Source organism: Etheostoma spectabile, unplaced genomic scaffold (genome assembly GCF_008692095.1).
Source record: "Etheostoma spectabile isolate EspeVRDwgs_2016 unplaced genomic scaffold, UIUC_Espe_1.0 scaffold00018802, whole genome shotgun sequence".
Classification (NCBI taxonomy): domain Eukaryota; kingdom Metazoa; phylum Chordata; class Actinopteri; order Perciformes; family Percidae; genus Etheostoma; species Etheostoma spectabile.
Window position 1 is genome coordinate 1 of NW_022604477.1, and position 68029 is coordinate 68029.

At 40.0% G+C, this 68029-nt stretch overlaps 14 non-coding genes and 1 pseudogene across 14 annotated transcripts; 5 read left to right on the plus strand and 10 right to left on the minus strand.

The window, feature by feature from the left end:
• Positions 1-17488: 17488 nt before the first annotated feature.
• On the plus strand, positions 17489-17607 carry LOC116682473 (uncharacterized; annotated as a pseudogene).
• A 1838-nt stretch (positions 17608-19445) lies between these two features.
• Positions 19446-19518, minus strand: trnav-cac (transfer RNA valine (anticodon CAC)). The gene has a single exon. It is a non-coding gene; the product is annotated as a tRNA-Val (tRNA).
• A 1333-nt stretch (positions 19519-20851) lies between these two features.
• Positions 20852-20923, minus strand: trnaw-cca (transfer RNA tryptophan (anticodon CCA)). The gene has a single exon. It is a non-coding gene; the product is annotated as a tRNA-Trp (tRNA).
• Positions 20924-28304: 7381 nt separating this feature from the next.
• trnag-ucc (transfer RNA glycine (anticodon UCC)) lies at positions 28305-28376 on the plus strand. The gene has a single exon. It is a non-coding gene; the product is annotated as a tRNA-Gly (tRNA).
• Positions 28377-28738: 362 nt separating this feature from the next.
• Positions 28739-28820, minus strand: trnal-uag (transfer RNA leucine (anticodon UAG)). The gene has a single exon. It is a non-coding gene; the product is annotated as a tRNA-Leu (tRNA).
• A 1844-nt stretch (positions 28821-30664) lies between these two features.
• trnag-ucc (transfer RNA glycine (anticodon UCC)) lies at positions 30665-30736 on the minus strand. Its single transcript has one exon. It is a non-coding gene; the product is annotated as a tRNA-Gly (tRNA).
• Positions 30737-35011: 4275 nt separating this feature from the next.
• Positions 35012-35083, plus strand: trnaw-cca (transfer RNA tryptophan (anticodon CCA)). The gene has a single exon. It is a non-coding gene; the product is annotated as a tRNA-Trp (tRNA).
• Positions 35084-36449: 1366 nt separating this feature from the next.
• On the plus strand, positions 36450-36521 carry trnaw-cca (transfer RNA tryptophan (anticodon CCA)). Its single transcript has one exon. It is a non-coding gene; the product is annotated as a tRNA-Trp (tRNA).
• Positions 36522-41270: 4749 nt separating this feature from the next.
• On the minus strand, positions 41271-41343 carry trnak-cuu (transfer RNA lysine (anticodon CUU)). The gene has a single exon. It is a non-coding gene; the product is annotated as a tRNA-Lys (tRNA).
• A 1743-nt stretch (positions 41344-43086) lies between these two features.
• trnak-cuu (transfer RNA lysine (anticodon CUU)) lies at positions 43087-43159 on the minus strand. Its single transcript has one exon. It is a non-coding gene; the product is annotated as a tRNA-Lys (tRNA).
• Positions 43160-44949: 1790 nt separating this feature from the next.
• On the minus strand, positions 44950-45022 carry trnak-cuu (transfer RNA lysine (anticodon CUU)). Its single transcript has one exon. It is a non-coding gene; the product is annotated as a tRNA-Lys (tRNA).
• Positions 45023-46813: 1791 nt separating this feature from the next.
• On the minus strand, positions 46814-46886 carry trnak-cuu (transfer RNA lysine (anticodon CUU)). The gene has a single exon. It is a non-coding gene; the product is annotated as a tRNA-Lys (tRNA).
• Positions 46887-48297: 1411 nt separating this feature from the next.
• Positions 48298-48370, minus strand: trnak-cuu (transfer RNA lysine (anticodon CUU)). Its single transcript has one exon. It is a non-coding gene; the product is annotated as a tRNA-Lys (tRNA).
• Positions 48371-55327: 6957 nt separating this feature from the next.
• On the plus strand, positions 55328-55543 carry LOC116682474 (small nucleolar RNA U3). Its single transcript, XR_004330436.1, has one exon. It is a non-coding gene; the product is annotated as a small nucleolar RNA U3 (small nucleolar RNA).
• Positions 55544-60989: 5446 nt separating this feature from the next.
• Positions 60990-61062, minus strand: trnat-ugu (transfer RNA threonine (anticodon UGU)). Its single transcript has one exon. It is a non-coding gene; the product is annotated as a tRNA-Thr (tRNA).
• Positions 61063-68029: the final 6967 nt, after the last annotated feature.

Consider the following 68029-nt stretch of genomic DNA (forward strand, 5'->3'; position numbering starts at 1 on the left):
AAGTGCTTTGCTCTGCATTTTTGCTCAGAAATGTGGACTATGTTTAACATGGCAGTGAATGGAGAAAAAATTGAAAACTCTTGTCACTTCAAAGCTTGCTGAGCAAAAGTATAATTCATATCGAATAAATGAGGCTCAACATTGGCTGAAATTTCAAGAAAAGAATACCTACGTTTTGATGTATCTAAATGACCATGGCAAGTTAGAATTGTTGGCGTGGGAGCAAGTTAGAGAACGGAGTGAGATAATGGCACAGAAGGCCGTTCTTTACCCTACTGCACCCTCTTTATGAATATTAAATGAGTGTTTGTTTGTGTAGAGCTTGGAATACCTAACAACAATACTTTGGTTAGGCTTCACATGTATTGGTTACTTACCCTTACCAAGTTTTTTTTTTTAATGGCGGGGCGCATGGCTGCCATCACGGTAGCTATACACTACCTAAGGTTAGCCTTCAAAGACAGACCTGGATTGATGCCTGTTTATAAATTGATTTAGTGAGTTCATTATTTATGTTAAGATCAATTAAAATCACCTGTTAGCCTAGCCGTTCCTCATTGTTAATGTGTTAATGTGTCCCTCTTACCAAACTGCAACTAGCTCAACTTCTGGCTACATCTACCACAACATGGACATAGACAGTTTATATTAAATAATAATAAAAGGGGTAACAGTTCAACGCATAAACCCACGCTTAAAAAATTAAGTTAACGGGCGGATCTCTGATATCTACAAAGACGAGTAGGCTACAGTCCAGTCCTGCCTATTCATATTAACAGCTCCTGAATACCAAAACACCACAAACACCCTAACTGCCTTTAAGTTGGCTCAATAAACATGGTAATAAATGAAAAGAAGACCATTGAATATAGGTTTAACTGTGTGTATTAGAAATACAACAAATTAAACATTGGTCCCACAACAGTTTGACCTCTCTCTGGCCTCTCACAGACTGTATTGAAAAATAAGACTGTAAAAATAAACATTGTATGGTGGGCATTTAAAACATTTTAACTGACATTGTCTCTGAGGCGTTAACATGCAATTTACCACAGCAGTTGTCGAGAGTTCTGCTGTGGGTTACCCATAATTCACCAAGTTTAACCCTGCGGCGCATTCAGAGGGGACACCAGCAGATGGCGCTGTTCCCATTTATGCAGGAATTTAACTAACCTATTTACAACCCGTTACATATGTCAAGGCTAAATGTTGCCAAAAAAATAAAAACTGACAGGGCCAAACAGTAGCAGGACATCATTGGGCATTATGGGTATTACAGTTAACCAAACGTTATAAGAAACTTGGTTATACATGTGCTAATAGTTAGCGTTAGATAATGATAAGCATAAGCCAAATACTGATTTGCATTCGCTGACGGAAAAGTAAACTTTGATTTGTAGAAAAATAATGTTAGCATGTTTTACCATAGCTAGCTAAGTGGCAAGCTAACGTTACAGACAATTTACATGGTATTTTACAGATACATTTACTTTACAATGGGACTCTTCTATGTAATAACTATGGACAAAGATAAACTTACTGTTAGGTCTGCTGTGAAAGCGCTCTGGCTCTGCCCCCCGTTACTCCTGCTGGTTTATAGTTAGTCACTGTCTTAGGGAAATAGAGAAAGGGATGCATTTTTTGCACTAATTGTATGTTTTCTTTAACGTTAACATAATTAATTACATAGAAAAGTTACGTTAGTAAACCTATTATTGTTGTTTTGTTGTCTAATTAGCTGCCATCTACTGTAAGCTGCATTACACAATAAACAACTTAACAATAATTAACAATAATCAACGTAACTTAAGTATTTTGGGATTAAAAATGTTAAGCTAAGTTAGAGCGCATAGACGAGCTAGCTGACTGTTAACCGGATAGTAGCTAGTGTCATGAAGTAGCTAACGTTAGTAGGCTACTATAGGTTAAGGAGCGTTGCCAACACGTGCACACAAATTACATGAAAACGTGTCTAATCTGCAAAATACGGTGCAAAATTACTCATAGACTTTAATGGGATATCACTCAACACAAATCAAAACAACACCTCTTGGGGGCACGCTGCATTGTCATACTTTAATAATGTAGAAAGATAATTAAAAGTTGAAACCGAAGACAAGACTTGTTGTGTTTTATTGGGATGAATGCGCATTCAGATATCAAGCACGGTTTCTCCCAAATCACACTTTTCCAACCTTATCATTATTTAACGCTAACTATTAGCACATGTATAACCAACGTCCCCAAGACGTCGCTGCTATGTTTAAACAACATGTAGCCGCTCACTCCGCGACGTATATATATGACACGTTCTAATGTATTTAATACATCATACAGATGCAGGCTTATATACTTCGTGCTAACGTATTAATACATTGTACAGATGCAGGCTTATATACTTCGTTCTAACGTATTTAATACATCGTACAGATGCAGGCCTATATACATCGTTCTAACGTATTTAATACATCGTACAGATGCAGGTTTATATACATTGTTCTAATGTATTTAATACATCATACAGATGCAGGCTTATATACTTCGTGCTAACGTATTTAATACATCGTACAGATGCAGGTATATACTTCGTTCTAACGTATTTAATACATCGTACAGATGCAGGTTATATACATCGTTCTAACGTATTTAATACATCGTACAGATGCAGGTTTATATACATTGTTCTAACGTATTTAAGACATACAGATGCAGGCTTATATACGTCGTTCTAACGTATTTAATACATCGTACAGATGCAGGCCTATATACATCGTTCTAACGTATTTATTAATACATCGTACAGATGCAGGTTTATATACATTGTTCTAACGTATTTAATACATCGTACAGATGCAGGCCTATATACATCGTTCTAACGTATTATTAATACATTGTACAGATGCAGGTTATATACATTGTTCTAATTATTTAAACATCATTACAGATGCAGGCTTATATACGTCGTTCTAACGTATTTAATACATCGTACAGATGCAGGCCTATATACATCGTTCTAACGTATTTAATACATCATCCCAACATCTGCTATACATCTTACAGATGCGGTCTCACCCACATCTTCCTGACATCTGTTATACGTAGTACACATTTCTAGAAGATGACAAACAATTATTAACCTAATTACCAGAAGTCAAATCATCACTTTTTAGGATCGTTGGTATAAACAAGATCAGCAAACCTCTCGTAAATAACATTTATTTTATATTTAAATTGAACATAACATAATAAAACATAACAAATAATGGGAAAAAAAAAAAACTTTATCTGGGCCGACGGTGGTGGCGCTCAGGTGCCAGCCGGAGGAATTCTTTCACGGCTTCTCTGCCTCGGCTTCCGTGGGCATCTGGAGGACCGGGTTTGCATTGCAGCTGCTGTAAGAAAATCGTTGGACCTCTAAGTGAACTGAACTTTTGTAGTGTATTTCAAGTAATTCATTTACTTACAGGTCACTAAGGCACAGACAAAAGTGCCCTTTATGCCGGTTTCCCTCTTCTTCCGCACCAGTTCAGCTGTGCCGCTAGCTGGGGGGCAAACACTTTGGAGCAAATCCGCCAACATGTTTTTCTGATAGTTTGCCCCCCAACCAGTGACAACTTGGAAATCTGTAAACAACAAATGGGTACAATTATGAGTGGGACTAGAGCTTAGAAAATAGAGAAATGTATATTGAGTGTTGCTGCCTAACTTACCATTCTCTGCCTCCTCCCAGCATCTGCCAACTGCCTGTCCAGATGGGAGAAGTTCTCCGTTGTGATGAGGGGGAAGAAATTCTCCTCCCCTCATCAGTGGGTGGAGAAGGCCGTCTATCCACGATGGACTGCACCATGGAGGTGAGGTCCTGCAACTGCAGCTCAATACCGCCAATAGCCTCCAATATAGTTCTTTCCACAGCTAGAAAAGAATTTGAGTTGTGAGATACTTGTGTCCTGTTCATAAACACACTGTTAATTACATTGTCTTATTGCTTGAGATTATACTAGTTGTGTTTAGTGAGCTTATGTACACTAAGCAGTTGTACATAATATGAAGCTTTTAATATTTACTGTACGGTTTAACAGCTTACCAGTGCATTGGGCGGGCACAATGCGGCCAGATGAGATGTGCCTGGAGCTTGAAGACTGAGGAGCTTGGGAGATGGGTTTGCATTTAATGACAGTTTAATTACAGTTTGTAAGACCATAACTCACTACAATGTTATTTGAGCTTTCATGTAGAACTACAAATGATGTACATTAACTCAATCTTGTCATTGTTATTGTTGTCAGCATAAAAAATTCTGGAATTACTTGGAGCAATAGGGTGGAAATTCATCGCCTGCCATGTTGAGCTTCACCTAATTTTGAAGGGGAGAGAGCAAAGGTGAAAAAAGTCCGGTTTTGACACCTTTTTTTTTTTTTAAGATTATTTTTTGGGGGGTTTTTCCCTTTTATTAAAGTGACAGTGGATAGAGATGAAAGGGAGAGAGAGATGGGGGGGTTGACACGCAGCAACGGGCCGCAGGTCGGAGTGAACCCGGGCCGCTGCAGGACTCAGCCAACATGGGGAAAATGCTCTTACTGTGTGAGCTAGAGGCCGCTCCATTGTTTTGACAACATGAATCATTTTGCTAAGACAATTTTTTTTAAAAGGGGTGTAGTGTTTGTATTTTCTCTAAGAAAACGTTTGTAGTTAATTTGAAACACAGTGTGATGATAGGTTTGGGACAACAAACCTCTACTTCGACCAAAATTATACCGTGTGAAACTCATAGCAATAAAACCTTTATTTAAAAAAGAAAAGTGAAAAATGAAATAAAAAAGCAAAAACAATGTAGCTGTCCTCCAGATTTCACTCTTCTCCTTGCTCTGCCTGCTCTTTTTGCCTGCATTGCTGCATCTGCACCAGCTCTTGCTGGAGTTGTTGCACTTTATTCTCCGCAGCCCTTCTCCCTCTTACGCTGCTCCAGTTGCCTTGTGAGCCACCTCTCCCGGCTCTCGGCAGCCCTTCTCAGACGATGTTCCCGGCACACCACTGTCATTACCCCAGTTGTGGCTTCCATCAACTGGGGGAACAGGGTATGCCGGGGAACAGATGGGTCCCTTGAAGCATACTACAATTACAAAAAAAAAGATTGTCATACAACTGAATGGTCAACACTTTATACAATCAAGATTGACACATGGAACAATTTGTTGAATTAATTATATTTTCATTGTTGAATGTGTTATATTTGTTTGTTTTATGGTTTAATCAGATTTATTATCTTTATAATATTTCATTATCAAAGTACTGATGTTAAAAAAGGGGATCCATCCTTCTTATTATTCTTTAAGCTTAAAATATTTTTGCTATAATGAGGCTTACTTGTAATTATGTTATGTCCTATTTTTTTAATTGTAAATTAACTTTTAGAGACCTGGTGAGATAACTCCATACATAGCCATTTTCTACTACTCTTCATACTATTTAGCCTGCACATACTTATACTTACTATTCTTATATATGTTATATATAGGGATGAGCGAGTACAGCATTATCTGTATCTGTTACCACATGAATTATCCGGATCTGTACTCGGACTGGGTCGCAATTATGAAGTAAAATGTAATGAACAAGAGTTTTCATACTCATATAACTTTCTTTTTTTTAACTTTTTATTTTTTATGATCAGTGTGATTATTATTTTTTTGGTTCTTTTTATTTTTTTTATTTCCACGCCAGGTATGAGTGTGTGTGTGTGTGTGTGTGTGTGTGTTGTGTGTGTGTGTGTGTGTGTGTGTGTGTGTGTAAGAGAGAGACACAGAGAGAGAGGGGGCGGGGGGCAGCTGACAGTAAAAAAAGAAAAATCTCCGATGGCAGAGACGCAACGGGAGTCACATTTAAACAAGCAGCATGTCTGAAACCCACGTTCACCAGAAATCTACTGGTTACTATGTAAGGACTACAAACCCCACGTTCACCAGAAATCTACTGGTTACTATGTAAGGACTACAAACCCCACGTTCACCAGAAATCTACTGGTTACTATGTAAGGACTACAAACCGAAGTTAAAAACAAACTTGAAGCTGAAGAAACCCTAAACGTTAACGGAACAGATCCGCAGACCGAAATGACTGCCTGCCTGACGGAGCGGGAGCGCCGCGCGCGAGAGAGACAGAGGACAGAGAGATAATAAATAATAATAATAAAATGTGATCTCCTCACCAGGTGAAATGGGCCTAATCACTTCAACATTGGCAAAGGACTTGCAAGCAACTAACTTTTCATTTGGATTGCAGTCATGGTTGATGTAACTTGCTGGCCGGAGCCAGAGCTGATCGCATTTTTTGCGTAAGGAAAACATCACGCTAAAGTCATTGAATCCAGCCTTCAGCACAGCACTGTTGGCTGGTCTAAAGTCTGCTAGGCAGCCCAGGGACTTTGACACACTGTCCTGCAAACCAGTGCCTCGTTGAGGTTACCCTTGCCATTGGTCTCACAAGAGTATCTATCAGTGGACTCTATCGCAACATCACTGTCCAACAGGAAAGCACTGCAGTAGTGATAGATGTGTTCCCTCAGGAGATGCTGACGATGGCTTCCAATAGATTTAAAATAGTCACCAGAGGTCAGTGTATTGAATGTTGTCTTGAAATCCTGTGATTGCTGAAAGCTGAGCAGGGTTTCTTTTAGAAAACCCCAACAGTGGGTCTCAGGTAAGGGACCGATGTTCATTTTATGGGTGCTGAAACCCAGCATGGGGTCCAACACCAAACCAGTGGCCAGGTCATCAATCTCACACAGCTCCGTAACACTCATTCTGGTCCCTCTGTCCATTGTTTCCAACCAGGAGCATGCTGGGATTTTTTGGAATCAATGAAAAGTATTGTCAGACGGTTTATAAACCTGTTCACATACTGTGGCTCCTGTTTGCTTGCCAAGGAAAGTTAGCTTAGCAAATCGAGAAACAAATTAACTTTTTTATGTCTTCCTGTGAAGCCCAGATGGTTACATAAACGTTAATTCTGAAATTTGTTGGGCTGCCGATGACTGCAAACAGAGTGAGTGGCCACAGTAGAAATATAAAACACAAAATGACAAATTAGCTATAGAATGCATGCATTATGTAGCTAGATAAACTAACCAACTATCTTCAAAAGCAAACAAAACAAATTTCTATCGGTTTATCATGTGACAGATGAAATTTGGAAGATTCCATTTTTACATCTGTGCCCTAACATTTTCTTTAGCTATCTATAAAGAGACAGAGAGAGAGAGAGAGGGGGAGGGAAAGAGACCAAAAGAAGGAGAGAGATGGGTGAGAGACAGAGAGAGAGAAAGACAGAGTGAGAGAGGGAGGAAAAGAGACCAACAGAGACAGAGAGAGAGAGACAGAGTGAGAGAAAGAGAGAGAGAGGGAAAGATACCAACAAAGGGTGAGAGACAGAGAGAAAGAGAGAGAGAGAGAGGCCGAGGGAGCGCATTTTCCTTGTTCTGTGTGTGTGTGATTGATCCGAGCGGGTTTGTAGGCGGGGGGGCGCTGTGATTATCACAGAACGCTGCGCGGCCAGTTGAGGAGTTTTATTCAATCCGAGCACGGATATTGACTCATATTACTCAGATAATACTTGTACTCGGCAAAAGTGCTTTATCCGTACCGGATACTCGTTTCAGCCGGATACTCTGATCACCCCTAGTTATATATGTATTATTAGGGTCCAAGCCCGAGGATGCGTGCACCGCAGTAATCGCAAGGCGATACGCGGTTCACACAGCAGGGCTGTGGAACCCTATTGTTTTCGTACAGTTTTCTCCTATTTTCCATTATTCTTCTCCGCATAAAAGTGGTGCTGCAGCCTAAACCGACATGGTGGCGACGCGCCATTTTCAGGACTGGTCCAAAAGTCCGCAAGGACCTCAGCCAAAAAAATTCATACACTTCTACACTAGGTGGCGCTATAGCAGAGAAAAACATGTTTGGCCTATAACTCCCAAACCGTACATCGGATATTAAAAAACCTTACATCCACGCGTTCCCTGGATCCTAATGAATCTCGTGATATAGGCCACGCCCATTTCCGCCTAGACTTTTATGCGTGAAAAATCGCGATTTATCAAAAAACAACTTTTTCGAACTCCTCCGAGACCGTGCAATGGATCTGCACGAAACTTGGCACATAGCATCTCCAGACCAATTGACACAAAGTTGTATAAAGATATTTTATAGGATAAAAATTGCGCGTGTTACGCGCAAACAAAGTTTTGTAGCTAGCTATGAAAATATTGCCGTTGCCATATCTCGGCCAAGATAAATGTTATCAAAGCCAAACTTTAGAATATTACTTGCTATGACCCCTGAGGCTCTGTACCAAATTTGACGAACATTGGCCACTAGGGGGCGCTACAAATAAAAAAAAGTGTGTTTTTCATGAACCGATTTGCCATATTTCGGCCAAAATAAATGCTATCAAAGCCAAACTTTACAATATTACTTGCTATGATCCCCTGAGGCTCTGTAACAAATGTCACGAACATTGGCCACTAGGGGGCGCTACAAATACAAAAAGGTGTGTTTTTCACGAACAGACTTTGCCATATCTCGGCCAAAATAGTGGTATCGACACCAAACTTGGGTTGATTGTTTGGCATGCCGCCGGGGGCTTCATACGAATTTGGTAACGATGGGCCATTAGGGGGCGCTATAATCAACGTTTGTTGGTTTTGTGGACAAAGTCAATGCATTTACATGGGAAATTTGCAATTGCAATATCTCTGCCACAGTAAATGCTATAAAAACCAAACCGGTAATGATTGTTTCGCCCGCCGCCCGGAGGCTCACTGCCAAATTTGGTAAAGACAGGCCCTTAGGGGGCGCTGTAATCAACATAGGACATTTCCCCGGGTCGCTGGGGACGACTGGCGCGGGGAGGCTTGGACCCGTTGAAACTGCGTGCAGTTCTAGTTCTTATTATTACCAGTATATATCACTGCTACTACATTGCACATATCTCACTATATGCCCTTGTTTAGACATGCAAAAATGCATTTATATAAGTGATTATATTTGTATTGTTATTTCAAATGTTATGATAATTGAGTTATGATAATTAAGATGTGTGGTTTACGTCAGGCTGCTGTGTACCTGTGTTATTACATTATCTGTGTTACATGACATTAATATAAGTAAAAGATGGGATTCAATTAAACTTTTATATTTCTTGAAAAAGTACTAAATAAATTGACTGAAAGAGACTATTATGTCAATTGCAATTATTTGTGAACCTTTTCACTGTACTGCAAATTTTGGAATTGTTGCTATTTCTCGAATGCATGCGTCACGCAGGACGTGTACAAGCTCTTAACATGGGAGCCAAAATAAAAACGTTAACGCCACGCAGCTGACATGCAGATATTATTAAAAATCAAAGCAAACAAAAACCATTCAACCTACCGCACACAGCTGCAGGTCCTGCCGTGCCCTCTCGATTTCTGCGTTGTCGACGACGGCAGCTTCATTGGGGATGCCATCTGAACAAATGGAGCAAAAATGAAAAATCATACATTTCAACATGCAACATTTACACTAATATTTAGCCACATCAAGGCACATCACAATTAGAACCAGAACGGCATCCAAGTTTGTCACTAAATTGCCTACTTTCAAAGCAATTATGCTAACCTGCCATGTGCGTTTTGGATTAGCTAGCTAAGTCAACCTTGATGTATAAAAATAACTATATAGGCCTATAGACTATCTATAATGGTCTTTCTAAAAGTCTGCAATTATACCAGCAAATGCTAAGCCATATGTTTAACACCAGAATGAAAAAAATAACATTTGTTAAAAATGCAATACCTAGACAACATTACTTAGCCTACTTCTGTTCGCTCCACCAGTCCAAATGAAAGAATGGAGTAATTCAATTTTCTTCACAAAAGGAATTATGGGGGCGCTGTCTCCCGATCACGGTAAAGAATCAACTTCTTTTCTCTTCTTTTAAGGTGCCAGGTGATTGACAGCAGCAGAAAAATGCACAGAAATAGATTTAAAAAATAAAAAATAAAAGAGAATGAAAATTCAAAGATGGCCAAATATTATATTAGTGGTCATTTATGAAAAAGAAATTCATACTATTACAAACTAAATGCATAATTAAATTATGTTGTATGTGGTTTTCTGTCAGGTGAAATAATGCTCACACCCCCTCCGTGATTGGTTGAATTGAATATTTGAAAGGGGCGGCGCGTAGAATAAATTCCCGTGCATTCGGTTAAACCGTACTTTATTCTTAAAGTACTCAGAAAGAGAATAAGGTTCCAAACACAAGCCTGTTGTTGGTCTATAGGTCTTCACATTTAAAGGAAGTTAGCTAGTGATTTTGGTGTGGTCTTCACCTGTTAGCTAGGTTGCACGTTGGTCGTAATGAAGCATCAACAGTTCCACAGCTTTATTCGCATGAGTTTTTGTTTTTTTTTGACCAAACTTCAGACACTGTAATTCAGTTGGCAAGTGGATGGAAACTTAGCTAGACAGAAGTTGTCTCCGTCTGTTTTACCAGACACACTTGAGGTGAAGTTGGAAACCAGAATCAGCTTTAATCCAGTCCTAATCTAGCTCTCAACTTTCACATCATTTCACTGGAGTTATCGTTATTATTGTTTACGTCATCAATACCATATTTAATCTAAATGGATGGTAATACAGCTACTGTAGGCCTACGTTTGACGCACGACTAAGACAACTCAACAGATTCAGCATTCTGCATTAATTCACAGTAAATCATTGAGGCTTGATGGCGCTAACTAGCTAGAGATGTTTGAGACAGTAGGCATCAAGAAGAACTCCTGGTCAATGTGCTGGGGAACTTCTTCATTAATTCAGTTCAGTCATTCATATTTTAATCCTTTAGTTTATTTCCAGAAGCCGTATTTGAGCACACACATACATGTAGATTAATTTACATGTTAGGGGGAAAGACTAAAAATAGAAATTGGATCTGTGAATTCTCACAGAATCACAATTGAATTCATATCTTTCTAATAAGTCAGAATCTTGTTAACCTGGAGTCCCAGTTTCTGTCATTATAATCATATATGTTATGTTTTAGGCCTATTGGCAGACAGCCAATATATATGTATATATATATATATATATATATATATATAGTGTCAGGGTTAGGGTTATAATATATATAGGACATACAGTTTTGAAGGAAAGAAATTTAAAACATTTACCTGACTTATGGCGTAACACCTTCTGCCGGTGGATGACGAGATGCTTATGCACATCTGCAACAATTCTTTTTAACTCGTATTGCAGTGTCAGGAAATCTTTTTTTTTGAGTTTGCTCTCCTTTGCAAACGATGTCTCTACATGCTTAAAAAACAGTATCATGTTGTTTAGCATGTTTTTAATTGTTGTCGGTGCATATCCTTTTTTTGAAGGTATGTTGTCCAGCTGTGGGAAGTTGTAATGAGTTACAAGTCATTAATTCTCATCTATTATAAAACACTGTGGATTAAAATCAAATCCAAAAATTGGAATCAATAGATAAGAGAATAATTTCCATTTGTTTTGTAGTTGTAAGTATTTTGTGCATGGTAATAGCATGGCACATGAAAAATACTTACGCCCGTAACTTGTCTATCTGTGTGAGAAACCTCAGGTCTTCGGTGATGGTGTTGGTTGGCATGCCAGCAGCCATGTAAAGACAAAATCTAAGCCCGTGGCTTGATGACTGCCTTGCATTCTCTGCATCCTTCCTTCCGGTCCTGGAGCCAAGGCGAAACTCCTGGAAGTCTTTGAGTATCTTTTCTGCAGTTAAAAAAAACATTAGTTGGACAACCACAAGAAACTAAAGGTGAAAAGGGAAATAATTAGCAAACTGTAAATTGTAATTGTGCCCCCGCTCACCAAAATTGTAACTGGAAAGCAAAGAAAAACTTACCAAATAGCGAATCACCACTTGTCCCCTTTTTAATGTGTTCCCCTTTTTGTGCCGATAGAGGTGGTTTGAAGGGGATGCCATTGGTTGTCTGCCCTGCCAACAAATACTCCACGGTTTTCTCCAGCTGCAGCAACCGGGAAGCAAAGAGCTTGTAGTTGTTGCAATTCACCGTTGGTTGGCTGCCCGTCAGCTCTCTGGAAGTTTTGGGGCCCAGGGAGAGGCATGGAAGGTTGTGTGCTGGTCTGCTCAGAGGAAGAGTCAATGTTGGGGGGACCAGGGACAGGTGTGGAAGGAAGTGTGAGGGTCTGCTCTGAGGAACAGTCTGTGTTGGGGGGCCCAGGGACAGGGTCCAAAGGAAAGTTAATTTGCTCCTCAAATTCTTCCTCAACACAATCCTCTTCCAGGTTTAGGTCCACGTCAGGAAACTCATCCTCTGAAATGAAATTTAACTGATTTAAAATGGAAATTAAAACTCGGTGCTTCCAAATGTCTGTATATGTTGGTACAGAAACACCATAGAAAAATAAAACAGTAGAAAGCTAATGTTTAATTTGAGTAAAATAAATATTAACACAACCAAAGTACCATCTTGACGGGTTATACCCATGTCCAAAGCCGACACCATGGGCTTGTCAGGCCCGGACGTCCGCAGCTCATCTAGCTCTTTTATGATGGCAGCTCTCTTTGCCTGCTTCACGATCGGTTCTCTTTCCTATTAAAAAACAAATTATATCAAAGATGCAAGCAGCGTTGGGGTTACTGGTGGACGCCGCTCCTCGCAACCGTGCATTTGCACGGCCCTCAGACATTAAAAAATGGCACCTATGAAGATGGACCTCCCTGCTGAGTTCAATGATACCTCACACAAGACTATACCTTAAATGGGTCACCGGTTATGGAAGGGGGCGTCTTTACGCATAGGGGGCGGTCCAAAGCATGACCAATGAAGAAGGAACTCCCCGCTGAGTTCAAAGACCTCTTATAAGACGCTACCTTAAACGGTTCTAATAGTATTAAATGGGCATGGCTTGTGTTAGTGGGCGTGGTTAAGGTATAGGGGTCATTTCAGTATTACATGAAGACCAGACATAAGTTTCATGTAAATCGGATGATGTTTGTCATATAAGGCTGATTTCCTTGAAAAATACCTTAAAAAGAAAGAAAGAATAACACAAAAAAAAGGGCCTTTGGCTCTTTTGTTGCTTGGGCCCTAAAAATTGCAAAACCTTGAGAGGAATAAAACATAAGATTTGCCACAGATGTTGCACATGTGTTTTTCAGCAAATTAAAACCAATACACTTACTGTATTTAAAATCATGTTATGTGTATCTTGCAAGTGCTTGTCCAGGCGCACTAATTGTTTCCTCCCACACAGGCTGCAGTCCAAGCTGACTGTAGTTCTGCGATTGAAAATGAAAAATAAGTCAGTTTAGAAAATCAAGCCAATAATATATGTCTAAATATGAGAAAACTATTTGATTTAATCTTACCGGGCAGTCCCATATTTCATTAGTAGGTGGAACGTTTCATTAGGGATGGTGTGCGACACTTTAAGGTGTTGCTTCAGATTGTTAAAGCTTGCGTGGCAGACTCCACATACTTTGGTGCTCTGCAGATAATACACCAAATTAAGATTCTGCCTCCTCAGCAAACTATCACAAATTAAATTCCCTATTAATTTTTACTTACCATCTTGCCTAAAAGGTTGTTCCCAATATTGAAACCTGTTGCATGTAGAGGAGTTTAAGAAAGACAAGTGTTCACAATATTAATGACAAAAATTGGAAAAACAATTTAAACAATCAAACAGTTTTTCTGTTGCACGGCTAAAACAAGTTATGAGCCAGCACACTTAATATTCTTCTTTCAGCTTCTGTTCTTTTACCATTCTTTTTCATTTTGGGAGGTTGAGACACAGGTTCTGTGTTGGCTGTGGTAGTGCTCTTTACAGGATTCTGTTTGAAGTGACCGTCTCCATTCCTCTCACAGGTGCAGCATTCACAGATTTCCTTTCCTTCCCCATAAAAGTTTGGACCATAATAAAATGTGATCTCCTCACCAGGTGAAATGGGCCTAATCACTTCAACATTGGCAAAGGACTTGCAAGCAACTAACTTTTCATTTGGATTGCAGTCATGGTTGATGTAACTTGCTGGCCGGAGCCAGAGCTGATCGCATTTTTTGCGTAAGGAAAACATCACGCTAAAGTCATTGAATCCAGCCTTCAGCACAGCACTGTTGGCTGGTCTAAAGTCTGCTAGGCAGCCCAGCAGGACTTTGATACGCTGTCCTGTAAACCAGTGCCTCGTTGAGGTTACCCTTGCTCCATTGGTCTCACAAGAGTATCTATCAGTGGACTCTATCGCAACATCACTGTCCAACAGGAAAGCACTGCAGTAGTGATAGATGTGTTCCCTCAGGAGATGCTGACGATGGCTTCCAATAGATTTAAAATAGTCACCAGAGGTCAGTGTATTGAATGTTGTCTTGAAATCCTGTGATTGCTGAAAGCTGAGCAGGGTTTCTTTTAGAAAACCCCAACAGTGGGTCTCAGGTAAGGGACCGATGTTCATTTTATGGGTGCTGAAACCCAGCATGGGGTCCAACACCAAACCAGTGGCCAGGTCATCAATCTCACACAGCTCCGTAACACTCATTCTGGTCCCTCTGTCCATTGTTTCCAACCAGGAGCATGCTGGGATTTTTTGGAATCAATGAAAAGTATTGTCAGACGGTTTATAATAACCTGTTCACATACTGTGGCTCCTGTTTGCTTGCCAAGGAAAGTTAGCTTAGCAAATCGAGAAACAAATTAACTTTTTTATGTCTTCCTGTGAAGCCCAGATGGTTACATAAACGTTAATTCTGAAATTTGTTGGGCTGCCGATGACTGCAAACAGAGTGAGTGGCCACAGTAGAAATATAAAACACAAAATGACAAATTAGCTATAGAATGCATGCATTATGTAGCTAGATAACTAACCAACTATCTTCAAAAGCAAACAAAACAAATTTCTATCGGTTTATCATGTGACAGATGAAAATTTGGAAGATTCCATTTTTACATCTGTGCCCTAACATTTTCTTCAGCTATCTATAAAGAGACAGAGAGAGAGAGAGAGGGGGAGGGAAAGAGACCAAAGAAGGAGAGAGATGGGTGAGAGACAGAGAGAGAGAAAGACAGAGTGAGAGAGGGGAGAAAAAGAGACCAACAGAGACAGAGAGAGAGAGACAGAGTGAGAGAAAGAGAGAGAGAGGGAAAGATACCAACAAAGGGTGAGAGACAGAGAGAAAGAGAGAGAGAGAGAGGGAGTGAAAGAGACCAACAGAGGGAGAGAGATGGGTGAGAGACTGAGAGAGACAGAAAGAGTGAGAGAAAGAGAGCGAGAGAAGGAGGCAAAGAGACCAACAGAGGGAGAGAGATGGGTGAGAGAGAGAGAGACAGAGCAAGAGAAAGAGAGAGAGTGAGAGAGGGGGGAAATAGACCAACAGAGACAGAGAGAGAGAGAGACAGAGTGAGAGAAAGAGAGAGAGAGAGAAAGAGATCAACAGAGGGAAAGAGATGGGTGAGAGACAGAGAAAGAGAGAGAGAGAGAGGTGGAGAAAGAGAGAAGGCCCTAAAAGGCTCTAAGTTTTCATGAGCTGATGTTTTTTGGTCAGACCAGAGCTGGCCCCTTAAAAAGAGGACTAGGACCTGGTTCTGACATGTTATAAAGCTCAATGAGGGCTGTTGGGAACAGTTGGGCCCTTGTCCCCAGCCTCTTGCATTCCTGTGTTATCGCCGTTTATGTATGAAGGGTCAGAAGGTCAGCTTCCAAATTCTCATCTAGTCAATAATCATGTCTTTTTGGCTCGTATTCCGCTGTGTGACAAGCCAGAGACTTCAAACTTGCTTTGAATCAAACTGGTGTCCCCCGTATGACTTATCCTTTTTATTGACCCTGTGGCCCCAAAGGAAGGCCCCAAAAGGGATGAAAAAGTCATTTTTTAGGTAGATGAAAATCTGGAAGTCACTTAGATGGTAATTTGGAATGACTTTGACCGAGAAAGACCCGAACCAATGCAATCTGTTCAGCTGGTCGGGCCCTTCCTGACTATGCCTCGCTTGTCGCTCTCTGACGCACCCTTCAAAAGTTGCTAATTCGCCCCTCCCCCACTCTGTTCCTCTCCATCTCATGAGCAGCTCATTTTTCCTTTTTCAGCTTTTCAGCCAATTTTCATGACATTTTCAAAATTAAGCTAGCCATCTCTGCATCACACATGTTGTTATGCTGAAGGATTTGTACCCATGACCAGATTTTGATGGACCTTACCCTAACCCAACCCTAGCCATGATGTCATCAATCACACCCACATTACCATTCCGGATTCCAAATTCTGGTCTAACACATACAAATTTTTATGAACTTTAGAACAAATTTCTCTGCAACGATACAACTTAGCCAGCTCATTTTAAGACAGCTATATTCAGGACATGGAGAGCTTCGAGAAGTTGTATGTTTAGCCATGCTCAAGCAAAATTTGGTCCCAAAGATGGCAGTAGCTGAAAGGCGCTGAAATATGTTTGAGAGCGTCTCGAGGCGTTTCTGAAAATGTCTCTCTTTTTGATGTGTGACTGAGGGAAAAAAAGATCACCCCCTCCACCCCCTATGATCCCCCAACCTGAAGTACGTGATAGAACTCTTAGAGGGCTTTCCAACGGTATCTGTGACAAATCCCAGGCTGCTTCCCTTCAATAGATACAACACTTAAAGAGATTAAAATTATCATTATTCGGTCCCCCTAGTGCTGGACAGGAAGTGGTTAAAGCTTCGGCTCAAAGATGCCTAGGCTCAGCTTGTCCGGCCCTTTTGAACTATGCTTCGCTTGTCGCTCTACAATGCACCATTCAAATATTGCATATTCGCCCCTTCCCAGCATTAGCCCTTGTCTCGGGGCCCATTTGGGGAGCAACAATGAAATAGAAACCTAGGAACCCTTTTGGCTGAATGCCGGGGTCGCTCTGGTAAATCCTGTCAATTTTGACACTTATGACACAAAAGGAAGTTAATAAACACTTAATTAAAATATCTGTTAAATATTTAAGATTTTAAGATGATAATATATGAAAATATGGATTTAGAGTAATTTCTATTAAAATTTGCAATCTGTGGGTCACATAGTGGTCATTTTCTGTAATTTTAGATCAAAATCTGGAATTTGGCAATTTTTAAGGTTTTGCTGCACTCTAGTGGTCGCTCGTGAACTGCTTCCAGAATTCCACATTTTGAATTATTTATTTTGGAATATGGAATCTGGAAGTTCCATTTTCCTGTCTAGTAGATGCGAAAGTGGGTTGGAATGTTGGAAGTGAGATTTTTCAATTCATTGTCAATGCGAAAACTCTACCCCTAACCCTAACCCCCTAACTACTAGCAAGCTACGGAAAAATGTATACGTGAACTATTAGTGTGATTACATGTAGTTCAGTATTCCTCAACCCCAAGATGTTTATTCAACAGTTTTGAGAACCTTTAGGACTTCACATCTAGAAATAGCTGGATTTCGCCCTCTACGGTTGCTTACGGTCACACCACCCTGAAAGCGCCCGCTCTCGTCTGATCTCGGAAGGCAAGCAGGGTTGGGCTGGCTTAGTGCTTGGATGGGAGACTGCCTGGGAATACCTAGTGCTGTAATCTTTTTAGTTAGCATAAGGCACTGTGGCAAAATGTAAATGTGAACTAATAGTGTGATCACATGTAGTTCAGTATTCCTCAACCCCAAGCTGTTTATTCAAGTTTTGAGAACCTTCATGTCTTCACATCTAGAAATAGCTGGATTTCGCCCTGTACGGTTGCTTACGGCCACACCACCCTGAACGTGACCGCTCTCGTTTGATCTCGGAAGCCAAGCAGGGTTGGGCTGGCTTTGTACTTGGATGGGAGACCACCTTGTGCTGTAAGCTTTTTAGTTAGCATAAGGCGCTGTTACTTCTTTGCTGGACGCAGAGCTGACAAGGAAACTGTATAGAGGACGTAACTTTAATGTTGTTCTTTTGGCTTCATCAAACAGTGATCTACAGCGCCCACTGGGGCAGATTGAAGTCCAGTGTCAAGCATTCGGAATCAAAGTCAGCCCCTCCAAATCTCAAAGCTCAGGATTTCTCCCATCGCGTTGGAAGTCAATTGCTGTCCCAAGTGAAGACGTTCTTGCATCTCAAAAGCTTATTTCAAACAGTGCAACTTGTTCCAACACAAAAACCACATTACTACTGAAACTTTGGATGGTACGCCTCCGCCTCTCACACGGAAGACTGGGGTTTTATTTCCCGATGGGGAGATCTATCTACCAGCTGCTAATTATTTCCCAAGGCTACATCGACACTACTACATCTGCCAGAGTAGTTTGGATACGAGGCCTAACCATAGCAAGAGATAGACTTAGACTTAGACTTAGACTGAATCTAGTTTAGACTTAGACTTAGATATGCATTTTTAAAGAATGTATTATAGTGGATATACTCAAAGAAAGACAAAGGTTATACAAAAGGATTGAGAATGATCCTGCTATCAAAGATAGGTTTTCAGTGATGATATGATCACCTACCTCAGGATCCAGGAACGTAGGCAGACGACAGGAAGCTAAGAAGGATCCAAGAATGTAAAACATCAACTATGAGGCTAGGAAGTTGAGGTTCAGGTAATTTAATTCAATTCAATTTTATTTATGTAGCGCCAAATCACAACAACACTTATCTCATTGCGCTTTTCATAAAAGAGCAGGTCCAGACCATCTTCTGTGATGTTATTTAATGAAACCGGAAAATTCCCACCAAGAGCAATCACTAGGCGAAAGAGGCAAGGAAAAACTGAGCCAGCACTAACTATAAGCTTCATCAAAGAGGAAAGTCTCAAGCCTACTCTTAAATGTGGAGACGCAGTCTGCCTCCTGAACCCAAACTGGAACCTGGTTCCACAGGTGAGGAGCTTGATAGCTGAACACTCTGGCTCCCATTCTTCTATTGGAGACTTAAGGAACCACAAGTAACACTGCATTCTTGGAGCGCAGTGCTCTGGTAGGGTAATAAGGTACAATGAGCTCTTTAAGACAAGATGGTGCTTGAACATGAAGAGCTTTTTTAGGTGAGAAGAAAGATTTTAAATTCCATTCTGGATTTTACAGGAAGTTAATGTAGAGAAGCTAAACCAGGAGAGATGTGATCTCTTTTCCTGGTTCCTATCAGAACACGTGCTGCAGCATTCTGGATCAGCTGAAGAATCTTTATGGACTCTTTTAAGCAGCCTGATAATAAAGAATTGGAGTAATCCAGCTTAGAAGTAACAAATGCGTGGACTAGTTTTTCTTCATCAATTTTAGACAGGATATTCCTGAATCTCTGAATGTGATGACTACTGCACTGGGGAAACTTCGGTAGGCCTGGCCACGATTTCACGTCAGGGAGATTTTTCCGTGAAGGTTATGGAGAGTTTAACTTCGCAGAGTTTGATTGTGTAAAGTCAATACAAATAAAGAAATGTGTTTCCGCCCAGTTTCGAACAGGGGACCTTTCGTGTGTGAGGCGAATGTGATAACCACTACACTAAGGAAACATTTATTTTGCATATTTGTGGGAAACTGCACCATTTCTTTTCATTGCAAATGTTCAAAATGCTACAAAATAGAGATTTTAAACTAGATTCAGTCACAGATGCTTTGTCATAGATTTGAATGACAGCAAATATGTAGTAAACATAAATATTTCTACATGCATTGACTGTGGCCTAAATGTTGGAATAGCGCCACCTATTTCTTGATGTGCCAAATATTAAGCTTGGGCATTCCTCGTTAGTATAATGGGCAGTATCTCCGCCTGTCGCGCGGAAGATTGGGGTTCGATTCCCCGACGGCGAGACATTTCTACCAGCTAACCAATGCTACAAGGCCTCGAGGAAGTCCCGGCGAACGCGTGGGACTACTCGGGAAAGCGTGCCTTGGCTCAAGATGTGTTCAGCATGGTAGGAGAACTCCTGATCCTAAATGGGAATATATTCAAGCAATGGAAAGAGCACAACTCCTGGACATGAACATCACCTTACAAGGCGCAGCAGAAGGTGGGAGAGTGTCAAGTCTGGGCACCTTATAATTCCTTTTCTGCTCTTTCCAGATTATGTTGTTCTGTTGGCTTCATCAAACAGTGATCTACAGCGCCCACTGGGGCAGATTGAAGTCCAGTGTCAAGCAATCGGAATCAAAGTCATCTCCTCCAAATCTCAAAGCTCAGGATTTCTCCCATCGGGTTGGGAGTCAATTGCTGTCCCAAGTGAAGACGTTCTTGTATCTCAAAAGCTTATTTCAAACAGTGCAACTTGTTCCAACACAAAACCACATTACTACTGAAACTTTGGATGGTCGCCTCCGCCTCTCACACGGAAGACTGGGGTTTATTTCCCGATGGGGAGATCTATCTACCATCTGCTAATTATTTCCCAAGGTTACATTGACACTACAACATCTGCCAGAGTAGTTTGGATACGAGGCCTAACCATAGCAAAAGACATGCATTTTTTAAGAATGTATTACAATGGATACACTCAAAGAAAGACAAAGGTTTCTGCCAAGGAACAGAGCTACCTGCTCTGGGGGCAGGGGTCAGGAACCAGGGTAAGTGATTTAGAAAGGTATTAGGGATCGTGAATCTCCAACAGAAAACACTGCTCCAAACAGCTCTACTGTAGTCCAGCCTATACTCTGCTCCTGATTGGCTTGTAATCCTTACCTAGGTACTTTGCATGTGCAACTCTCAACAAAGATGGAAGAGAAGTGCGATGCCTCACTCTGTAACAAACAGAGATGTGTTTCAGTTGATTGATGTGCCTTTGATGCTGGTATTCTTGCTGGGGGAGGACCCCCCAACATACTGAGCTACCGCCACCTACTAACGTTTGACCCTGACGTGATTTGAACACGCAACCTTCTGATCTGGAGTCAGACACGCTACCGTTGCGCCACAAGGTCTACAGACTATACTTGTACGGATCAAATTTCTTGTTGATTAATGCATCTACAGATTAACTTTCTTTTTGGTTAATGCATATACACTACCGGTCAAAAGTTTGGGGTCACTTAGAAATTTCTATTGCACTCCATTATAGACAGAATACCAGCTGAGATCAGTTGCATTGCTTTTTTAATCAGGGCAGCAGTAATCAGATTACATTATGTGCTTACATAATTGCAAAAGGGTTCTCCAATGTTTTTCTAGTTAGTTTTTTTTTAATGATATCAGAACATAATGTGCCTTTGGAACGTTGAAAGAATGGTTGTGGATAATGGGCAATGTAGATATTACATTAAAGATCTGCCACCCACTCAGATCAGCTGGTATTCTGTCTATAACGGAGTGGTATGGAAATTTGTAAGTGGCCCCAAACTTTTGACCGGTAGTGTACATGTGTGCATTTCTCCGTGGATTAAGCGTTTTGTTTCTTTCACAGTATTCATGTTGCAAATCAACCTGGTTTTGAATAAAAAACGACACAGAAATCTCCCTTTTTACAAAATATGACTTTTAAGGGATGACTTCCGTTTTCAAAACCTGAACCCTATTTTCTTACTTTTTTGTGTCTAAGTGACTGATATATAACAATCTTTGATTGTTGTGTGAAATGTGATATTGCAATATTGATTATGAATGCTGCAATATCGATATGTTTTCTGATATTTTTAAACATATGTAAAATTACAAAAAAGATTCATAACAAATTAAACAAGTTTTCTTACAACAAAAGGTTTATTTTTACTGACAGTCTGTCGTTGCGCCACAAGGTCTACTTACTAATGCATATACTCATCAACTTTCTTTTTGATTAATGCATATACACATCGACTTTCTTTTTGATTAATGCATATACACATCAACTTTCTTTTGGATTAATGCAAATACACATAAACTTTCTTTTAAGCTGCAGTTCTGGAATGTTAGGTTGCAGTTCTAGAACAATAGGTTGACGTTTTAGAATTTGAACATGCATTGTCACCAGACTTTAGTTTGATCTGAGGAACATGAGGTCAGCACAGGCCATGATCGTAGAATGCAGGCACATTTTAGTCTTGTAAATTACAGGGATTTTTTACACTGGGATGGAACTGCTAATCTTGCGAATGACAGCTGATCTACCCCAATACAGCCACCTGCTACTGTGCAGAACTCAGGGATTCCCACTCTCTAAAACATCACCGCTCAACGTGGGGCTCGAATTTAGACCCTGAGATTAAGAGTCTCATGCTCTACCGACTGAGCTAGCCAGGTAGTTCTTAAGTTTTGAGTTGCGGTCCAAAAATTGTACTTAAAAGTTCTGAAATGTTACAGTTCAAGAATGTTAAGCTGCCATTCTACAATGTTAGCTTTAAATTTTAAAATGTTAAGCTGCAGTTCTAGAATGTTATGTTGAAGTTCTAGAATGTTAAGATGCAGTTCTAGAAAGTTAAGCTGCAGTTCTGGAATGTTAAGTTGCAGTTCTGGAACAATAGGTTGAAGTTGTAGAATTTTAAGAGTTGCGGTCCTAAACTGTTAATTACAGTTCTAAAATGTTACATTGTAGTTCTAGAATGTTAAGTTGCAGTTCTAGAACAATAGGTTTAAGTTTTAGAATTTGAACATGCATTGTCACCAGACTTTAGTTTGATCTGAGGAACAGGAGGTCAGCACAGGCCATGATCGTAGAATTTTACACCGGGATGGAACTGCTAATCTTGCGATTGACAGCCGATCCACCCCAATACAGCCACCTGATACTACTACTAATAATAATAATACGTTTTATTTAAAGACGCCTTTATTGGTACTCAAGGATGCCGCACAGGAAATTCATAAATTATGAACAGCAAAACAAATACTATACAACAGCAAAACAATATTATACAGCAAAACAAAACCTGGGGCCTGTTGCACGAAACAAGGATAAGGGATTAATCCGAGATATTCAAGTTATCCTGGAGGAATTTAGCTTGGACTCGGTTGCACAAAACCAGCCAAGTAACCATGGAGATTTATTCTTTGCGGCTAGCCTGGTCCAGAGCAGGCTAACAGCCGGGCTAAGATTAATCCTGGAGTCTCATGTGTTCAAACAGCTGCCACTCTGATCCAAAATAAACGTGTTTAACAGTTATTCCGTTGTCTTCTGCATGTGCTCTGCTTTATTTTTATTAACCTGCATTAGCCTACTTGTCACTATTGTTGTCGTGAGTTTGATCTAAACCCTACTACTACTTGTTCAGATGTTAGAAATGGTTGCACTGGCACCCTGATGCGGAGTGGAACTTTTCCCAGTGGGATGGTAGTGTGTCGAGGCTGCCTGGCGTGCGGCCGGTGCCCGGTGGTTGCTGCCCGGCGGCAGACCTGTGCGTCGCGTCAGTTTCCTCTCTCTCTGTAAAATTAGAGATGAGCAGCGCAGCGTCCGTGGTCTCAGCTTCAGGTTACAGGACGTGCTCCGAAGATTAAGTGTGACGATATTAATGTAGCGATATTCCAGATGATATTAATGGCCGACTGGTCATATACAGTGTAGTTTACATTCATCACACCGGGAACACCACAATGCTTCTTAATCTTTTTATTTTGGTGCGGTCACTTGTCAGAAGAATAAAAAAACATGAATATTGTTTTACATATATGCTCACAGCGTGTGTTGAAGTCACTTACTACTTTTTCTTGTTGTTGTCCCTTTCTGATTGTTCTGTATGAACATTAATTGTACAAAGAATTAGATATAGCTTATAGAGATTTGTGCATATGGTTGTAAAACCTGTTCTCACGTTGTGGATAAGGGTTTGAAATTAAGCCTAATTCCTCATGGTCCATTTCCCGAGGAACATTAATTCCCTCTGCTCACTTTTGAGGCGAAGGCTATATTTTTACACCCCACACATTCAGTCGGTCCACTATGTTGGGCTTTTTCTCTCCGTTTGATAAGAGCCGTATTTCCCTTTTTGCATATTCTTCCCCTCCTCGTTACTTTCCATTAGAAGCTGCTGCTCATTGGGTGAAACACATGACACATGCGTCTTCTCCATCTCTGCATTAGTAAATCTGTGATCGATACCAGGGTCTATTTAAGAAAGCAGTGAACGTGCACTTATCCCAGCTATCTCCACCTGGATTGACATAGCTTCACCTGTTGATCTGAACGAGATCAAGGGTACAAGCGGCCGAAATGGGTTTCCTCAGGAGGGTGGCTGGCGTCTCCCTTAGAGATAGGGTGAGAAGCTCAGTCATCCGAGAGGAGCTCGGAGTAGAGCCGCTACTCCTTTGCGTTGAAAGGAGCCAGTTGAGGTGGTTCGGGCATCTGGTAAGGATGCCTCCTGGGCGCCTCCCTAGGGAGGTGTTCCAGGCACGTCCAGCTGGGAGGAGGCCTCGGGGAAGACCCAGGACTAGGTGGAGAGATTATATCTCCAACCTGGCCTGGGAACGCCTCGGGATCCCCCAGTCGGAGCTGGTTGATGTGGCTCGGGAAAGGGAAGTTTGGGGTCCCCTACTGGAGCTGCTGCCCCCGCGACCCGATACCGGATAAGCGGATGAAGATGGATGGATGGATGGATGGATGGAATTAATAAGTGTGCTACTTTGGCTCCACTACAGGTCTGTGTGCCGGATTGTTCTGAGGGTGAGATCTTCGACTTCTCCCTTCAGTCCAAGCTTCTCTGCTGCTGCTGGAAGGTGCATTGGGCGCTCAGAACCATCATCTAGTATTGCGTAGGTGTCCATGGTGTGCTTACAGTTATGCAGGATCACTCTGATGACCTTCAGTAGCACCCGATTGGTCGATGCAAGTAAAATACTCCAGCAGCTGTGTTTATGAGGCAACTCCTTTCTGTTGGCTCCTCCTTTGGTGTTTTACAGTTAACATCCTGAAGGACTTGCAAATGTTTTCTTTGACAAAGACCACAAAGTTTCTTGAGCATACACTGTGCTTCCTGATGGGACCTTCCACATGTTTAGATGTTTCTACGTGGATAACTGCCTCCAGAGCCTGCCAAAATGAAGGAATGCCAGACAGCTAGTGGAAAAGCTACAGGCTCTCCTAGCCTCCGGAGGGTTCGAGCTGCACCAGTGGGCCAGTAATGTTTCCAACTTGGTAATCACCTGCCAAAGGAGGCCAGATCAGACTACCCTGAGCTCTGGCTTACTGAAGTAGGTAGGTAGAAGGTAGCGGAGGCTCCATTGTACAGTGTACAAAGTGTACAAACAACATAATTAGGCCAAATGAACAGAAATGGCTGATGAATGAACTTGGTGTATATTGTATTTTAAACGTGCATTTTATGTGCACCCCCACTGCTGCAGTATGTGGACTGTGGGTGCTGCATCAGTGAGGGGTCCAGCAAGCTGCAGACAAGGTTTGGAGAGTGCCCAGACCTCCAGATACAGCTGGACATCCGGTACTTCATGCGAAGGCTGGCTGTCGGGTGTACCACTGACGCTCATTCCCTCTACCCCACCTTCATGAGCTGTCTCTCTGCCTGCATATTTGAGTGGGATGCAGGAGACCTCTCTCTGTTGCGGCGGGCAAAGAGAGAGCAGCTCAGGCAGGAGGGTGTGCCAGCCATGACTGATCATGTGGTGGATGCAAAGATCAGTAAGAAGGAGTCAGTACTGTCTCAGGAGGACACGCGGTGAGGAGGTAATGCTGGTTACATTATTCTAATAATCAACAATGCCAGAAACAATGACAAAGAGTGATAACGTTTTTTAATAAAATACTGGCTTTTGCCTTGCAATAGTTTTTTTCCAATAACATTAACGAGCATTTGATTAGTTAGGGTCCCTGTACGTGTCACGATGTGGAGGACAATTACATGCAGGTAGTGGGGCCGAGAGGTCTAAGGCGCAGGATTTAGGCTTCAGTCTCTCTGGAGGCGTGGCTTCAAATTCCACCACTGCCCTTTGCAAATGTTACATAACTGGAAGATAACCAATGTGATGACTTGCAGTTGTATCAGATGGGGTTAACTCTTATGATATTGCTAGGTAATGTACCTAAAGTTATGAGAGGCAACTTGGTAAACTCCTTGCTGCCTCTGCTGTTTATATCTGTACTCGCAATGCCCTGTTTTCAATAGCCACCAAATCGTAAGTGTTAAATGTGAAATACACATTCATTGCCAAAATTGTCGGTAACTGTGACGGGGCCCATTTTGGACGTCACGGTAGCGATACACTACCTATACCATCCAAAGACTGAGACTGCAGGTAGATGTAATATGCCCGTATGTTTTACGTGTTCATATGTTCTGTTAATTTTCACAATGTTCAAAATCTTCAGTTAACCTAGCCCACAGTAATCCCGTAGCTTTCTTGAGGGCACATTTTAACATCTAAAACTACGGTGATTTACACCACTACTGCTACTGCTACATTCATCAGCTTAGTCTTATCGCCGTCTTCTTGTTCTGTTTTAAGACTACAAACTGACTGTGTGACAGATGTGTAATCTGTCATGTCCTGCCTTCTGAAGCTCTAGCCAGGAGCCATTCATCGCCTAAAACAACATGAGTCATTCCAGTGAGTGAAAAGGAAACTCACATTTACAAAGATAAACTTGATAGATGTGACTCCCTGATGGTCTAGTGGCTAGGATTCGGCGCTCTCACCGCCGCGGGTTCTATTCCCGGTCAGGGAATGGTTAGGACTTGAAAGATTCAGGTATAGGTTTTGAAAGAACAAGTACGTGGATTTGTTTTTGGTTGATTTAGATTTGTCAAATTCTTCCTCATTAGTTTAACGCTAGAACCCCAACACTTTTAAAGAGTACCATTTCCTTTAAATCAGACCCCCGACAGAGGATGTATCCTTTTGTCATCATTGATGGGTCATAAAGACTTCATCTGCCTCTATCTCAATAACAATTCTTTTCGTTTTTTCAAGCAGTAACTTGTGACGGAAAATTACATTTAACCAATGATTTTTATATCAATTGTTCATAATAAGATCTCCAATGCCTCTCAGAGGATATGACTTCTGTATCTTTCCTCAGTGTCTTCTCCTTGTAGGAGACAACTGGATTTGTTATGACTTTGCATTCTCCCACCAAGGACAAAATGGCATAAAGTCTGACAGAAACAGTTGTCTAAAGCGGTGTTTATCACAGCAGGTCCCAGGTCGAGACCATAGCCTATCCAAGAGACAAGATGTCCTTTTTCTGCTAAGATACAACGACCGGTCAGGAAACTTGGACACACGAGGGGCAGATTCAGAAATACGTAAGAGCTCCAACTGTCTGCCTGAGGTCCACTAACTGTTATGTTTAAGATTAAACTGGTTTCCAAACAAGGTTTGGTTTTCCTCTGGGGGCACTGGATATAAAGAGGTGTATTACTGATTGTATTCACACAGAACTGTTGTCACTCTGTGACTCTGTGCATTGTGAAAGCTGTTCTTGTCATCAAATTGTTTTCTCGAGAAAACAATTAAACCTTTTCACCAAATACCAAAACCTGTAATCCAGTTTGCAGCCTGTCTTTATTTTGTTTCAACAAGGTCTCTTCTCCAATACAAAATTCCTCCTTCGCTGTAACAAGAAACTTCCAAAACAAACTTGGCGTTGTCGGCAGGATTTCAAGGAGGTATCAGATGACGGTGCACTCCAAGGATCTGATGGTCACCTGCCTCTAAACCTCGCCAAACATCTTTGAGAGACAGAGGGTCAGAAACCACGCAGAGCTCTGCTGATTCAACTCTGAAATCCAAAAGACAAGGAAGCAATTTCAAACAGCGGGGGTAAGTTAAAGTTTCAATTCTGTCGGATAAATGATTTAAATTGGACATTGAGACAGTTTGTGAGACAAATATTGACTGTGATTTAACTGAGGGATTCGGTGAAAGTTATCTTTTGTTTTGTACAAAACAGGTGAAAAGAGAAGTTAGTTTTTTTCCCAATTCTTTTGGTCACACTTGGCACTATTTCACAACTTTTGTCTGTAATTGTCTATTCTGTCAGGGCTTAACTCTATCTCCCCCACCTCTTCTTTTTTTTTCTTGTTATGTATGACAAGAAGTATTATGCTTTTGGGTCGTCTGTCCATCTCTACATCAAAATCATTTATTCTTTATGGATCCCTGAAGGGAAACTCTGGAAAAGAGTACTCCTTCGAGCCGGAGTTGAACCAGCGACATAAGGATTTCAGCATTATGCCTCTACCGTCCTCCGCTCTACCAACTGAGCTATCAAAGGGCAACAATCTATATGAATGCACTTCCCATTGTTGTGAATGTGATAACACAGGACCCCCTGGAGGGAATTTCTGAATCATCAGGGGCTGTAGCTCAGTGATAGAGCGCACTTCACAGTCTCAATGCCCAGATGTATTACAAGATTTGAAGTGAACATTGTATTGCCCAGCGATGGTGGTATAGTGGTGAGCATAGCTGCCTTCCAAGCAGTTGACCTGGGTTCGATTCCCAGCCATCGCAGTAGTTTTCTTTGAGTGATGTTACTTGATTTTTTTTACAAGAAGTCAGCAGAAAGGTTACTTGCCCAACCTGGTTTGATAAAATCTCTCTGAGCTGCATGATTATGGCCAAAATGATAACGACAATTACTTTGATCAATATGGAGATCACGATTAATTATCACAAGTATTTGCTGATGTTCTACTCCAAAGTGCTGGAAACGAAGGATTCACTATTTGTTGAACCTCAGGTTAACAAGGAACAATCTCAGCAAGGTGATTGATGGATGATTCTAGTTACTACACCAAGTTAAGCCCAAATGCCACAGCTCTAAGACATCACATTGGTTGGCATGTAATAGATTGGTATGTAATAGATGCAAATGGCAGTTGTGGGATTTGAACCCACACCTCCAGAGAGACTGGAGCCTAAATCCAGCGCCTTAGACTACTCGGCCACACTACCTGCAGGAATCAGCTCTCCACATAGTGACAAACACAGGGAACGTAACTAACAGCATGCTTGTTAATGTCATTGGGAAAAAAACCTTCTCAAGGAAAAAGCCAATACTTTATTAAAAAATGTCATCACACTTTGTCATTTTTCTCTGTCATTGATGATTATTAGAATATTGTAACCAGCATTAAGTGAGTTGGTTTAGGTCTGTGTGAATATGGGCTGAGCATTTACCTGGGCTGAACTTGTGAACATCTTCTTTTGCATATTCACTGTAAAGAGCCATTACTCCTCCAACTGCCAACTATTGTTCCAGAGACAATAGGATATACAGTTTTAGATTGTAAGGTAACTGTCAAAGACCAAAGACTTCACTGAAATACCTCAAGTGATCAAAACAGTTTGTCAAAATGGGAAAGGTCTTGTTTTTTATTGCAAATTCCAGCACAGTTCTAAAATTATTCTTTAAAATATGTCCATTTACCATTCAAAAACAAAAGTACAATCATGAAACACATACTATTTAGATAGAATGAACTTGTTCAGGTGGCAATGAAATGATTCCAGAGACGTAGACCCTCTGGCACAGCGAAACTTGGTCAGGACAACACCCACCTTCTTGATAGTACCCGTCTCTGTATGAAGCTGCACACCAGGCAGGTCCTGGATGCACTTGATGTGTTGTTACTGCACACGCCAGATATCACAAAACTGTTGGGTGGAGCCTCATGTATTTACTTTTATTACATCAAGTGACCTGCATACCAATGACCACAAAGTTTTATATGTACATGGTTTCTAAAGGCCACTTGGGTGATCTTTGGGCTGCTCTATGGTCTTCAGCTGGAGGATAAATCCCAGAGTTGGCACACTCCAGGTTATCAAAGCAACACACATCCCTGAGTGGACTTGAACCCCAATCCTTTCAGCTAATAGCCGACTGCGCTGACCTATTGCGCCACAGAGACTACGCCTGCCTGATGTTTAATGAGCGGGAGCTTGATCTTTAAGCCACAAGCATTTGCTTTATGGCTTTTTGAGGTTGAGCTGCACATGTATGCTTATTCGGCTATTTTCCTGTTTATATTTCCTTAGAAATTGGGGAAGCTGACTCATGCGGAAATGTAGAAGCTGGACGTGCATTGTATTGTTCTTACATCTCAATTGGATTCTGACTTTGAAATCAAATATTTGGCATCCAAGAAAATGTTTAAACTGATAATGTATCAGTCATTTTGCTGGTGGTTTCTTGGTCACAGCAACAAGCTTGATCATTGACATACAGTTGCCCGCCACATATCACAAAACTGTTGGGTGGGGCCTTAAGTATTTGCTTGTATTACATCAAGTTTTCCAATAACATTAACAAGCATAACGTTGATTACGGTGCCTGTGTTTGTCATGATGTGGAAATTTGGTAATTGCAGTGTGGCCGAGTGGTCTAAGGTGCTGGATTAAGGCTCCAGTCTCTCTGGAGGCGTGGGTTCAAATCCCACCACTTCCATTTGCATATATTACATAGCTGGAAGGCAACCAATGTCTTACAGCTGTGGCATTTGGCCTGAACTTGGTGAAGTAACTAGAATCATCCATCAATCACCTTGCTGAGATTGTTCCTTGTTAACCTGAGGTTCAACGATTGGTGAAACCTTCCTTTCCAGCACTTTGGACTAGAAAATCAACAAATAATTGTGATAATTAATCGTGATCTCCATATTGATCAAAGTAATTGTCGTTATCATTTTGGCCATAATCATGCAGCTCAAAGAGATTTTATCAAACCAGGTTGGGCAAGTAGCCGTTCTGCTGACTTCTTGTAAAAAAAGAAAGTACCACAACCTAAAAACAGTTACTGCGATGGCTGGGAATCGAACCCAGGTCAACTGCTTGGAAGGCAGCTATGCTCACCACTATACCACCATCGCTGGCCTATGTTATGTTGACTTCAAGTCTTGTAATACATTTGGGCATTGAGACTGGTTCAAATCTGGCTCGAAGGAACAGTCTTTTCCAGAGTTCCCCTTCAGGGATCAATAAAGATTTTCTGATTCTAATGTAGAGATGGACAGACAACCCAAAAGTATAATACTTCTTGCCGAGACATAACAAGAAACAAAAAAACTGACTATTGTAAGTAATGAATGGCTTCATGAATAGACAACCATCATCCCAATGTATGCCATTAACAGTCTATGAGTGGTCAATTAGAGTCCAATGACTTTCTTTGGGGCAACTCCTTTTTCCTCCAGATAGAGCTCATTCAGCATTAGAAAGTACCAGTTAGTACTAAATATCTATTCCAAAACCCCCATTATTTTATTTATTTAGCCAGCGGTGGACTCTGCATCTGTTAGTGTCTGATGATGAACTCACAACCAAGACAACCCCAAAGAGAAGCACTTATGAACACAATGATCATCATTGTCTTTATTTGAGGTGATCTGAATGTGATTACAATGACATCTTAAGTTACAGTCTTAACTTCTCTTCACCAGAAGAGGCTCAGGAGTTTTACGATCGTCGTGTTGCTACACGTAAGTAGCCCAGGCTACTACTTCTGAGGACTGTCCTGCACTGGACGTAACGTTTTCATGCCGCCAGGACACTCGTTGCAGATGCACTCAGGTTATAGTTTCAGTGCTACAAGTTCACTTCTATATGTCCTGCTGGATGTGGTAATATGCCATTTTGAAATAACCTAATTGTTGTTATTATCGGCTAGCAACTCAAGTTGTCTTGTTGACTGTGTGCGTTTATATGCCTGTGTTATGTTTGGGAAGAGCCTAATATATTGAGATAGCAAGAAGGACTACTGGAAGTCTAATTCACGCTAAAGCTGCGGTTCGTCGTAGTTCAGAGGATGAACCTAGAGTGTTTCGTTAGTTGTATAATAGGGATGGGTTGCCGGGTAATGTACTTTTTTTTTTTTTTTTCTCTTCTTGTTTTTCACTTTGTCAAGCGAATGGCCTTTTATGTCACTTCATGGCGTGCTCTGCCACCCATATGGTATCTTTTAGGAAATGAGTGGCACAGTAAGTAGAAATGTGGCAGGGGGATCTGCAGTGCGTTTTACTAGCTGGAATGTTAGAGGTATGAATGGACCAGTGAAAAGGGCCCGGATATTCTCACATCTGAAAAGACTCCATACCAAAATTGCATTTTTACAGGAAACACATCTCCGTGTTCAAGACCATATTTTGCTTAGGAAGGCTTGGGTAGGACAGGTGTATCACTCAAATTTTGGCAGCAGAGCCAGGGGCACGGCAATAATAATTCATAAAAAGGTATTATTCACTCCCTCAGAAATAATTTCGGATCCCCAAGGGCAGTATGTCATAGTAACAGGTAGTCTGTTTCACTCCCTGGTGGCCTTAGTATGCATTTATGCCCCCAACTGGGATGATGCTGATTTCTTTAAGAAAATAATGACCTTGTTGCCCGATTTGAACACACATCATCTAATATTTGGTGGAGATATGAACTGTGTGATGTCCAGAGCAATCTCTAGCTTCATGTCTCATATAGGTTGTATAGACCCTTGGAGGTTTCTGTATCCTTCCAGAAGAGAATTTTCTTATTTCTAGCATGTGCACCAGTCCTACTCTAGGATAGATTACTTTTTTTATTGACAAACACCTTCTGCCTTCAATAAAATCTGTAGAGTACTCCGCCATTGTCGAATCAGATCACGCACCCCTCATACTTGATATTTCCATTGCGCTTAACTATCCCGCAAGGTCTGCTTGGAGGTTGAACACAACATTACTTTCAGATACAAACTTTTGTCAGTACGTCTCACAATCAATAGACGATTTCCTTTTGTTTAATCAGACGGACTCTATAACACCATCCGTACTATGGGAAACATTAAAAGTGGTACTACGGGGACAAATAATATCATTTTCGGTATCACGAAATAAAGACAGGAGACGGACACAGGAAAAAATAGCCGATTCCATTTTGAAAATTGATCATCAATATTCAAAGACCCCATCGCCCGAGCTATACAAAGAAAAATTGAACCTTAAGGCACAATATGATCTACTGTCTACGGAAAAGATAGAAAGAAATCTGTTAAGGTCACGTTCATTTTTCTACGAACATGGGGAAAAGGCAGGGCGCCTTCTTGCCCATCAGTTGAAGGGTAAATCTGCATCCAGACTTATTCCTACTATCAGGAGGGCACCTCAAGAAGTGACAATGGACCCGCAAGAAATCAACAGCACCTTTGAGAAATATTACTCAGATCTATACAAATCAGACTTCCCCCACAATGTCTCTGATATGACGGAATTTTTAGAAAACTTGGGCGCTCCAACAATTACACAAGTCCAAAGAGAAAGCCTAGAAAGACCTCTAAATAAACAGGAAGTAGAAAATTCAATTAAAGACATGCAGAGCGGTAAGAGTCCTGGGCCAGACGGCTATCCAATTGAGTTTTATAAAAAGTTTTCCTTGCAGCTCACGCCTCTGCTTGTCAACATGTTTAACCACTCCTTTGAACAGTCATCCCTCCCACGGAGCCTCACGGAGGCACTCATCACAGTTTTACTAAAGCCGGGCAAAGATGCAATGGACTGCAGCTCTTATAGGCCTATATCGTTGCTGAATGCAGATGTTAAAATTCTTTCTAAAGTCCTGGCCGTTAGAATAAGTTCTGTCATTCCAGACATAATTTCAGTTGATCAGACAGGTTTCATTAAAGGGCGCCATTCATTTGTCAACGTCCGTGGACTTTTAAATGTGGTTCACTCTCCAGCATCTGGAGTTGCTCCAGAAGTGGTAGTATCCCTTGACGCAGAGAAGGCTTTTGACAGGTTGAATGGGGCTATCTCTTCCCCGTGTTGGACAAGTTCGGGTTCGGTCCAAAATTCGTCTCCTGGGTCCGGCAATTATACTCGTCCCCTAAGGCTGCAGTAGTCACTAATAATTTGTGTTTGCAATATTTTTCACTGTTCAGAGGGACGCGTCAGGGTTGCCCTCTCAGTCCGTTGCTGTTCGTCCTAGCGATAGAACCCCTGTCAATAAAGCTTCGAAACACACAGTCCATACAGGGTATTATTAGGATGGGAGTGGAACATAACGTCTCTTTGTATGCTGATGATCTCTTAATTTATGTAACGGACCCATTGTCCTCTACACCTATAATTTTGAAAACTCTGGAGGTCTTTGGTAGTTTTTCTGGGTATAAAATTAATTTCTCAAAAAGCATGTGTTTCCCTATTAATGAGAAGGCGCTTCAAATACAAGATACGGACTTGCCCTTTCATATTTCAAAATCAGGATTTAAGTATCTAGGAATCCATGTCACCCCCTCTTTCTCTGGTTTGCTAGATGCAAATTTTACTCCAATACTTGGGAGACTAAAATCTGACCTCCAGCGATGGAGCACCATTTATTTATCTCTAGCTGGAAGAGTTAACTGTGTTAAAATTAACGTGTTGCCTCGGTTTCTATATTTATTTCAAAATCTTCCGGTCTTCCTTCCAAAGTCTTTCTTTCGAGCAACAGAAAAGTTACTTTCAAGCTTTCTATGGGGAGGTAAAACTCCAAGGTTGCGTAAAAAATTCCTTGAAAGACCAAGACAAAGGGGTGGGCTCGCCCTCCCAAATTTAAGGATTTACTATTGGGCTGCAAACGTACAAAAAGTTGTTTACTGGTTTCGACATCCTGAGGCAGACTGGTGTAGTGCAGAGGCCAAGTTTTGTAAACTGGCGTCACTTGCTTCATTGATTACGTTAAGACTCCCTCTCTCCCCGACACATTTCACTTCTAGTCCGGTAGTAAGCGCGACTCTTAATAAAAATATTTTAAATAAGCAAATTTTTTACATAAGCTATACCCTCCTCAGAATAAATCCCCTGTATTGTCCATGAGGATGTGGAAAGCATCGGTGGCCCTGCTTACTAGCCTGCGCGTTCACGGCAGGCTCTGCCGTGGGGGAGGAGCTGTGGAGGGGGGGCTGTAGCGCAGCGGAGAGCAAGGGGGAGGGACCTGTAAGGTGTGCTTGTTCAAATTTTTTGGCTAAGTCCACGTTTTCTCAGAACTCCCTACTGCAGCTTTAATCCACGGAGAAATGCACACATGTATATGCATTAACCAAAAAAGAAAGTTAATCTGTAGGTATTAATCAGAAAAGAAGTTAATATGTACATGCATTAATCAAAAAGAAATTTGATCTGTATAAGCATTAGTCAGCAGACCTTGTGGCGCAACGGTAGCGTGTCTGACTCCAGATCAGAAGGTTGCGTGTTCAAATCACGTCAGGGTCAAATGTTGATGGGTGACAGTAGCTCAGTATGTGGTAGTTGGGCGTACTCCCTCAGCAAGGATTTGAGAATCAAAGTCTTCAACTCCTGTATTAATATAGGCTTTTATGCACCAATTTACATATACATCTAATACCTAATATTCACTTCAGACACCTGAAAGACATCAAACATCTGAAACACATCAAACACCTGAAAGACATCAAACACATCCAACACTGGAAGCACAAACAGATCAAACACGTGAAACATGTCAATCACATCAAAGACATTAAACACGTGAAACACATCAAACATCTTAAACAGATAAAACACGTCAAACGCCTGAAACTAATCAAACACATCAAATGCCTGAAAGACATCAAACATCTGAAACATATCAAACACTTGAAACACATCAAACACCTGAAACAAATCAAACACCTAAAACACATCAAACACATCAAAGACATCAAGCACCTGAAAAATATAAAAAACATCAAAAACCTGAAACACATAAAACACATCAAAGACATCAACACCTGAAACACATAAAAGACATTAAACACATCAAAGACCTGAAACACATCAAATAACAGAAACACAAACACATCAAACAGCTTAAACACATAGAACACCGGAAGCACAAACACATAAAAAACATAAAACACATCGAAGACATCAAACACCAGAAACACATCAAAAACATCAAACACCTGAAACACATCAAACACCTGAAACCCATCAAAAACCTAAAAAACATCAAACACCTGAAACACATCAAAAACCTAAAACACATGAAACACCTGAAACACCTGAAAGATATCAAACACATGAAACACCTGAAACAAATCAAACACCTTAAACACATCATATACCTGAAACACATCAAACAACTCAAACACCTGAAACAAATTGAACACCTGAAACACATCAAACACATGAAACATATCAAGCACCTGAAACACATCAAACACCTGAAACACATCAAAAAACACAAAAAAAATCAAAGACCTGAAATACATCAAACACATCAAACACCTGAAACACGTTAAACAACTGACACACATCAACCACATCAAACACCTGAAACACAACAAACACCTGAAACACATCAAAGACATAAAATACATTAACACCTGAAACACATTAATTACCAGCTTCAGGTAAGTAGGCCTCAAAGACCAACTGCTTTTGCGTCGCACGGTCCCTGCGTACTGGAAGCGAGGCCTAAAACTTAAATCAGTCACTTAGACACAAAAAGTAAGGAAATAGGGTTCAGGTTTTGAAAAACAAAAGTCATCACTTGAAAGTCATATATTAAAAAGGGAGATTTCTGTGCCTTTTTGAATTCAAAACCAGGTTTGATCTGTACATGCATCAGTCAGCAGACCTTGTGGCGCAAAGGTAGTGCGTCTGACTCCAGATCAGAAGGTTGTGTGTTCAAATCACGTCAGGGTCAAATGTTGATGGGTGGCAGTAGCTCAATATGTGGTGGTTGGGTGTCCTCCCCCAGCAATAATTTGAACATCGGTTTCATTTCCTGTATTAAATTAGACTTTTATGCACCAATTTACAAATACATCTAATACCTAATACCTGAAACACATCAAACACATTTAACACCTGAAACACCTGAATCACTACAGACACCTGAAACCCATCAAACACATTCAACACCTGAAACACATCAAACACTTCAAACACCTGAAAAACATCAAACACCTGAAACACATCAAACACATCAATCACCTGAAACACATCAAACACCTGAATCACATATAACACCCGAAACACATCAATTCAAAACATGTGAGGGTCAAAAGCTGATGGGTGGCAGTAGCTCAATATGTGGTAATTAGGTGTCCTCCCCCACCAAGGATTTCAGCATCAAAGGCACATCAATCATGTGAAATACATAAAACACTCCTCTGTTTTAGTTACAGAGTGAGGAATCACACTTCTCTTCCATCTTTGTTGAGAGTTGCACATGCGCAGTACCTAGGTAAGGATTACAAGCCAATCAGGAGCAGAGTATAGGCTGGACTACAGTAGAGCTGTTTGGAATCAGTGTTTTCTTTTGGAGATTCATGATCCCTAATACCTTTCTAAACCACTTACCCTGGTCCCTGACCCCTGACCCCAGAGCTGGTAGCTCTGTTCCTTGGCGGAGCCAGTTGGGCCCCCTGCTCTGGCTGGCTGGAGCTCAGAGGCTTCAGGTGAGGAGGCCTCAAAGACCAACTGCTTTTGCAGCATCTGGTCCTAGTCTTCTGGAAGCGAGGCCTCCAAAGACAAGCTGCTTTCGCAGCGCCTAGTCTCTGCCGAAGCTTCTGGCCTCCAGCTGCCCGGAGCAGAACCCTGAACTTAAAGACTCAACACGGCTTGTACATATAAGGTTCTCTATGGATGTTTTGTGACCTCACTCATGACGTCATCATGAACTCACAGCTGATTGGTCAGTAGTTCTTTTGATGTATTATAGAATGCTGTGATGTCATACACCGTAGACAATTCCAGTCTATAAGACTTTTCTAATTTTATTTTTATTTATTTTTGAGGGATGAAAACAAAATACATTGTAAAAAAGTATGAGAATATACACATCACACTATAAATGTGTAAATTAATTTAACGTGTATAGAGCAGACATATTTTCACATGTAAATTGGTAAATATTATATTTGATTATTAATAGCTTTGATAGCAGGATCATTCTCAATACTTTTGTAAAACCTTTGTCTTTCTGGGAGTATATCCACTATAATACATTCTTAAAAAAGTTCATATCTTTTGCTATGGTTAGGCCTCGTATCCAAACTACTCTGGCAGATGATACTAGTGTCGATGTAGCCTTGGAAAATAATTAGCAGCTGGTAGATAGATCTCCCCATCGGGAAATAAAACCCCAGTCTTCTGCGTGAGAGGCGGAGGCGACCATCCAAAGTTTCAGTAGTTTTTGTGTTGGAACAAGTTTCACTGTTTGAAATAAGCTTTTGAGATACAAGAACGTCTTCACTTGGGACAGCAATTGACTCCCAACCCGATGGGAGAAATCCTGAGCTTTGAGATTTGGAGGGGCTGACTTTGATTCCGAATGCTTGACACTGGACTTCAATCTGCCCCAGTGGGCGCTGTAGATCACTGTTTGATGAAGCCAAAAGAACAAAATAATCTGGAAAGAGCAGAAAAGGAATTACAAAGTGCCCAGACTTGACACTCTCCCACCTTCTGCTGCGCCTTGTGAGGTGCTGTTCATGTCCAGTAGATATGCTTTTTCCATCGCTTGACAATATTCCCATTTAGAGCCAGGAGTTCTCCTCCCATGCTGAACACAGCTGGAGCCAAGGCCCACTTTCCCGAGAAGTCTTACGCGTTCGCTGGGACTTCCTCGAGAAATTGTAGCATTGGTTAGCTGGTAGAAAAGTCTCCCCGTCGGGGAATCGAACCCCAATCTTCCGCGTGACAGGCGGAGATACTGTCCATTATACATCAAGAAATAGGTGGCGCTATTCCAACATTCAGACCGCAGTCAATGCATGTAGAAATATTTAGGTTTACTACATATTTGCTGTCATTCAAATACATGACAAAGCATCTGTGACTGAATCTAGTTTAAAATCTCTATTTTGTAGCATTTTGAACATTTGCAGTAAAATAAAAAATGTGCATTTTCCCACAAATATGCAAAATAAATGCATTTCGTCAGTTTCCGTAGTGTAATGGTTATCACGTTTGCCTAACACGCGAAAGGTACCCAGTTCGTAACAGGGCGGAAACACATTTCTTTGTTTTTATTAACTTCGCACAGTCAAACTCTGCGAAGTTAAACTCTCCATAACCTTCACGGAAAAATCTCCCTGACGTGAAATCGTGGCCAGGCCTACCGAAGTTTCCCCAGTGCAGTAGTCATCACATTCAGAGATTCAGGAATATCCGGTCTAAAATTGATGCAGAAAAACTAGTCCATGCATTTGTTACTTCTAAGCTGGATTACTCCAATTCTTTATTATCAGGCTGCTTAAAAGAGTCCATAAAGATTCTTCAGCTGATCCAGAATGCTGCAGCACGTGTTCTGATAGGAACCAGGAAAAGAGATCACATCTCTCCGGGTTTTGCTTCTCTGCATTAACTTCCTGTAAAATCCAGAATAGAATTTAAAATCTTTCTTCTCACCTACAAAGCTCTTCATGTTCAAGCACCATCTTATCTTAATGAAAAAGAAAGTTGATGTGTTTATGCATTTATTAAAAAGAAAGTTGATGTCATAATGAATTGTGATGAAAATCAAAAAGAAAGTTGATGTGTATATGCACTTACAGTTCTACAATGTTATTTTGTAGTTCTCGAATGTTAGGTTTAATTTCTAGAATGTTAAGCGGTCGATCTAGAATGTTAGGTTCTAGAAAGATAACTTTCAGTTCTGGAATGTTAAGTCTCAGTTCTGGAACAACAACAGGCATTGTCACCAGACTTTAGTATGATCTGAGGAACAGGATGTCAGCACATGCCATGATCGTAGAATGCAGGCACATTTTAGTCTGGTAAATAACAGGTATTTTTACACTGGGATGGAAGTGCTAATTTTGCAATCGATAGCTGATCTTCCCCAATACAGCCACCTGATACTATGCAGAACTCACGGATTCCCACTCTCTAAAACACAACCGCCCAACGTGGGGCTCGAACCCACGACCCTGAGATTAAGAGTCTCATGCTCTACCGACTGAGCTAGCCAAACACTTCTTAAGATTTAAGTTGCGGTTCTAAAATGCTACTTAAAATTTCTGAAATGTAACAGTTCCAGAATATTACTTGGCAGTTCTAGAATGTTAAACTGCAGTTCCAGAAAGTTAGGTTAAAGTTCTAGAATGTCACTTGGCAATTCTAGAATGTTAGGCTCAAGTTCTAGAATGTTAAGGTGCCATTCTTGAATGTTAGCTCTAAGTTCTAGAATGTTAAGCTGCAGTTCTAGAATGTCACTTGGCAATTCTAGAATGTTAGGCTGAAGTTCTAGAATGTTAAGCTGCAGCTCTAGAATGTTAAGTTTAAGTCCTAGAATGTTAAGCTGCAGTTCTAGAAAGTTAAGCTTCCATTCTAAAATGATAAGTTACAATTCAAGAACAATAGGTTGAAGTTTTAGAACTTTTATAATGTTAGGTTTAAGTTCTCGAATGTCAGTATGCAGTTCTTGAATGTTAGGTTGAAGTTCAAGAATGTTAATTCATTACACTTCTAAAAGGTTACATTGTAGTTCTAGAATGGTAAAATGCCGTTTTAGAACGTTAAGCTACCATTCTAGAATGTTAAGTTGCAATTCAAGAACAATAGGTTGAAGTTTTAAACATTTTATAAGTTGTGGTTCTAAAACGTTACTTACAGTTCTAAAAAGTTACATTTTAGTTCTAGAATGGTAAGATGTCATTTTACAAAGTCAAGCTGCCTTTCTAGAACGTTAAGTTGCAATTCAAGAACAATAGTTTGACATTTTACAAATTTTATAAGTTGTGGTCCTAAAATGTTACTTACAAATCTAAAAGGTTACAATGTAGTTTTACAATGGTAAGCTGCAGTTTTATAATGTAAAGTGGCAATTCTAGAATGTTAAACTGCAGTTCTGAAATGTTAAGTTACAGTTATAGAACAATAGGATGTAGTTTTAGAATTTTAAGAGTTATGGTCCTAAATGTTACTTATAGTTCTGCAATGATATTTTGTTGTTGTAGGATGTTAGGTTTCAGTCCTACAAAGTTAATATGCAGTTGTAGAATATTAGGTTTAAGTTCAAGAATGTTAAGCTGCAGTTCTGGAACAATAGGTTGTAGTTTTAGAATTTTAAGAGTTATAGTACTAAAATGTTACTTACAGTTCTACAATGTTATTTTGTAGTTCTCGAATGTTAGGTTTAATTTCTAGAATGTTAAGCGGTCGATCTAGAATGTTAGGTTCTAGAAAGTTAACTTTCAGTTCTGGAATGTTAAGTCTCAGTTCTGGAACAACAACAGGCATTGTCACCAGACTTTCGTATGATCTGAGGAACAGGATGTCAGCACATGACATGATCGTAGAATGCAGGCACATTTTAGTCTGGTAAATAACATGTATTTTTACACTGGGATGGAAGTGCTAATTTTGCAATCGACAGCTGATCTTCCCCAATACAGCCACCTGATACTATGCAGAACTCACGGATTCCCACTCTCTAAAACACAACCGCCCAACGTGGGGCTCGAACCCACGACCCTGAGATTAAGAGTCTCATGCTCTACCGACTGAGCTAGCCAGGCACTTCTTAAGATTTGAGTTGCAGTTCTAAAATGTTACTTAAAATTTCTGAAATGTAACAGTTCCAGAATATTACTTGGCAGTTCTAGAATGTTAAGCTGCAGTTCCAGAAAGTTAGGTTAAAGTTCTAGAATGTCACTTGGCAATTCTAGAATTTTAGGCTGAAGTTCTAGAATGTTAAGGTGCCATTCTTGAATGTTAGCTCTAAGTTCTAGAATGTTAAGCGGCAGTTCTAGAATGTTGGATGTAAGTTCTAGAATGTTAGGCTGCAGTTCTAGAAAGTTAAGCTTCCATTCTAAAATGATAAGTTACAATTCAAGAACAATAGGTTGAAGTTTTAGAACTTTTATAATGTTAGGTTTAAGTTCTCGAATGTCAGTATGCAGTTCTAGAATGTTAGGTTGAAGTTCAAGAATGTTAATTCATTACACTTCTAAAAGGTTACATTGTAGTTCTAGAATGGGAAGCTGCACTTATAGAATGTTAAGTTGCAATTCTAGAATGTTAAACGGCAGTTCTGAAATGTTAAGTTGCAGTTCTAGAACAATAGGATGTAGTTTCAAGAATTTTAAGAATTATGGTGCCAAAATGTTGTTAACAGTTCTACAATGTCATGTTGTGGTTGTAGAATGTTAGGTTTGAGAATGTTAATATGCAGTTCTAGAATATTAGGTTGAAGTTCAAGAATGTAAAGCTATCAATCTAGATTCTTAGGTCAAAGTTCTAGAAAATTAAGCTGTCGATCTAGAATGTTAGGTCAAAGTCCTAGAATATTAAACTGCCAATCTAGAATGTTAGGACAAAGTTCTCGAATGTTAAGCTGTATTTCTAGAATGTTAAGTTCCAATTCCAGAACAATAGGTTGAAGTTTTAGAATTCTTTTAAGTTGCGGTCCTAAAATGTTGCTTACAGTTCTAAAAGGTTACATTGTAGTTCTAAAATGGTAAGTTGCAGTTCTAGAATGTTAAGCTGCCATTCTAGAATGTTAAATTGCAATTCAAGAACAATAGGTTGAAGTTTTAAACATTTTATAAGTTGTGGTCCTAAACTGTTACTTACAGTTCTAAAAAGTTACATTTTAGTTCTAGAATGGTAAGCTGCAGTTTTATAATGTAAAGTGGCAATTCTAGAATGTTAAACTGCAGTTCTGAAATGTTAAGTTGCAGTTATAGAACAATAGGATGTAGTTTTAGAATTTTAAGAGTTATGGTCCTAAAATGTTACTTATAGTTCTGCAATGATATTTTGTTGATGTAGGATGTTAGGTTTCAGTCCTACAAAGTTAATATGCAGTTGTAGAATATTAGGTTTAAGTTCAAGAATGTTAAGCTGCAGTTCTGGAACAATAGGTTGTAGTTTTAGAATTTTAAGAGTTATAGTACTAAAATGTTACTTACAGTTCTACAATGTTATTTTGTAGTTCTCGAATGTTAGGTTTAATTTCTAGAATGTTAAGCGGTCGATCTAGAATGTTAGGTTCTAGAAAGTTAACTTTCAGTTCTGGAATGTTAAGTCTCAGTTCTGGAACAACAACAGGCATTGTCACCAGACTTTCGTATGATCTGAGGAACAGGATGTCAGCACATGCCATGATCGTAGAATGCAGGCACATTTTAGTCTGGTAAATAACAGGTATTTTTACACTGGGATGGAAGTGCTAATTTTGCAATCGACAGCTGATCTTCCCCAATACAGCCACCTGATACTATGCAGAACTCACGGATTCCCACTCTCTAAAACACAACCGCCCAACGTGGGGCTCGAACCCACGACCCTGAGATTAAGAGTCTCATGCTCTACCGACTGAGCTAGCCAGGCATCTCTTAAGATTTGAGTTGCGGTTCTAAAATGTTACTTAAAATTTCTGAAATGTAACAGTTCCAGAATATTACTTGGCAGTTCTAGAATGTTAAGCTGCAGTTCCAGAAAGTTAGGTTAAAGTTCTAGAATGTCACTTGGCAATTCTAGAATGTTAGGCTGAAGTTCTAGAATGTTAAGGTGCCATTCTTGAATGTTAGCTCTAAGTTCTAGAATGTTAAGCTGCAGTTCTAGAATGTTGGATGTAAGTTCTAGAATGTTAGGCTGCAGTTCTAGAAAGTTAAGCTTCCATTCTAAAATGATAAGTTACAATTCAAGAACAATAGGTTGAAGTTTTAGAACTTTTATAATGTTAGGTTTAAGTTCTCGAATGTCAGTATGCAGTTCTAGAATGTTAGGTTGAAGTTCAAGAATGTTAATTCATTACACTTCTAAAAGGTTACATTGTAGTTCTAGAATGGGAAGCTGCACTTATAGAATGTTAAGTTGCAATTCTAGAATGTTTAACTGCAGTTCTCAAATGTTAAGTTGCAGTTCTAGAACAATAGGATGTAGTTTCAAGAATTTTAAGAATTATGGTGCCAAAATGTTGTTAACAGTTCTACAATGTCATGTTGTGGTTGTAGAATGTTAGGTTTGAGTTTGAGAATGTTAATATGCAGTTCTAGAATATTAGGTTGAAGTTCAAGAATGTTAAGCTATCAATCTAGATTCTTAGGTCAAAGTTCTAGAATATTAAGCTGTCGATCTAGAATGTTAGGTCAAAGTCCTAGAATATTAAACTGCCAATCTAGAATGTTAGGACAAAGTTCTCGAATGTTAAGCTGTATTTCTAGAATGTTAGGTTTAAGTTTTAGAAAGTTAAGCTGCCATTCTAGAATGTTAAGTTCCAATTCCAGAACAATAGGTTGAAGTTTTAGAATTCTTTTAAGTTGCGGTCCTAAAATGTTGCTTACAGTTCTAAAAGGTTACATTGTAGTTCTAGAATGGTAAGTTGCAGTTCTAGAATGTTAAGCTGCCATTCTAGAATGTTAAATTGCAATTCAAGAACAATAGGTTGAAGTTTTAAACATTTTATAAGTTGTGGTCCTAAACTGTTACTTACAGTTCTAAAAGTTACATTTTAGTTCTAGAATGGTAAGCTGCAGTTTTATAATGTAAAGTGGTAATTCTAGAATGTTAAACTGCAGTTCTGAAATGTTAAGTTGCAGTTATAGAACAATAGGATGTAGTTTTAGAATTTTAAGAGTTATGGTCCTAAAATGTTACTTATAGTTCTGCAATGATATTTTGTTGATGTAGGATGTTAGGTTTCAGTCCTACAAAGTTAATATGCAGTTGTAGAATATTAGGTTTAAGTTCAAGAATGTTAAGCTGCAGTTCTGGAACAATAGGTTGTAGTTTTAGAATTTTAAGAGTTATAGTACTAAAATGTTACTTACAGTTCTACAATGTTATTTTGTAGTTCTCGAATGTTAGGTTTAATTTCTAGAATGTTAAGCGGTCGATCTAGAATGTTAGGTTCTAGAAAGTTAACTTTCAGTTCTGGAATGTTAAGTCTCAGTTCTGGAACAACAACAGGCATTGTCACCAGACTTTCGTATGATCTGAGGAACAGGATGTCAGCACATGCCATGATCGTAGAATGCAGGCACATTTTAGTCTGGTAAATAACAGGTATTTTTACACTGGGATGGAAGTGCTAATTTTGCAATCGACAGCTGATCTTCCCCAATACAGCCACCTGATACTATGCAGAACTCACGGATTCCCACTCTCTAAAACACAACCGCCCAACGTGGGGCTCGAACCCACGACCCTGAGATTAAGAGTCTCATGCTCTACCGACTGAGCTAGCCAGGCATCTCTTAAGATTTGAGTTGCGGTTCTAAAATGTTACTTAAAATTTCTGAAATGTAACAGTTCCAGAATATTACTTGGCAGTTCTAGAATGTTAAGCTGCAGTTCCAGAAAGTTAGGTTAAAGTTCTAGAATGTCACTTGGCAATTCTAGAATGTTAGGCTGAAGTTCTAGAATGTTAAGGTGCCATTCTTGAATGTTAGCTCTAAGTTCTAGAATGTTAAGCTGCAGTTCTAGAATGTTGGATGTAAGTTCTAGAATGTTAGGCTGCAGTTCTAGAAAGTTAAGCTTCCATTCTAAAATGATAAGTTACAATTCAAGAACAATAGGTTGAAGTTTTAGAACTTTTATAATGTTAGGTTTAAGTTCTCGAATGTCAGTATGCAGTTCTAGAATGTTAGGTTGAAGTTCAAGAATGTTAATTCATTACACTTCTAAAAGGTTACATTGTAGTTCTAGAATGGGAAGCTGCACTTATAGAATGTTAAGTTGCAATTCTAGAATGTTTAACTGCAGTTCTCAAATGTTAAGTTGCAGTTCTAGAACAATAGGATGTAGTTTCAAGAATTTTAAGAATTATGGTGCCAAAATGTTGTTAACAGTTCTACAATGTCATGTTGTGGTTGTAGAATGTTAGGTTTGAGTTTGAGAATGTTAATATGCAGTTCTAGAATATTAGGTTGAAGTTCAAGAATGTTAAGCTATCAATCTAGATTCTTAGGTCAAAGTTCTAGAATATTAAGCTGTCGATCTAGAATGTTAGGTCAAAGTCCTAGAATATTAAACTGCCAATCTAGAATGTTAGGACAAAGTTCTCGAATGTTAAGCTGTATTTCTAGAATGTTAGGTTTAAGTTTTAGAAAGTTAAGCTGCCATTCTAGAATGTTAAGTTCCAATTCCAGAACAATAGGTTGAAGTTTTAGAATTCTTTTAAGTTGCGGTCCTAAAATGTTGCTTACAGTTCTAAAAGGTTACATTGTAGTTCTAGAATGGTAAGTTGCAGTTCTAGAATGTTAAGCTGCCATTCTAGAATGTTAAATTGCAATTCAAGAACAATAGGTTGAAGTTTTAAACATTTTATAAGTTGTGGTCCTAAACTGTTACTTACAGTTCTAAAAAGTTACATTTTAGTTCTAGAATGGTAAGCTGCAGTTTTATAATGTAAAGTGGTAATTCTAGAATGTTAAACTGCAGTTCTGAAATGTTAAGTTGCAGTTATAGAACAATAGGATGTAGTTTTAGAATTTTAAGAGTTATGGTCCTAAAATGTTACTTATAGTTCTGCAATGATATTTTGTTGTTGTAGGATGTTAGGTTTCAGTCCTACAAAGTTAATATGCAGTTGTAGAATATTAGGTTTAAGTTCAAGAATGTTAAGCTGCAGTTCTGGAACAATAGGTTGTAGTTTTAGAATTTTAAGAGTTATAGTACTAAAATGTTACTTACAGTTCTACAATGTTATTTTGTAGTTCTCGAATGTTAGGTTTAATTTCTAGAATGTTAAGCGGTCGATCTAGAATGTTAGGTTCTAGAAAGTTAACTTTCAGTTCTGGAATGTTAAGTCTCAGTTCTGGAACAACAACAGGCATTGTCACCAGACTTTCGTATGATCTGAGGAACAGGATGTCAGCACATGCCATGATCGTAGAATGCAGGCACATTTTAGTCTGGTAAATAACAGGTATTTTTACACTGGGATGGAAGTGCTAATTTTGCAATCGACAGCTGATCTTCCCCAATACAGCCACCTGATACTATGCAGAACTCACGGATTCCCACTCTCTAAAACACAACCGCCCAACGTGGGGCTCAAACCCACGACCCTGAGATTAAGAGTCTCATGCTCTACCGACTGAGCTAGCCAGGCACTTCTTAAGATTTGAGTTGCGATTCTAAAATGTTACTTAAAATTTCTGAAATGTAACAGTTCCAGAATATTACTTGGCAGTTCTAGAATGTTAAGCTGCAGTTCCAGAAAGTTAGGTTAAAGTTCTAGAATGTCACTTGGCAATTCTAGAATGTTAGGCTGAAGTTCTAGAATGTTAAGGTGCCATTCTTGAATGTTAGCTCTAAGTTCTAGAATGTTAAGCTGCAGTTCTAGAATGTTGGATGTAAGTTCTAGAATGTTAGGCTGCAGTTCTAGAAAGTTAAGCTTCCATTCTAAAATGATAAGTTACAATTCAAGAACAATAGGTTGAAGTTTTAGAACTTTTATAATGTTAGGTTTAAGTTCTCGAATGTCAGTATGCAGTTCTTGAATGTTAGGTTGAAGTTCAAGAATGTTAATTCATTACACTTCTAAAAGGTTACATTGTAGTTCTAGAATGGTAAAATGCCGTTTTAGAACGTTAAGCTACCATTCTAGAATGTTAAGTTGCAATTCAAGAACAATAGGTTGAAGTTTTAAACATTTTATAAGTTGTGGTTCTAAAACGTTACTTACAGTTCTAAAAAGTTACATTTTAGTTCTAGAATGGTAAGATGTCATTTTACAAAGTCAAGCTGCCTTTCTAGAACGTTAAGTTGCAATTCAAGAACAATAGTTTGACATTTTACAAATTTTATAAGTTGTGGTCCTAAAATGTTACTTACAAATCTAAAAGGTTACAATGTAGTTTTACAATGGTAAGCTGCAGTTTTATAATGTAAAGTGGCAATTCTAGAATGTTAAACTGCAGTTCTGAAATGTTAAGTTACAGTTATAGAACAGTAGGATGTAGTTTTAGAATTTTAAGAGTTATGGTCCTAAAATGTTACTTATAGTTCTGCAATGATATTTTGTTGTTGTAGGATGTTAGGTTTCAGTCCTACAAAGTTAATATGCAGTTGTAGAATATTAGGTTTAAGTTCAAGAATGTTAAGCTGCAGTTCTGGAACAATAGGTTGTAGTTTTAGAATTTTAAGAGTTATAGTACTAAAATGTTACTTACAGTTCTACAATGTTATTTTGTAGTTCTCGAATGTTAGGTTTAATTTCTAGAATGTTAAGCGGTCGATCTAGAATGTTAGGTTCTAGAAAGTTAACTTTCAGTTCTGGAATGTTAAGTCTCAGTTCTGGAACAACAACAGGCATTGTCACCAGACTTTCGTATGATCTGAGGAACAGGATGTCAGCACATGACATGATCGTAGAATGCAGGCACATTTTAGTCTGGTAAATAACAGGTATTTTTACACTGGGATGGAAGTGCTAATTTTGCAATCGACAGCTGATCTTCCCCAATACAGCCACCTGATACTATGCAGAACTCACGGATTCCCACTCTCTAAAACACAACCGCCCAACGTGGGGCTCGAACCCACGACCCTGAGATTAAGAGTCTCATGCTCTACCGACTGAGCTAGCCAGGCACTTCTTAAGATTTGAGTTGCGGTTCTAAAATGTTACTTAAAATTTCTGAAATGTAACAGTTCCAGAATATTACTTGGCAGTTCTAGAATGTTAAGCTGCAGTTCCAGAAAGTTAGGTTAAAGTTCTAGAATGTCACTTGGCAATTCTAGAATGTTAGGCTGAAGTTCTAGAATGTTAAGGTGCCATTCTTGAATGTTAGCTCTAAGTTCTAGAATGTTAAGCTGCAGTTCTAGAATGTTGGATGTAAGTTCTAGAATGTTAGGCTGCAGTTCTAGAAAGTTAAGCTTCCATTCTAAAATGATAAGTTACAATTCAAGAACAATAGGTTGAAGTTTTAGAACTTTTATAATGTTAGGTTTAAGTTCTCGAATGTCAGTATGCAGTTCTTGAATGTTAGGTTGAAGTTCAAGAATGTTAATTCATTACACTTCTAAAAGGTTACATTGTAGTTCTAGAATGGGAAGCTGCACTTATAGAATGTTAAGTTGCAATTCTAGAATGTTAAACGGCAGTTCTGAAATGTTAAGTTGCAGTTCTAGAACAATAGGATGTAGTTTCAAGAATTTTAAGAATTATGGTGCCAAAATGTTGTTAACAGTTCTACAATGTCATGTTGTGGTTGTAGAATGTTAGGTTTGAGTTTGAGAATGTTAATATGCAGTTCTAGAATATTAGGTTGAAGTTCAAGAATGTAAAGCTATCAATCTAGATTCTTAGGTCAAAGTTCTAGAAAATTAAGCTGTCGATCTAGAATGTTAGGTCAAAGTCCTAGAATATTAAACTGCCAATCTAGAATGTTAGGACAAAGTTCTCGAATGTTAAGCTGTATTTCTAGAATGTTAAGTTCCAATTCCAGAACAATAGGTTGAAGTTTTAGAATTCTTTTAAGTTGCGGTCCTAAAATGTTGCTTACAGTTCTAAAAGGTTACATTGTAGTTCTAGAATGGTAAGTTGCAGTTCTAGAATGTTAAGCTGCCATTCTAGAATGTTAAATTGCAATTCAAGAACAATAGGTTGAAGTTTTAAACATTTTATAAGTTGTGGTCCTAAACTGTTACTTACAGTTCTAAAAAGTTACATTTTAGTTCTAGAATGGTAAGCTGCAGTTTTATAATGTAAAGTGGCAATTCTAGAATGTTAAACTGCAGTTCTGAAATGTTAAGTTGCAGTTATAGAACAATAGGATGTAGTTTTAGAATTTTAAGAGTTATGGTCCTAAAATGTTACTTATAGTTCTGCAATGATATTTTGTTGTTGTAGGATGTTAGGTTTCAGTCCTACAAAGTTAATATGCAGTTGTAGAATATTAGGTTTAAGTTCAAGAATGTTAAGCTGCAGTTCTGGAACAATAGGTTGTAGTTTTAGAATTTTAAGAGTTATAGTACTAAAATGTTACTTACAGTTCTACAATGTTATTTTGTAGTTCTCGAATGTTAGTTTTAATTTCTAGAATGTTAAGCGGTTGATCTAGAATGTTAGGTTCTAGAAAGTTAACTTTCAGTTCTGGAATGTTAAGTCTCAGTTCTGGAACAACAACAGGCATTGTCACCAGACTTTCGTATGATCTGAGGAACAGGATGTCAGCACATGCCATGTATGGGGCGCCGTTTGTAAAGCGGCTCACGCTGAAAATAACAGCAACTTTTTGTCACATTTAGCTTTAAAAAATATTTTAAAAACTGGTATGAAATTTTGAGGGTCACTTTCTTGCACATTTACAACAATATTTGTCAACTTGGAGATATTTTAAATAGTTAAATCTAAATATTAAATGTTACACCTTAATGTTAAATGTTAAATCTAAATGCTAAATCTAAATCTAAATGTTAAATCTAAATCTAAATGTTAAATCTAAATCTAAATCTAAATGTTAAATCTAAATATTAAATGTAAATCTAAATGTTAAATCTAAATCTAAATCTAAATGTTAAATCTAAATATTAAATCTAAATCTAAATGTTAAATCTAAATCTAAATCTAAATGTTAAATCTAAATATTAAATCTAAATCTAAATCTTAAATCTAAATCTAAATCTAAATGTTAAATCTAAATATTAAATCTAAATCTAAATGTTAAATCTAAATATTAAATCTAAATCTAAATGTTAAATCTAAATCTAAATCTAAATGTTAAATCTAAATATTAAATCTAAATCTAAATCTAAATGTTAAATCTAAATCTAAATCTAAATGTTAAATCTAAATATTAAATCTAAATCTAAATGTTAAATCTAAATATTAAATCCAAATCTAAATGTTAAATCTAAATCTAAATCTAAATGTTAAATCTAAATGTTTGGGGTGAAACTAAATATTTAGCTAATATGCAAATGAATGCCAGTAACCGGATGTAACAAAATAAAAGCTCGAGGAGGTCAGTGTATGTTTATAGTGTCAAATAACGAATACAAATCATCTCATCCGGGGATATATGGACTGTTGAACTTGGATAAACGTGATAATAACTGCCTAAAATAATAAACACAGTTGGAGAAACTGTGTTTGAAGAGTACTTTGAGTTTTAAGTGTCAGTTTTATGGATGGTGCCGGACTTATGACTATAGCCAGCCACGAGGGGTGTTGCTGTTATTTTCAGCGTGAGCCGCTTTACAAACGGCGCCCCATAGTCAGCTACCCAATGAGGAGTTGTATTCAATCCAAGCAGAGATATGTCTGTGTCTCAAATCGCGCACTTCCCTTAGTGCACTTACAGAAGTACACTTCGTGCACTACGTACTGTCTTGCATATTGCGTAAATTTTGACAGAGGAGTGTTGTTTCAAATCGCGCACTACCATGTGCACTTACCGGAAATGACGATCACATTTAATCCCTTCTTCTTCTGTACAATTGGGAATTTCACCTCGGGAGAGCATTCCAGTCTGCTATTGTGTTTCGCGAAAAATTATTCCTGCTTTGTTTTTGATATTTTAACAAAAATAAATGTGATATATTTGCTCCGTGTCACGCCAGGATGACGATTGCGACGCCGCCGTCATGTCACAACTGTATTGTAATATTCGTTCTTGTTACTGCACTCTTAATTCATTAATTATACCTATTCTTTGCAGTCCACTCTTTTATGTAAATACTTATGTTTCTGCTCTAAAAATAAGTAAAGTAAATATTCATTCATTACGTTACTGTTCATTTTAATGCTCAACAGTTTCATGAGGACATCCTTGTGGCCCATAGATAAGACTGTTGTTATGAAGCATTACCCTTACAACTTACCTAATAGACAAACCATCATTACATCTTTTATATAAGTTGTATTTTTGTTCTAAATGGTCTTCATACAGTGACAATACAATAGTGAAAGCAGAGGTAACAGACCTGACATTTAAATAGACCCATTCCTTTATATTCATTCTATGCTTGCAACAGTCATGCAACGTGTAATACAAAAGATAACAAAGTTAAATACTTGTAATATAATTTTATTTTAAAAATGTGCTTGTAGTTCTGCAGGCTCCCCCCAGGCCGTAGCTAGTCTGATGGGGACAGGGACCTGAGGGGGTAGCAGACTCTCCAGGGGATCCTTCTACGGTCTGATGGCCATCGTCGCCCCTAAATGATGGACCTCTATTCCTCGTTGGTCCCTGAAGAGACGGGTTATACAGGATCTACATCAGGTGGAGGCAGTATAAACAGGATCTAAATCAGGTGGAGGCAGTAACAGCAGATACGTTTTACCATTAGCGTTACGCCACTCATAACGTTACCCGGCAGACAATCAGCTGATCGCTGTATTGCGGAGCTAACGCTCACATCGGATTATGTACAACTTGTTAAGATCATACATCTAACAGTAAAATCGTCTACAATGGGACGGAAGTTTAACGCAAACAACAATATACTACAACACATGTAACGTTAGCTTATAACTTATTTGCCAATATGGTTAAACTGCCGCTGTTAGCTAGCTAGCTAAGGTTGGCTTGCTAGCACGTCAAATTACGGTACTAATAAACGTTATAATTCGTGGTACAAAAATTATTATCTACTGTAAAATTAACCAAGTATACATTTACAAGTGGCTTATATGTTTAGCAAAAAGACTCACGTTCAACTTTGTATTGCTCCGTCGGTCTCGCTGTCGCGTCTTCGGCCGCCGCTATCAAAAGTTTTTCAACGGTTGTTAGCTCCGCCCCTCCCGCTACGTAGCCAAGATGGCGACCGTTGAGTGTGGAAAGTGTGCATCGATCTACACTTAACTCTGTGACCGGTTTGAGTACACCATCCGGGTATTTTAAGTACACCCCTTTCGTTAGCACTTCGACAATGTGAACGCACTATGTACTCAAATAGTTAGTATTTAGTACAGAAGTGCGCGATTTGAGACACAGCCCAAGTCTGTGACCTAAGGGTTAAGGCTAACTCTAAACTTATAAAGTTAACAAGTAAGCTAATTATCAATATCTACATTTTATAACGTTACCAACTTAATTGCCATTTTTAGCTTTGCATTGAGGTAAAGGCGACGTTAATTATTACACGGGATACGCCAGCCAGATACACTCTTGTTCCAGACACATTAGGCTCTCATTTGTGTCCTGTTATCAAGACCTCAACTTTAGCTGCTTAGAAAATTGTTATTACTTTTTTTGAAAATCACAGACCAGAAAAATCAATATATATGTATATATTTTTTCCAACAGTTAGCTAGCTAGCCAGTGTTACATGTGCCTCTGGTGCGTGTCTTGTTTCTCCCTCTGTGTCTCTCTGTCCCTCGTTCCGCCCCCTCCCTCTGCCCGTTGCACACCTGAGCGTAATCAGTGCTCAGGTAGAGTGGGGGAGGTTCTCAACAAGCAGGTTTGTGTTCCCCAACCTCCATACACACTTAGGTGCTGATATTCGTTTATTGTGTTAGTTTGGGCTGGAGATTAATGGTAGATCAGTTATTTGTCTCTTTTGTTTGTTCTAGGATTAGGTTACCCCTTTTTAGGTAATTTAGGGGGAGATACAGGGAGCTGCTGCTCACTGCGAGGTTGGTCCAGCGTCTTCCAATCTTTTCATTTTGGCTAGGGTCCAGTCCCTTTGGTTTGACGAAACTCCAACAGATTTAAAACCACATGCAGTCACAGAAAATAGCAGCAGAGGATGATTTCGATCCATCGACCTCTGGGTTATGGGCACAGTACGCTTCCGCTGCGCCACGCTGATCTGCTGTTCATGCGTAGGGGCTGCAAAATCTGTGATTCACATTTTGTGGGGATGTTTGGGAACCTGTGGCAACCAAGGTTACAACAGCTTACAGGTTGCAAAGTTAAACATTTGGTAGACCTTGCCACTATCTTTTATGTGAGCTTCCTGATTACTCACACCTTGATTATTCACATGTAACACTTGTGATTGGCTAGTGTTTTAAAAAAGGGCATTGTAAGTACATATGTAAACATCAGTAAGGAGTCTACCAAGTTGCCTCTTATCGTTTTAGTTTGGACACCCAGTGAGGCTCACCGCGATGGTTTGGACTGGGTCGACTAGGGTTTTCAGCTGATCTTGAGCAGACGGCCATGTTCTGCTCATTGTTCCTCTTATTTTTTTCCCAGTTTTTTCTGTTGTGTGCAGTTGAAGCAGGATATGAAAAATTGCCAACATGCTCTAATACAATTTTGATTGCTTGTAATCTGGGTTAATTTAACATTGAACTGGATTTTAAATTTCAGATTGGAATTTTAACAGCTCCTTCCTTCAGGGCTCGTCCAGGAATTGAACCCGTGACTAGAAAGGCAATCGTTAAGTAGTTTGTTTGGCATGTAGTGTTTTTATGGCTCCACTGCCAGATTGAGCTTTCTGACTATAGTGGATGAAAGACTACTTTTAAAGCAAAACATTTTACCAACATTGTAATTTGAATTTTGGTAAAAAGGAAATGCAGCTTGGATTTGTCACTGACTTGAAAGACTATGGTCAAGTAGATTGGCATGGGGACTTTTCAAGGCTCCACGGCCCGACTCAGCTTTCCGTTATAATTTGACAACAGGAAAAATTTGATTCAAAATATTTTTACCAAAACACAGACTTGATTTTGTCAGTAAAAGGTCATAGTAAAATCCAGGTAAGGGGGAATTTTGAAGCCCCACCTGCTCCCATCACCCCAACACAATGCTAATGAAATACGCAACAAGCTTAAAATGCTTCCCCCTGTTTAGTTCTGACTCTGGGGACAGAAAGTAGACCTGTCCCAGATGACCTGAGAGCTCTGGGGGGGTTATAATGTAGTGAGACCTGTAAAGACCCCCGTTACAGTAGTCAAGTCTACTGAAGATGAAAGCATGGACCAGTTTTTCCAAATCCTGTTGACACATAAGTCATTTAACCCTTGATATATTCTTAAGGTGATAGTAGGCTGACTTTGTAATTATCTTAATGTGACTGTTAAAATTCAGGTCAGAGTCCACAACTACACCAAGATTTCTGGCTTTGTCTGTTGTTTTTAACATTGTTGTTTGAAGCTGAGCGCAGACTTTTAATCGTTCCTCTTTTGCTCCAAAAACAGCCACCTCAGTTTTTCCTTCATTTAATTTCAGAAAGTTCTGGCACATCCAGTCGTTAATTTGTTCAATGCATTTAATCAGTTGTTGTATTGGACTATAGTCCCCTGGCGATAAGGTTATGTAAATTTGTGTTTCGTCCACAAAACTATGGTAACTTATTTTGTTGTTTTCCATAATCTGAGTCAGTGGAAGCATGTTAAGAACCAGTATTAATGCAAAGAAAGAACTGGAGCATTTATTGTAGAAAATAAGTAGGCTGACACTGAAGTATTGAGACAACAGTGACTGAAAATCTAATTCAATCTACATATCAGTCTTCTTAAAGATCTAAATAGATTTTCTCAGCTCAGAGTCATCTGGAGCACGTATCAATTAGCTTCTGTCCCTCTGAACCCTGAGTGAAAATCACTCTGCAGTGAATGAGATGCAGTTTCCCCCCCCCCCCCGCCTAACCAAGACTATACTTTCAGGGATCGTTTCTAGAGTGTCTGACTTGAGGAATGTGTTTCTAAAGTGTTTGGTCCCGCTGACCACGATGATGAGTTGTGATATTCCTTTCTGAGTGTGAAACTGACAGAGAGTAATGATTCACTTCAGATGCTCTCTGTCATTGATGATCGTTCTTTGCTTCTTTATGGAGTATTGAGAAAGGGAATATGATCAGAGTGGTAGTGGCAGATATGTGGGAAATTAAGATCAGTGAAGGTAAAAGATCATGCTAACCTTTCTAATTAACTCAAGTTATAGTCAGTCTTGAAGTATATTTAGTCCATGGTGGACAAGGTTACTTGAAAGGGTTAACGCCTACTTTCTTAACTTTGTAATGCCTAATGTCCAGTTTCAAAATATGAACTGAGTTTAGCCATAATTAATTTTTATTTCCACCTTTGCTTTTCCTACTTTGACATGTCAAAAAGGTGCATTGTTGGGGTGGGGTGGTGTATTTTCTTTTTTTTTTTTTTTTTTTTTTTTTTTGGGTGGGGGGGGAGGGAGTGGAAAAAGGAAAAAAAAAAAAAAGAAGAATATTGTATCCTTGATGTAGATTCTGTATGGACACATATTCTGAATAAACATATATACAAAAAAAAAAAAAAAAGGTGCATTGTTTGAAAGCCTGTCTCTACACATCCATGTTCCACTCCCACAGGTGTTTCCACTTGACTGTATGGCCTTTACAGGCTCAGCTTGATTGACATGTATTAAAGGGGTGGAACGGTACACTGAAGTCCCGGTGGACGGGATGGCATGTTGGAACGAGGTTTGCGTACATACAGCAAATACTTGAAGCCAGGTTACTCTACGAGTGGATACGGGGCGTTGAAGGTGATGTGGAAATCCTGATTGATTCAGTGATTTTTTTGGCCCTATTTGTATTTGTGTCTAAAGGCTGGTTAACCACTGTAGGGAGGAGACGTTGGACAGTTTTTTTGTCTCGTTCCAGTGATTGGCATGTCTGGGTGATGGCGTTGGATATGTGTTAGCATGTGGGATGTATTTCCACTCACGTACCAACAACGCCGACCCACAGTCCTCGTTTTATCCACCACTTTCTCACCTGTACTACTGGAACTGACTGGGAAACCAAAGTTTCCCCGTGGGTCGCCACTACTCGCCGTAGGAGAGGCTGCTCTTCCTTAGTGCTCAGTGCTGCCAACTCTCACGCATTGGCCGTGAGACACACGCATTTGACTGGTTTCACACGCTCACACGCCACACCCCCGATTTCTCACGCTGAAGTGTCAACCCGGTCGGTCAAATTTCTGATAGATGAGTTTATCTATAGATTTATCTGTTTAGCCACTAGTTGTGCTTTCAGAGACTGTGAGGGGGTTCAAGAGCGCTCCCTGTCTGTGAAAGTTTCGAATTGTCGCAAACTGAGAACATTTTTTTACGATCCATCCCATTTCCCCGGCTTTAGGTATGAGCTCTGAGTATCACAGACCCGTCCGTCGCTTCGTGTCCTCTCTCTCTGTAACAATAGAGGTGAGCAGCGCGGCTGGTAGCGTAGCAACTTCAGTTCATGTTAGTGGACCTGCTCTGCTGTGGACAGTGACGCGTTGCATCCGTGTAGTCCTCCGATAATGCGCAGCGTACAGCCTCCTCTAAACTTTGTCAGAGACCAGAGACCCGAATGGGCGTCTGTGTCTGTCAGACGGTCTGAATGAGATCCACCATATCAGCGGAGCAATAACATGCACAGCAGACTATATTACAACTCTCCAAATCTCGGACAACAGAGATGGGAGGAGTTATATTTTGAATGTGCACAAAGTTGTAAACATGGGCAGAAATCTGGTGAAACACATCTGAGCTATACTATATATACTATACTATATATACTACATATATACACTATACTATATATACTATACTGCAACATTGGGCCACTATTGTGCTTCTCTAACCTCGGTGCATCTCTAAATGTAACTGTAAATAATTAATTTGATGTTTTATGAAATGAACAAATAGTCTTTTTTTCCCCAAAAAGTAAATCCAGTAAGTGGGGCCCAGAGGATGAGGGCCAAACATTACTGAACCTTGGCACAAAGGTTAAAGGATAAGAATTTATGTAGATCAGTGGTTCTTATTCTTTAGAATTTCAGTGGTCTTAGTTGATCCCTCAACATTAATTTAACTTTGGGTCCCTTGTCCCTACACCAGCGACCCCTGGACCTGTTCCCCACAGACCCAAATCTTCTCAGCTGTTGATGAGATTTGCTACTGTCTCTTCATGTGGTTCATTATGTTTGGCACGTTGTCTGGGTCAGTTCTTATATCATAAGAAGTTAATAATGTATATAATGTAAATGCTGAATGCCGTAAAACCTGTTGATACTACAACAATGCAAAGGTTCTTAACCCTACAGTTTTGCACATATCATGTAAGACTTGATTTCTCCATTTTTTTGCAAAAAAACTCTCCAGAAAGTGCCCTTTAATGGTTTATTTTTCAATTTTTTTTCCTGGGGGGGCATACCCCCAGACCCCCCTAGGGAGAACCCCACCCCCCCACATATCACATATCACAATTTAAACCCTGAAGGATAAAGACCCCAAAAAATTGCTTTGTACGTGGCAAAATATGGGTTGCCCCCCCAAATCTCACTCCAAGGTTTTGGGAAAAGTTGGCAGCCCTGGTGCTGCTGGCTCTGACTCATATGAAGGGAAATATGGGGCAAAAGGTGAGAGCTTGCAGAACAAAAAAATCAGAACTTATATGTTTAAATTATAGCCGATAGATATCAGAGATCCACCCATTACCTTAATTTATATGCGTTGTACTTTCCTTAGTTTTCTGTCCACCTCCACACGCGTAGTCTTCTCTTCAAGCAGACTTACTGCCTCCTGGTCTTTTCTTGACCTAGTCACCACTTTCTCATTTTTGTATGGCAGCACATCCAGCTGCAAGAGATTCTCAACAATCTGGAAGAGCTCCATGTTGGAAGGAACAGTGGACGTCAGAAGGCACTGTTGCGGCCGTAGCTGTTGCTCTACGATCCGTGCTGGGCTCTGAAACGTCCCCCCCAAGTCTGGTTCGAATAGTGAGTGGTCGACCTGGTGGACCGAGCTTCACTCGCAATTTTCATTTGCTACCAGGGTACTTTCACAGGGATTGGGTTGACATGATGATGACACGCCAAAAGAGGTAATCTCTCCAACAACAAGGTGCTGCTGAGTTTTGAACCCAGGATCTCCTGTTTACTAGACAGGCACTTTAACCAACTAAGCCACAGCATCTCCACGAGTAGCTACCCTGTTAAGTCTTAATGCGCCTGCTACCTTGTATAAGCTAAACATACAGTACACTGACTGGCAGTATTGGGAGTAACGGCTTAGCTCGCCTAGGCTTGGCGGATCAATCCTATCCAGTCAGTCTGCAGAAGAGCTATAAGTACCTGGCAGGTCTCTCCCTTCAGCAGTTTGAGAACGCCAGCCCACTCCTTCCCATTGGTACTGATCATCCACATCTCATCACCCTCATAGAGCTATTGAAGCTCGGTCCACCAGGTGGACCACTCACCATTTGAACCAGACTGGGGGAGAACATTTCAGGGCCCAGCACGAATCATGGAGCAACAACTATGGCCGCAACAGTGCCTTCTCAAGTCCACTGTTCCTTCCAACATGGAGTTATTCCAGATTGTTGAGAATCTCTAGCAGCTGGATGTGCTGCCATACAAAAATGAGAAAGTGGTAACCAGGTCAAGAAAAGACCAGGAGGCAGTAAGTCTGCTTGATATCTCTGATATCTATCGGCTATAATCTAGTCCTGCCTACTTTATTTACACAACACCAGAATACCCTCAACCCCACAAACACCCTAATTGCCTCTAATTTAGCTCAATAAACATGCTAATAAAATAAAAAGAAGACCATGGAATATAAGTGTAACTGCTTAACTGTGTAACTAATTAAACAGGATGCACCATCTTCGTCCCCATCCCTTTCTGGCAGCCATATTTGATAAGAATGGCTCAGCAACCGAAGGAGCGTATGTGAAGTAGGTAAGGGAATGTACTGTTGAAAGTCGGTGTGCAAATGTGTGCTGATGACTGTGTAAACCTTGAAAGCGACTTATCTTATCAGCCCCCCCTAAGCTACACCTCCACAACAAACAAAACCAAAACAATATCCCCAATATCGAATCTACGCCTCCAGTGGAGACTGCGACCTGAACGCAGCACCTTGGACCGCCCAGCCATCCTGACTGAATATTCCAACGTGTAGTAGGATCTCTCACAGAAATAATAATATGGTAAGTCAACTATGTCATGATATAGTATGTTCTCAGTCATCCAGGTCATAGTTATCAAAGGAAGGTTTCCCTATTGTCAGCCCAAATATATGTGTGTTTATGCGGAAATGGAAGAAAGTCACCAGTGTGGAAATGTGCTTGACAATGGCAGTACATTGCGCGGGATGTGAAGACATCTTACCGACTCTGTACCCCAATGTGCAATGCAGGCTAAATCCTGTGGTGGGAATCAAGATCCACCAATGTTTCTGTCCAAAATGTCCACCTGTGTCCAGACATGTCCCAACTAGATGGGAAATAGACTGACATTTGGGTCAACATTGTGGAAATATCTTCAATATGTTCAACTAAGTCTAAATTTGGAGCTCCTTTCAGTTAACATGAAGTACAGGTCACAGGTCAACATGCAACCACCAACATACTGTTTTCAGTCAAACAGCCAAGAATATTTTACCCGTTAGCCTAGATGTGGACAGTGTAGAGGTTGATTATTTTATTTTACCAGTACTTTGGTTTAAAACGGTTCCACCAAGACTTGAACTCGGATCGCTGGATTCAAAGTCCAGAGTGCTTACCATTACACCATGAACCCACTGTTCTAAAAGGCAACATTGGTTTGCCAGGCAGCTTCTTCCATAATATTAACACTTATGCTATTGAAGGCACACAACAATCACTGGCTAACTTAAGTCATTTAGTAAACTAAGCGTTCACACAAGATGTGGAACAAGAAAAGTCAAGAATAGGTTTTAAAGCTCTTGCCAAAAACAATGAATACAGCAGTAGATAGGTCTACTGTGTACACATGGTAACTTTACATGGGTTGATAAAGCAGATGCTCACAAAAGGTGCGGCTGTACTTGCAATTCAGCGGCCACGAGGAACCTGGTGTAAACAACTGAACAGAGTACAGTGCATTATTGTACTCTTTGGATACTTTATGTGAATGTAGCCATATCTAAACAACAGAAAAGCATCCAAAATGCAAAGGCATATAGATTCTTCCTTCCTTTATTACAGCAGCATCAAAGATGTTAAAATCAGGCAGTCAGCGAACAAGGTGCCTTGACCGGTAAAGTTCATGTTATTTTACCTCTGACCTCAGTCAGCATCACATGCACCTGAAACCCCACCCAACAGTGATGTCACAGGGTCCTGGTGTACAGCTGGGCCACAATCAGCCCCATCAAAACAGGGTTTAAAAGCATTAAAAAATGGATTCAATCCATTTCCCTTTTGATATTTATTGGCCCTCAACAGGCCACAACTGGGCAAAATTAAATAATGCTTGTTAAGCACAATAGCAAAAACAATATAAACTCATTGTAGTGCAGATAACATAACATATTCACTGACAAGCAGGCACTGCTGGGATTTGGACCCAGGATCTCCTGTTTACAAGACAGGCGCTTTAACCACTAAGCTACAGCGCCTGTGACAGACACCTGCCAGGTACTTATACCTCTTCGGCAAACTGGCTAGTGGATAGGATTGATGCACCAAACTATTTTTGGGTTGAGAAATGGGAGACATGGAATGACAGCTCCAGCACTTGTTTTTAACAAGCCAGGTCTAGTTAGAGGGATTATATCTCCAACGTGTCCTGGTAACGCCTCAGGATCCTCCAGTCACTCGGAAAAGGAAAGACGAAGATGGATGGATGGAATCCTGTTCTATAGCTCATTGTATGTGTGTGTATATAATATATATATATATATATATAAATATAAATATAAAAGGTACAAGCTCTCAAGGAGGTGTTGTGGCATAGTTGGTCAAAGTTCCTGTCTAGTAAACAGGAGATCCTCATTTCAAATCCCAGTAGCTCCTTGTTGTTGAAGCAATTACCTCAGATTGCATAACCATGTCAACCTAGTCCCAATACTAAATATGAAATGCTGGAAGCAAATGAAAAATGTAGGTTCCGTTTACACACAAAAACTACATTAACACAGATTTAAGCTAACACATGCAAGTTTAAGCTACAATTTACACCTAGTTCATTCATCAGATTTTGTGGTTCTGTTTATAGAAAGAACATCCTGTTATATCGCGTGATCATACATGAATTTGCGAGATCCTGTGGGTCCTTGTGACTTCATCTGTCAGTCATGGCCTGCCACAAATCAGAATCAAAATCAGAATTAGCTTTGTACGCCAGGTATGACAGACATACCAGGAGCTATGGAACAGCGCCACCACACGTTTTCTCGAAAAGAAAGGAAACAATGCAGACAGCAACAAAATTATATAACAACATAATGCACAAGACAACACACAGTTCATGTGGACACATGAAGGAATGTTTTGAGGTGGCTTGGGAGGGAGTGAGGAACACGTAAATCGAGGCAGTCAGACGGATACGGGGCGGGATGGGGGAGGGAGTGTATGGTGTGTGTGTTAGACATTGAGTTGTGTGTGTGAATATGAGCGTCAGACTGTCTATGTTGTTAAAAGCTCAGTTCATCGGCGTGACCTTGGAGAGATAAGCCAGTGTACAGGACAAGATCAGAGGCCAGCTGCCAGGTTGTTTTTCCTGCTCGGGTGAAGGGTGAGTGTGGGGGGGCTGGGGAATAGCTGATCAATTTCAATCCAAATTTAGCGTGACTCAATGTATTTGTTCGAATAGAATCAATGTTCATCATTCAATTGTTACCGACTTCAGCGTCACGCGAGCATCGAGTTCATGTAATGATTTTGTCAGTCCATCTACCTTTTCTGCCAGTCCGTGATCACACGAAGCAACTCCACAGACTGGGCCCTGATAGTATCAATCCCCTTCTGTGCTTCGACGGTCCGGTCTGAGATGATGCGAGACAGTTCACTGGACTGGTCAGCCCTTAGATGTAAAACTTCATCCTCTCAATAACTCCATGTGGGCACTCTTTAAGTTCCCCAGACAGCATATGGGTAAATTTGCTGGCGGCTGTCTTACCAATTTTCCGATTGGTCAACGAGACGATGATCAGGAGCCCCACCAACAGAATTCCAATTATCCATATGTCTTCAACGTCTTCCACAGTCAGGACGTCCAGGCAGACCACCAGCCAATCCCCTTAGGAATCGCGAGCATAGCCTGCAGGGAATGTCCCGCTCCCCCGGAGAAGCATGTTTAGGTCAATGTACATAAGATCAAAGCAGGGACATAAGGTCAAAGTGGGGACATAACATCAAAGCAGGGACATAAGATCAAAGCAGGACATAAGATCAAAGCAGGGTACATAAGATCAAAGGGGGGACAAAATCAACTCATGTTGGAAGTGCCCAGGTCAAAACTGAAACACTGGGGTGACCGAGCTTTTTCGGTTTCTGGACCTAAGCTCTGGAATAAGCTGCCCAGTGAGATGCGTATCATTACTGACCTGGGTCTTTTTAAATCAAGACTTAAGACGCATCTTTTTAAAGTGGCGTTTGGTACCTAGTAATGTGATGGCACATTTGTATTGATTGTATTGTTTTTATTTTTTTATCTTTTATTACTTTTCTCATTTTATTGTAATTTTTGTTAGTGGTGTATTATTGTTTTAAATCTGTGGTTTTATTTGTTGTGAAGCACTTTGGTTCACTTATCGGTTGTTGTAAAGAGCTATATAAATAAAATACATTTACATTTACATTTTACATAATGATCAAAAGGACATAAGATCAAAGCGGGGACATAAGCTCAAAGGGGGGGCATAAGATCAAATCAGGGGACATAAGATCAAAGGGGACAGACGATGAAACGGGGGACATAAGATCAAAGTGGGGACAATTTAAAGCAGGGACATAAGGTCAAAGCAGGGACATAAGATCAAAGCAGGGCAAAATCAAAGCAGGGGACATAAGATCAAAAGGGGCATAAGATCAAAGGGGGATATAAATCAAAGCAAGACATAAGATCAAAGCGGGGACATAAGATCAAAGCGGGGAGATAAGATCAAAGGGGGAACATAAGATCAAAGCAGGGACATAAGATCAAAGCAGGGGAGATAACATCAAAGGGGGGACATAAGATCAAATCAGGGGACATAAGATCAAAGGGGGACAGAAGATCAAAGCAGGGGACATAAGATCAAAGGAGGACATAAGATCAAAGCATGGACAGAAGGTCAAAGCATGGACATAAGGTCAAAGCAGGGACATAATATAAAAGCAGGGACATAATATCAAGCAGGACAATATAAAAGCGGGGACATAAGATTAAAGCAGGGAAATAAGATCAAAGCAGGGGAGATAACATCAAAGGGGGGACATAAGATCAAAGTAGGACATAAGATCAAAGGTGGGACATAGATCAAAGGGGGGACATAAGATCGAAGGGGGAAATAAGATCACAGAGGGAAATATATGAAAGCAGGGGACGTAACATAAAGGGGTAACATAAGATCAAAGCAGGGGTATAAGATCAAAGCAAGACATATAATCAAAGCAGGACATAAGATCAAAGCAGGGACATAAGATCAAAAAGGTAAAATAAAAAGCACGACATAAGATCAAAGAGGGCACATAAGATCTAAGCAGGACATAAGATCAAAGCGGGAGATGAGATCAAAGAGGGGAGATAGATCAAAGGGGGACATAAGATCAAAGCAGGGACAAAACATCAAAGCAGGGACATAACATCAAAGGGGGGACATAAGATCAAAGGAGGACATAAGAGCAAAGTAGGACATAAGATCAAAGGAGGACATAATCAAAGCAGGGGACATAACATCAAAGGGACATAAGATCAAAGCGGGGGAGAAAGATCAAAGGGGGGACATAAGATCAATCAGGGACATAACATCAAAGCAGGGGACATAACTCAAAGGGGGGACATAAGATCAAAGAGGCATAAGAGCAACAGTAGGACATAAGATCAAAGGGGGACATAAGAACAAAGCAGGGATATAATATCAATGGAACATAAGATCAAAGCATGGATATAATATCAAGTGGGAACATAAGATCAAAGCATGGACATAAGGTCAAAGCAGGGACATAAGATCAAAGTAGGACTAAAATCAAAGCAGGGGACATAAGATCAAAGGGGGACATAAATCAAATGGGGGACATAAGATCAAAGGGGGGGATATAAGATCAAAGCAGGACATAAGATCAAAGCGGGGACATAAATCAAAGCGGGGAGATAAAATCAAAGCGGGGAGATAAGATCAAAGCAGGGACATAAGATCAAAGCAGGGGAGATAACATCAAAGGGGGGATAAGATCGAAGGGGGGAAATAATCACAAGGGACATAAAATAAAGCAGAGAATAATATGAAAGCAAGGGACATAAGATCAAAAAAGAAAAGATCAAAGCACGACATAAGATCAAAGCATGACATAAGATCAAAGCAGGGGACATAATATCAATGCAGGACATAAGATCGAAGGGGGGAAATAAGATCACAGAGGGACATAAAATAAAAGTAGGGAAATAATATGAAAGCAGGGGACATAAGATCCAAGGAGGAACATAAGATCAAAGGTGGGACATAAGTTCGAAGGGGGGACATAAGATCGAAGGGGGGAATCAAGATCACAGAGGGATAGACGATAAAAGCAGGGAAATAATATGAAAGCAAGGGACATAAGATCAAAAAGGAAAAAGATCAAAGCACGACATAAGATCAAAGCATGACATAAGATCAAAGCAGGGGACATAAAATCAAAGCAGGACATTAAATCAAATCAGGACATAAGATCAAAGTGGCGACATAACATCAAAGCAAGGACATATGATCAAAGCAGGACATAAGGTCAAAGTGGGGACATAACATCAAAGCAGGGACATAAGATCAAAGCAGGACATAAGTTCAAAGCAGGGTACATAAGATCAAAGCAGGGACATAAGGTCAAAGGAGGACATACGATCAAAGCATGGACATGAGATCAAAGCAGGGACATAATATCAAAGCAGGACATAAAATCAAAGGGGGGACATAAGATCAAAGGGGGACATAAGCTAAACGAAGGGAAATAATATGAAAGCAGGGGACGTAACATCAAAGGGGTAACATAAGATCAAAGCAGGGGTATAAGATCAAAGTAAGACATATAATCAAAGCAGGACATAAGATCAAAGCAGGGGACATAAGATCAAAAAGGGAAAAATAAAAGCACGACATAAGATCAAAGAGGGCACATAAGATCTAAGCAGGACATAAGATCAAAGCGGGGACATAAGATCAAAGCAGGACCTAAGATCAAAGTTGGGACATAAGATCAAAGCGGGGAGATAAAATCAAAGCGGGGAGATAAGATCAAAGGGGGGACATAACATCAAAGCAGGGACATAACATCAAAGCAGGGGACATAAGATCAAAGGGGGACATAAGATCAAAGGGGGACATAAGAGCAAAGTAGGACATAAGATCAAGGGGGACATAAACAAGCATGGATATAATATCAAATAGGAACATAAGATCAAGCATGGACATAGGTAAAAGCGGGGACATAAGATCAAGCAGGACTAAAATCAAAGCAGGGGACATAAGATCAAAGGGGGACATAAGATCAAAAGGGGGACATAAGATCAAAGGGGGGATATAAGATCTAAGCAGGACATAAGATCAAAGCGGGGAGATAAGATCAAAGCGGAGGGATAAGATCAAAGGGGGACCATAACATCAAAGCAGGGACATAAGATCAAAGCAGGGGAGATAACATCAAAGGGGGGACATACGATCACAGAGGGAAATAATATGAAAGCAGGGGACGTAACATAAAGGGGTAACATAAGATCAAAGCAGGGGTATAAGATCAAAGCAAGACATATAATCAAAGCAGGACATAAGATCAAAGCAGGGACATAAGATCAAAAGGTAAAAATAAAAAGCACGACATAAGATCAAGAGGGCACATAAGATCTAAGCAGGACATAAGATCAAAGCGGGGAGATGAGATCAAAGAGGGAGATAAGATCAAAGGGGGACATAAGATCAAGCAGGGACCAAACATCAAAGCAGGGACATAACATCAAGGGGGACATAAGATCAAAGGAGGACATAAGAGCAAAGTAGGACATAAGATCAAAGGAGGACATAAGATCAAAGCAGGGGACATAACATCAAAGGGGGGACATAAGATCAAAGCGGGGAGATAAGATCAAAGGGGACATAAGATTCAAAGCAGGGACATAACATCAAAGCAGGGGACATAACATCAAGGGGGGACATAAGATCAAAGGAGGACATAAGAGCAAAGTAGGACATAAGATCAAAGGGGGACATAAAACAAGCAGGGATATAATATCAAATAGGAACATAAGATCAAGCATGGACATAAGGTAAAAGCAGGGACATAAGATCAAAGCAGCTAAAATCAAAGCAGGGGACATAAGATCAAGGGGGGACATAAGATCAAAAGGGGGACATAAGATCAAAGGGGGGGATATAAGATCTAAGCAGGACATAAGATCAAAGCGGGAGATAAGATCAAAGCGGAGGGATAAGATCAAAGGGGGACCATAACATCAAAGCAGGGACATAAGATCAAAGCAGGGGAGATAACATCAAAGGGGGGACAAATCATCAAAGTAGGACATAAGATCAAAGGTGGGACATAAGATCGAAGGGGGGACATAAGATTAAGGGGGAAATAGATCACAGAGGGACATAAGATAAAAGCAGAGAAATATATGAAAACAAGGGACATAAGATCAAAAAGGAAAAAGATCAAAGCACGACATAAGATCAAAGCATGACATAAGATCAAAGCAGGGGACAAATATCAATGCAGGACATAAGATCGAAGGGGGGTAATAAGATCACAGAGGGACATAAATCAATATTTTCTCTCTACCAATCGACACTCCTTGGTCTCCCCTTCCCCTCAGGTCAAGAGTCTGGGCGTCATCCTCGATTCCTCCCTCTCCTTTCAGTCACACATAAATAATATCTGCCGGTCTGCATACTTCCACCTACGCACATAACAGCCTCCGACCGTCCCTTACCCCTCACACTGCCTCCATCCTTATCCACAGCCTCGTCACCTCCCCCGCCTTGACTACTGTACTCTCCTCCTTTTTGGCCTTCCTCAAAAATCCCTCCATAAACTTCAATTCTTCAGAACTCAGCAGCTCGTGTCATCACCAGAACCCCCCTCATTTCATCCTATAACCCCGGTTCTCAGCAGCTCCATTGGCTCCCGGTTCAATTCAGAATACATTTAAAATCTTCTCCATACTTTCAAAGCCATCTATAACCTTGCCCCTCCATATCTATCAGAAACTCCTACCATCGCCGTCCCCTCCCGCTCCCTCAGATCTCCTCCTCCCTCCACCTCACTGTCCCCCCATGCTCGCCTCATCACCGTGGGACCAGAGCCTTCAGCCGCTCTGCTCCCCAGCTCTGGAACTCCCACCACCGACCTCCGCAACATCAACTCTCTCCTCTGTTCAAAACTAGATAAAAACCCATCTGTTCCAGCTCGCTT